The following is a 72,089-nucleotide window of genomic DNA, read 5'->3' on the forward strand; positions in this document are numbered from 1 at the left end:
TTTTCATTAATAAAATGTCTCCCTTTTCTATAAAAATCTGTAAATTTTTTCCAAAACTATTTTAAATAGTCCCTTATGTATATATATTTCTGTAAATTTTAGAAATAAAAAAATTCCTTCTGTTGAACTCATGTGATAGGGTTACATATGATGAGTGACCCCCCCGAGGTGAGAATAGAACGTGGAAATGCATCCTCCACTAAACAAACCACCTCCACTAACATAACTCGAGCATTCTCAAGCGTGGTGGGATCTATTTCCTTTGAGCTCACATACCTAGAAATGAAAAAGTACAGCATATTAGCAATATGCATTCAAACTTGCATGGAGCATTGATACGCATCATATTTTGTATCATGTAAACTACCTCACAAGCTCGCCCATCTTGTAAATACAATCTTTCACGTCCTTCGATGCACTACGTGAAATGCTAGTAGGTAGTATGAACTGAACGCACGAGGATGTGGTTGATTAGTTGCTTATAATTATTCACTCACAAATTGGAAATGAAAAAGATATTATACACAACACCTATTTCATTAATTTTGGACTTTTTGTGTTGTTTTTGGACGAAGCCCAAAAATCCTTCCCAAATGAAAACTTTACTTTATGAAAATATCCTTCCCAAATCAAAATTTTACTTTCTGAAAATATTCTTCCCAAATAAAAAGTTCACTTTGTGGCACTATCATATTCACATAAAAATATTGTTATCATATTCACATAAAAATATTGTTTTTTCAATCTATACTTTTGCACCAACATGCAAGAATTTGAAATAATCCTATATAAGAAATTCTAGCTATATCTAAGTTATTTGTTAATTTAATTATTTTTAATATTTTTCCTTGACGTTTTTCCTTCCCAAATCAAAAGTTCACTTTGTGGCACTATCATATTCACATAAAAATATTATTTTTTCAATCTATACTTTTGCACCAACATGCAAGAATTTGAAATAATCCTATATTAGAAATTCTAGCTATATCTAAGTTATTTGTTAATTTAATTATTTTTAATATTTTTCCTCGATGTTTTTCGTTGATGTGATAAATTTATGAATCCATGAAAGGAGACTTAAATATTTCATGAAAATAACATTGTCACTTGGCAATATGCACAAAATTTAGCAAAACTTTTAATAAATAGAAAGAAGACATGATGCCATAAGACCCAAGTTTTGTATTGAACCAAAGAGGTATAATAGCAATTATAGCTATTATTATATGATTACATTGAGAGACGTTGCTCTTAGCTAGAGTCTTTATATCCAAAATGATATAGATTGAACATATGTTTACAATTTAAATTGTTGCTCTTAAAGAGCCTCAATTCGTGCCATCTGCATAATTTGACTCCCCATTGTCTTATTGCTCAATGTCATGACAGTCCCTTGCCAGGTGCCATCTGCATAATTTGACTCCCACTTGTCTTGCCAAGCCTTGCCCCTTGGGTGCATTGACTCCCCATTGTCTTATTGCTCAATGCGATAATCCCTTGCCAGGTGCCATCTGCATTAACTCCCTATTGTCTTGCCAAGCCTTGACCCTTGGGTGACATCCAGTGCAAAATACAGGTGCCATTTGCATTAACTCCCACAAGTTATCTTGCCAAGCCTTGCCCCTTGGGTGCATTGACTCCCCATTGTCTTATTGCTCAATGTGATAGTCCCTTGCCAGGTGCCATCTGCATTAATTCCCTATTGTCTTGGCAAGCCTTGACCCTTGGGTGACATCCAGTGCATATTTTGACTCTCATTTGACATAGGAGGTGATGACTCTGATTATAATTGTCTTGGATTGGCTCCTTGCCTAGTACCCAAATAAAATCCTTCAATGGACTTCAATACAAAGCTTTAATCATGGACATTCTTCATTTACGCTATCTCCTTCTACTTCCTCCATGGTGAGCATCCTTAAAAATTCGTGTATATGCGCCAAAATAGTTTGCTGTGGTATTTTTATTTTTCCTTCTACCTCATATCCCATGTGCTTCTTTGATTTCTTTGCCCTTAAATGCCAAGACACTATGATTGTCTCCATCGAAACTTGAGAGACCGCTTCATCATTTGGGACCCACTCCTTTATTATACAATTAGTATGTAATGTGTTGTTATCCATATTCTCCTTCCTACCCTTTGGCTCATACCATACCGCTGTAAATGTTGTAGCTCTCCCTTGGTCATCTCTTTGCACATCAACTACTTTTGCAACCCAAAACTTCACATTCTCATATTCATCATCCGATGGCCGAACCACAACAAAACAATCGACCTCTATATCTACTTGTGGCATAAACTCTCTCTTCTTCGGTCCACAATATGGATGTGGGAGTAATGATACAAATTCATTTTCAAAGACTAGAGCTGGGCGCAAATCGTTATGAACATTTGGCCAAAACATATTGCATTCTTCCTTGACATCCTTTGAGCCTCGCATTCTCTCAAGGTCCTTTATTAAATTTCATGTCTTGTTAATTACAGTGGTAGTGTGTTCTCTCCAAGTAGGCTTCGAATCAGGATATCTCCGGAGCATTTCCTCTTTGTATGTAATAAATGCTTTTAATCCATCTATTTCACAATTAGACCTCTCATTAAATTCTTGTATAGGAGCCCATGTTGGATACCTTTCCTTGCTGGGAATTGAAGTTAAGAGACTGTAAGGTTCTTCAGGTTCCCATTTTGTATCATGAGAATACTGTTGCCATTGCATTACGGGTTTTTCATCTTTAAAAAAAAAACAAAAGTAGTTTGGATTGGTATGACCTGTCAATGCATCACCACCCGTTTGTATGAAAGGTAGAATGAAGCTCTTCCAATCATACATTCTTTTGAGCCTCTCACATACTGTACTTTCCTTATGACCACCAACTTGCCTGCCACATCTTCTTACCAAGTCATCTATTGTCTCCACATCCTTGCATTTAAGCTCCCTTGAAACTGTGCTAAAAACCTGATCGACATCCTCATGTGTATGCCCAACATACAAAAATCCACATTCGACCTCATTGAAGATTCGATGAGCAACTAGCATGGAGCAGAATGCAAACATGAGTACATTCTTATTTTCTTGCCAGCAATTATCAGCTTGTATTCTCAAAGTCGGTGGCTGGCGACCTTTTTCTGCATGTACATTGCGAATTGCCTTCATAATAGATGTTACAACTTGATTGCTATCATGTAGATGCAAGGAATGCCTCCTCCTCAACCATCAAAGTTTCCAGAATTGCAAAGGGCATTGGAGACTCTTTCATATACTTGGGAGCAATTTCCTAGTGTGGTGGCAAAAAGGATGCATGCAAAGATAATGTTTGAATACCTTCAGGATGTAGAATATGCTCCTCATGTTCAAGGATCTTCACATGAAGGAGATCAAAAATCTCAGACTTCGATGCAAGGACAAGAAGAACATGCACACTGTCACAAACCTGTAGAACATGAGCGCAAACTTCTAGAGCCAGAAATGGTAGATGTAACTAAGGATGATGAAAAACAAGCCTTGAGTGCACGGGAATTAGCAAAAATTAAAGAAGATCAAGGTCGATCCACTGCAGTTATGCTAGAAGCTCTTGCTAGCAAACCACGACATGAAATGCAAAAGGCTAGTACTGCAAGAGCCACGGTTCCAAGCAGTAAAAAAAGACATCGTCCCACTGTAGAGAAAGATAATGTGGATGAAAAACGGTCAAAAAAAGAGAAATATGAAGAAGACTCAGAATCCGAGGCTGAAGATGATCAGGATGAACTCACATCAATCAAAAATCTTAATCTGTGTCTTAATGAAGCAGTTACAGATGATGATGTGGGATATATCTGGGGTCAAAGGATGTGGTTTGTGAATGCCAAAGATGTGGAAGCTGCAGCTCTCTTTACTAATAGCCGAAGCCTTGATATATCCTAGGCAATGCAAATATACGAGGCTTTGAGAGATGGTAAGAAACCTGTGGCAAGCAATGTGGTCTTGCGCCCAATAATGTTTTGTCCAACCAAAAATAGTTTTCTGGATCAAATAACATTTACAGGGCCTACACATTTCGAGGAAACCTTCAGTCAATTCTTTAAAGACACTCTTAAAAATATTCCACATGAACAAGGCGAAGAGGCACAAGGTGAGAATATGCTAAAGGAAGTAAAGAAGGAATTCCTCCTTCATTGCAGAGTCCAGCCCATTGATGGTCAACATTGGGCTTATGCTTGTAATCAGATCGCAAGGGAAGCAAAGGAGGGCAAAAGACTCACTCCAGAACAATTTGTAAAGATAAGCTCATTCCATTATTATCCTGCAACAATTTGTATATTCAAGCATGAGATTCTATTAATCTGTTGTTACTTCTATATTATGTACCTTATGTGATAGACACACTAAGTTTTTTTAATATGTCATGATGAGCATGTCGATTGAGAAGTTGGTATCTGCTATCAGAGAAACAGGATAGTACAAAGACTCGCTTCCAAAAGCGTTTAGTAGTAGAGCAGGAAGATGGGAATAGTTGTGGGTGGAGAGTTGCCTACAACTGCATGTTGATTTTCAAAGAAATTTTCTCACTTAAGCCACAAATCTCATTGGAAGACTCTTTGGAGCTCAAATATTCAGAGGAGGATATACAATTGTTTAGGGCTGAAATCATTCGAGACCTAATTGCTGCCATTAGAATACAACGTGCAATTGAAGCAATATCAGAGCTTCCCTTTAAGGAAGAGGAGATTGAGCCTACTATGAAAGCACTGCACACTACAGAAGAAGTAGAGACCCAGTGTACACCTACAGCACCATAGCCTCCACTGGAAGCATCAGAAGAGTTGCCACCGCCTCCGCTTGCATTTATAGAGGATACTGAGTCTACTCCAAAAGCACTACATACTACAGAAGAAGTAGAGACCGAGTGTACATCTACAGCATCATAGCCTCCATTGGAAGCATCAGAAGAGTTGCCACAGTCTCCACTAGAAGCATCACAAGAGTTGTGATGCATGTATGATGTTGTGTTTGTAGTTTTTGTTGATTATACACCAATTTGTGACTTATTACTTAAGTGGCATAATCTGATGATATTTATATAATTTTTTTATGCACACAATTTTATGATATGAATGTGTGATGATGTGATTATTTGGAAAAGGAATCCTTGTGTGATGAGAATTTTGATATGAATATGTGATGATGTAATATTTGTAATATATTTCTTCATGCACACAATTTTATGATATGAATGTGTGATGATGTGATTATTTGGAAATAAATCCTTGTGTGATGAGAATTTTGATATGAATATGTGATGATGTAATATTTGTAATATATTTCTTCATGCACACAATTTTATGATATGAATGTGTGATGATGTGATTATTTGGAAATAAATCCTTGTGTGATGAGAATTTTGATATGAATATGTGATGATGTAATATTTGTAATATATTTCTTCATGCACACAATTTTATGATATGAATGTGTGATGATGTGATTATTTGGAAATAAATCCTTGTGTGATGAGAATTTTATTCAGTTGGACAGTCTTCACTCACTTAAAGTAGAGCATTCGCAATGCTTCTCTCACTTTATTCCAACCCTTATCCTTATCATCTCCACTCACTTAAAGTAGAGCATTCAATCTCCACTCGCTTTATTCCAACCCTTATCCCTATCATAGTGAACACATCGTGCCTCTCACTTTATTCCAACCCTCATCCTTATCATAGTGAACACATCATGCCTTAGTGCACTTGTATGCTTCCGTCCTAGTTCTTCCACAAACACTCTCTTATTTCTTACATCCTAGTCCTTCTGAGTAACTTGTATTCTTCTATCCTAGTCCTTCCGCAAAAACCTCAGGCAAACACTCTCAGAGTCTTCTTTCATCCATCCTAATAACCAAGTATTCTTCTATCCTAGTTCTTCCACAAACACTCTCTTCTTTCATCCATCCTAGTGCTTCTCATTAACTTGTATTCTTCCATTGTAGTCCTTCCTCAGACACTCTCTTCTTTCTTGCATCGTAGTCCATCTCCCTTTCTTTATCATCTCCCCACCCATGGATGTCCTTGGCATTGTCGAAGACATGGAGTTCGGAATTAACAATCTCAAAGAATGGATTGCTGACCAAGGAGCACAGAGAGAGGCTAGAATTCGACAAGGTTCTCCTTTGACACACATGGAGAGAGAGGAATTTGCTGCACAAAGGCACGCAGAGAGGGAGGAGACTCTCAAGATAGCAGAGAGTGAAAGACTTTTAAGACGTATGATAAAAGCACGACAAGATCTATTAGACTTCTTAAGTAACCTACGTTATCGCAACTCTCGTCATGGGCGATTTGATGCGGATGCTGAGAGAACAATAAGAGCCTCTCAGAGAAATTATAAAGAAACAATTTGTGATTGCTTAAATTTCTTCTTCGCATGTAATTATGTTGAGGATACAGCTGTGGAGGCAGTGAAAGATTGGGTTGTTGAGAAGATAAGAGAGACCAATGATGAGATCTTCTAGACTTAGGGTGATTAAGAAGATAAGAGAGACTATATTAAGGTGTTTTTTGACACCATATGGCTTTGTATTAAGGTGTTTTTTGACACCATATGGCTTTGAGTAATATGATCTACTTCTTGTACAAATGTGATGTTAAGATGATGTTAAGAGAGACTCTATTAAGGTGTTTTTTGACACCATATGGCTTTGAGTAATATGATCTACTTCTTTACAAATGTGATGTGCTCTTTTTGAAATGTACTCTAGTTTTCATAACATGTCACGCCATTTTTTCTAAATTGATTTTTTAAAATCTTACTTTTTGTCTCTTTTAACAATGTGATGTACTCTATTTTTAATGTACTCTAGTTTTAATGACATCTCACGTCATTTTTTCTAACTTGATTTTTAAAAATCTTCCTTTTTTAATCAATGTTTTGTTTTATAAGAGCCTCTTTTTTTGAAATGTTTTATCCAAAATTATCTCACAAAATGAATTTGGACAGTGCAAGAGTCCAAAATTAATGAAATAGGTGTTACACATAAAATACTTACTTGGAGCATCTTGTGCCAATCATGAGATTTCAAGCCATATAATTGCTCTACACCTCTTTTCTTGCTCTTTGTAAAGGCTCCCTTCAAACACCTCATGCATCCAGTGGGAGTACAAATTGTAGTAATAGCCTACTTCACCATCGCCATCTCTAGCTTTGATAACATCCACGGTGCATGAGGTAAAAAAACACGCCCATTTGGTCTCTCTTGTGGCCAAGCTTCGCGCATCCTCCCTGTGGTACGTAGATCCTTACTTATGCCTACGGAATCTCGTGTCCCATTCAAATGTTCCCAAATGGTAGATGCCACATTCTTGAAGATATGCATGGGATCAAGCACGTGATTGATCTTGAGGTGGAACCAATATGCTAAACGATAAAAGATGGAGTATCTAAACAAAATAAAGTGTTAGCCGGCAATCTTTATTTCTAGCCAATATAGCACACAATAGTTAGAAACCCTTACCGGCTCATGCCAAGTGGTGGAGGAGTCATGGAACCGTCCCAAATTCTCATCCAATCTCCCGCGGTGAGTGATTGTGGGAGGACTTCATTCCAAGGGCCAACATATCTAGGATGATCAGGTGGGAGAAATCGATGGTGATTCTCATAGATGACCTTATTCAATGCATCTGCCCATGAGGCAACTAGCGAAGGACCACAAACAGGACATGCATGGTAACCCGATGTAGTGAGACCTAAACAATAGATGCAATTAAGAGTTGAAGGTTGGTCAGGGTGCCACATCCTTTGCCTATTCATAATTAGAAGTGCAATGCTTACCTGAACACTTGCCATAGCCTGGGAAGTCATGCATCGTCCACATCAAGACTGCTTTGCAGTTGAAGTCTCGTGACGAGGGAGGCCTACTCACATCATGCACCTCAATACCTCTCCAAAGTATCTCTAGCTCGTCAATCAAAGGCTCCAAATAAACATCAGGGTTTTTGACTTTATGTTTCCCTGGAATTAGAAGGGACAACATAACATGTCCTTTCTTAATAGCCATAGAGGGTGGAAGATTATAATTCACCAATATCACTGGCCATACACTGTAAGAGGTGCTTTTGAGACCAAATGGGTTCACACCGTCCATACCCAATCCAAGTCTCAAGCTGCTAGGTTCTTCCTTGAAGCTTGTCCATGTGTTTTCAATATGCTTCCACGTAGGAGAGTCCGTGGGAGTTCTCTACTTGCCATCGGTTGATCGATGGGAGGAATGCCATGACATGAGCTCTGCAATAGATTTGCACTTGAACATATGTTGGATGCGAGGGATTATGGGAAAATGTCACAGAACCTTACGAGGCACGTCCAAAGTTTTAAGATCTGCTCTATATCTTGCCTCTCCACAAGTAGGACACTCTCTTGCATCCTTATGTTGTCCACGAAACAAAACGCAATCGTTGACACATGCATGGATGCGCTTGTAATCTAATCCTCCAAGAGAGGTCACATGTTGCCTTGCCATATCTCTTGAGGTCGGTAATTTATTCTCCCTTGGAAGCATTTTACACAATGAACACCAATAGGTATCTCAATCAATCTTAACTCTTTAACACTTACCATGTTTACAGTCGCATCCCATTCTCCATACTTTGAGATGTGATTGAGTGTAATCCTGCATGCACGATACATGTTTCCTCGACATCGATCACACATACATTTGATTTTTTGCTCCAACCACATTTCGTGATGGTGGATATGGAGGGATTCATCCTCACTGGAGCTACTTGTTGAAGATGAAGACATCCTACAAACAAACCACCCAAAAAAATTTGCTCTTCTTCAAATGTTTTCCCTCAAACTCTGTGGCGTGTCTAAAGGCGCATCTAAAAGAGCATCTGTTTGTTCTGTGGTGCGCATCTAAAACCGCATCTAAAACCACATCTACTCTGTGTATACAGACGCGCTATTAGACGCGCCTATAGACACGGCTTTTAAACCTGCTTTTAGCACGCTCGCTTTGCTTTTCTTCACACTACTTATACTTCACGTGGCTTGCTTGTTTCGTTATTAGTTGATCCATAGTTTCGACGCTTAAGAGGAGGGCACCTACACTTGCTTCCAAGCTTATACTCAAGAGGAAGGCACCCACACTTACTTCCAAGCTTAAAGGAGAGGAGGGCGAACAAGGAGGAGAAGCTGCAACTTTGAAAAAGGAGAAGAACCTTCCATACCTCTATTCAAGGTAAGTCTTTTTGTAGTTGATCTTTTTGGAAGTTTGCTCTCGTTGGATTTGTACTTTCTCGTATCCAACTCTCTTTGGATTTGTACTTTCTTCTATCCAAAAAACGCATGATATGGGTATCAGTGTCACGTTTGTGTGTCAGGCGCAATGTCCTTTTCTACTTTTAGAAAAGTCCATCTGTCGGAATGCATCTATAGGCGCATCTCAGAGCACGTCTAAAACCGTGTCTATAGGCGCGTCTAAACACGCATCTAGGCTATTTGTAGACACAGACAGCCGCATCTATAGATGCGCTGTTATACGCAAAAATAGACGCGCTAATCAGACGTGTCTATAGACGCGCTCCGACAGTAACCCGATTCTCTCTTCCCTTCCCCTTTCTTCATAGCTCATCAGTAATAGATTTTTTTTTTTTTTTCCAGTTCAACATGTGGCCAGGAAGTGCTTCCAGCTCACTTGATCCCCGGGATTCTATTTGGAAGGACTTATATAACCTTTTAGGACACCCTCCTAGTCTTGTGGAGTTATACGGGTATATGACGGGTACTCTAAACACTCCCCAGGAGTTGGCACTACAGACTCCAAACCACCCCACACCTGCTGAGATCACCCCAGCGGAGTCAGCACAGCCATCTTATGCCCCTTCTTATGCCCCTTCCCCCATGCTGTCGTATGCCCCTTCCCCCATGCCGTCTTATGCCCCTTCTACCATGCCGTCTTATGCCCCTTCCCCCATGCCGTCAGGAGGTCCTTCTGTCTCGCAGAGCGGTTGACGTACTCCTGTGCCGTCGAGACTCGGTTCTCCAGCTACGAGTGGTCAGTGTAGTCCCGTGCAGTCTCCAGCTACGAGTGGCTAGCGTACGAGCTCAACACGACACGGTAGCAGGCGTAGTAGCAGGGAGAGCGGTGGGGGATGCATGGCACAGTGCTTTGGGAGGGGTGGTGGTGGGGACGATGATCATTCAGATGATTCAGACATGCCTCCGGGTGATGGTACGATATTCTATGACATCACTCAGACAGGAGGCATCTTGATGGATGCGCGGGGGAAGGACATCATGGCCTTCATGTGCTCTATAATTGCTAACAATTACAGAGATTGCTTTATCCACTTCAAAGACCAGCCAAAGAGGTTGGCTGATGAGACCCTCGCTGCTGTTCGCTCTAGGTATCCTAACCCCCCCAATCGCCAGTTCATAGATAAATGGGCCAAGTCAAAGATTGTTACGATACTTGGCAATAAAAGATCTTCACTTAAGAGGCAGGCACTAGCGGAGCTTGCCAGGCTTGAGGGAGGTCAACCACCAAGGGGCCCGCCCCACACCGCTCACAAGCGTGAGTGGAAGAAAGCAATGAAGTCAGCGAGGGAGGACCCTAGTCTACAGCACGTGGAGGCACGAAGGATCCAGATGGAGGAATATGGAAGCGCGCATTTTGGAGTAGGGGGTGTTGAATCATGGGAGGCCCAATTTGTAAGTATCGATCTCAAATTATATTGCTTATGTAGTTTATTAGGAGGTTGTTTGTTTGTACTAATCCCTCTTGTAGCTTGAGATCGTGGGCAGATACCCTACTCCTGTAGAGATAGCCTACCACCGTCACCATCGTAGAGGAGATACATGGAGGCACTTCTATGATGACGGGTTGATTACTGAGGAGCAGTATACCCGAGCTACTGGAGCAGCCCCCGAGGTATTTGAAAGTAATTAAATAATGCCAAAATTATAAGTAAAGATTTGATTTTTCATACATTGATATATGTTGTCCCTTGTTTACAGGCCTGTGCACAAGACGACGAGGAAGACGAGGAAGGAGGCATAGAAGGGAGCGCAAAAGGGAGCGTGGAAGGGAGCGAGGACCTGGAGAACATAGATTAGTCATAGAAGTAGTGCTAGCTACTCTTTTTTGTACTTAAAGCCACTGGCTTGGCTTCGTGCCTCTTGTATATACACTCCTCTTATTTTTTGTACTTGAAGCCACATGACGTGGCTTAGCTTCCTTATTTTTTGTACTTGAAGCCACACAAGAACTAAAGGACCAACAAGACTCAATAAATCTCTTGGTTATGCAATCATCATTCATTGACTGGTGGAGAATATTGGTTCTTGGAAAATGAAATCTTGAAAAGGCCTTAAGCATATCATAAAGCAATTGGCAGCATCCTTGGACCTACAACTCATGGAAGAGGATAACAATGCTTTAATGGAGTTTGTTGAGAAGTCTCTGGAGACAATGAGGAATCTCTATGTCTACTCCAATCTTCCCCCTCCTACTGGACCCCTTTCCCTGGACAATCTTGGGCTAAAGTGTTTTTTCACCCTGAAATCACGCTCCTCCAATCGTTTACAACATAGTTTCTGTGATATGGAAGGCCTCTCTACGGAGGTATAGGAGACAATATTTTTTGATCAATTGCTCGAGGGGTGCACCACTAAGAATTCCTAGGTGTCACATGCATTCAAGGGTATTAAAAAAACCCCTCAACTAAAAATTTTCTCCCAATGAAACCACCCCTCTTTACTTATGAGCTAACATACATTTTTCTAAAGCTAAATTAAAAAACATTCTTGTTATTGTAAACCTATTAAAAATTTTCCAAAAGTGAAATTACAATACCCCTCCTTTTGAATGCACGTGGTACACTAAAATTTTGGGAGGTGAACCCCCTAAGATCACTTGATGACTACCATAGTTACTCATCTAAGTTTAAAGGGCTTGTAACTTAAGCTTTACAAGATTGTCATACATGAACATATTAAACAGACTAGGTGCCTTAAAAGATTGTTACAAATTGAAGCTCAAGGTATAAGCTCAAATAGAGCACTGAAAGGTATCATAACTGGACCAAATCGCAATTGGAAAGTCATATCCAATGGCTAATCTCATCCAATAGAGAACCAATAAGCCATCATCTTGTAGGGTCAAGCGGTAGTTTTGCACATCCTTTGCATATTTCCAGGCAGTTCCAGATGCACATATTGGATTGATTGAATAATTGTCTAATCTCCTACCATATAACACTGCATTTCCATCCAATTGCATCTTCAGGAAGCAACTCTCATAGTTGGACGTAGAAGAACTTGTCTCCCAGAGATGACTATTACTAAATGTGTCTATTACATAAAACACACAATTTGCAATTCTAGCTTCATATTGGCCACTTGGTGAGACTAGCGCATGCTGTCCATCGTAGAGCGTGTTCCAGGGTCCGATGTCCCCACTCAGTAATGAATCGTCGTTGGATGGGCAAGAGGCAACTCCACCTTTGACTCTTGCATCCTGAGTTTGTCTTAATCCTATATCACAAGCAGTGTATTAGGGAATAATTTTGAAATAATCTAGAGGAGTGATGCATCTTCTTATAGAATTTATGCTCTCTCTCTCTCTCTCTCTCTAACACACACACACACGAATCGAGGAGCGATGCATTTTCATATAGAGTATATGCTCTCTCTCTCTCTCTAGGCTCTTAAAGAGATCCCCAATAGAAACTCCATTCCAACAATTGTACTTCACTTTAATGAACCTTGCTCAACCTATTGATTGTACCTTGGTAAGCATTGGAGCTGTTGGGAGTCAACGTGGATAGCTGTGGTGTGGTCGTAACAAGGCTATAATCCAACACAAGGTTCCCTGCCACGCATGTGGCCCAGTTGTACCCCTTCCTTATAAGTTGATTGTAACTGTGCCCCTGGGGATCTGGTGCACGCAACGTTGCTAGAAACTTGTACCGGAGTCTCTCCCCTAAGAACGTCTGGGTTGTGGAACCATAGGCACAAACTGTACTCCACACAATGAGCCTAATGAGAACCGTCTTTCCATTACCAAGGACCGCCTCAGTGGATGCCACGACGCCAGGAGGATACGGATGGTCTACTTCAATGGCGTATATAAGCCTGCCGACAGCATGCTGTATAGCAGTTCCCACCGCTGTTAGATCCTGCGCCTCTTCATCGAACGTTAGCAGAACCCCGTTGACCTATCATCAGACAGCCAAGTCGCAACTTAGCTCGCCTTTGTTGTTAGACTTCAATTTGGAGTTACAATGTTCAACCTATGAGCACTTTTGAATCCGACAATCCATCAGTCGTGCTATTTTTACTGTCCGACTCTTCCATTCGAAAATGACTTAAATCAACGTCCTAATAAAAAGAAACGTGTATATGCAGCATGTAATTTCTGAAAGCCTGGAAAGACGAGCTGGGCTTTTTCGTCAACAGAAACCTCGGTGATCAGGTTTTACGGAACTCTCAGTCCCAAATCATCACCACAGCTATGATACCGACTCCTAGTGGATCGACCAGGTAAGGAAACTCGAAAGCAGCTGACGGGATACTAATATGAGGGATATGATCACAGTTAACAAGAACGCAGACTTCATACTGAGGCATGCGCGAGCAGAGAGTAAGAGAAATGAAACGAGACGATCAACCTGCGATTGAGGACGTTTTACAATCGGACCGCATTTTGTAGTCTGATTTGCTCTTGATTTCATCCCTTTGTGTTTGGACATACGTGCTTCTAAACGTCCAAAGTCGTGACACGCTCCTTAGATTTGCATGGGAACAATCGAACTTCTGGAATTAGCTCGTTGAAAATGCACAACGAAACCCCACACTAGATAAGAGTATCCGCCGTTGAACTCGTATAGTTTGTCTCGGGGGTAGAGGCCGCGAGCATACTGCAATTATTTGAGCCGTCCCATCCGGCCAGATGCATCGAAGCTGGAATGAAATCATGCTGAAAGCCTACTGGCTGCCTGCCTCATCTCAAGCACCTGATAGCCTACTGGCTGCTTTCCTCATCTCAAGCACCTTGTCGTGGCCATTGGCCTGGTAGTCGCTTTGGTCCACGTGCAAGGTGACTATTCCAATAATCAACAATTCTGAATTCGTATGGTAGATCAACGACCACAAGGAACCCTTGGGTGTGCTTTCTGAAACTGTACTTTTGACCATTGATATAGCAAGTATTAGTCTACTTGTTATACCAATGGAAGAAAATGCCTATCCCACATATGAGAGGGTCCATGAAAGACATCGAGTATTCCAAATCAACCAAATTCACCGAGCTCTTAAGGGGAGGTTACCATAGCCCTAATTTGAGATTGGCCATTTAGCCACCATGGACACTTGCTATTGGGAACCATTCGATGCCTTGCAAACAAATAGATAGTAGCAAGAAGTTAAACAAGTTGGTATGTCCTCCATGAGGCTCATAAATCTAGCTTTCACGTGGCCATATGGGACCCATGGGCTAAGCCATCTACCACTAACTGCTATTGATGCAAGTGAATTCAATTGTTAGAATTTACCTACTTGGACATGTTTGTAACCTTGCTCTAAGTTCCAATCAACCTAAGATTTCACTTTGAGGAAAAGTTGAACGAACCTCTAAAGTTGGCATCTCCTTCTTTTTCTTCGAATTTGAAGGGCCTTTGTTATTGTCCATTCGATTCAGATGTTCCTCCTTCCTTTTACTTTATCTTTTCACCCTCAACCTGATTTACGTCTCTTTCACTAATAATCTATTGAGGATGGTGTAAATTATACCATCTACATAGGCCATAGGGGCAAACCCTAAACCTCCCTAAGGGGTTCACATGTATATCTTCATGTTCATGTTCAATACACTCAATGTACAAGTAGCTATATCATGTGCACTCCTCTCTCTCTCCCTCTCTCACTTCCGCTATCATGGCACTAGGTGCTCCTGGCACTCCCTTCATGAGTCTCAAGCCCTCCTCTGTGAGGCATCCTCCCTCCATCCTCCTTCGAGAGAGATTTTTGTAAGAGACAGTGAAAGCCCTTGTTCCATCAAGGCACACAAGCCCTTGCTCAGTCAAGGTGCAAGACCTCTCCGTGAGGCATTTCCATTCCATCCTCTTCTTGTAGAGCTCTCCTCCACCTCCGTTTTGGTTCAGAAAGCTTAGGTATCCATTGCCTAGAGCTCAAGATATGGTCTCTTGAGTGATTATGTAATATGTGAGGCTCATTCCATGAGAGAAGTTTAAGATTCTGTTTCCAAGAGAAGAAGTTTCCTCCTCAAGTGTCTCTCCAAAGGAAGGTAGCAAGAGTTGCATAACACTGAGCCTTCCATGACCTCAACACAAAGGCAAGGCAAAGTTGTGCAACAAGAAAGGCAAGCCTCCATACCCACGATTGTCCAAACGAGGCTCCTCCAAGTGCAGCGAGCATCTTGCAAGTGAGCACATGAGCTCACCCTTAGCCTCTACAATGACTCCAAAGTTGCTCCACGACTAAGTCTACTACCTCCACCAAGTTGCTCCAAAGTAACACAAAGGTCTCTCAAATGCTCAGTCCTTGTTCCTTTGCCACAGGCGTAGACAAGGGCTACTCCTCAACTGACAAACCTCGACTCCTAATCATCCCAGCAACCACCACACACTCAAGTAGACTCCTCACCATCATCCACGAGCTCTTTCAACAGCAAGCCCACACCGCCTCAGTTGAGGGGCGTCGACTCAGGTTCTCTCCACAGCTCCTTCATAGGGCTAGCCTCCAAACACTGCAGCTACAAATAGTAATGAGCTACAATAAAGCTCTGCCATCACTAGATTTTTGCTAGCTCCAACGAGCCTCCACCCATGACTCAACACAGCTACAGTTGACCACCCATCACAACAACACAAAGCAACTATAGATGTGCTTGATAGATGCGCAAAATAGTGAGCGCATCTACAGGCATTGCTTGAATAGAGAAATTACAGGCACGTCTAACATCGCATCTATTTGCACATGTATTGACGCATCTATTAGCACGTCTACACTGAGAAAATACGGGCCGTCTAACACTACGTCTAACAGCGCGTCTATTTGTGCATATATTAGGGCATATATTAGTGCGTCTACACTGAGAATTAGATGCATATTTAGACGCAAAACAGAGAATATAGAAAGTGAGATTTTGATGTACATCACTACTTTCCAAACATTGCCCATGATTACCAAAGCACATAATTTTAACAAAAACATCAATGCTTTTTTGCAATCCCACATATACAAAAATTAAGTGAGGTGAGGAGAATGAGACAATATGTAAAATAGTTTTGCCAATATCAATGATGGGCTACGGTTCAATCTCATCCTCAATGAGATCAACCCTTGCCAAACTATCTACTTCAAAATCCAAACAAGTGTTTAGATCTACAAATACATTCAACCCACTACTACTTGTGCTGCTCATGTGCTCATCGAAATCAGCATCACCAATGGTAGGCTCATTCTCACGGGTAATGGCATCAATATCTATATCTCCTATCTCATGATCATCCTCCTCTCTCGTATTACGGTCATCATCACCTCCATGGCCATGATCATCCTCTATACGCTCCATATTAGTAAATGTACTATACATCATTTTGGAATGTGGCATAATAGGTATGACATGCCACCATCTATTATTATCCACCATTGGTTGATAGACAATCTAATTCAAACACAAATACAATCATGTTATTTTCCTTGCATCGAAGGTATCAAATATTTGAAAGTGAGTATTTTTATATGTGTGTACAGTACCTGTTCACATTGTTGCGGTAGTATTAGTGTGTCCTCCTTACTTTGCCAAAACTTTGTGGAGTCAATACTTACAAAGCCACTTGCATGGCATTTGATTGTTGCATTAGGGCCTCTTTCCACCATGTCCTTAAACCACTTTACATCCAAAACATACTTAAAGAAGCGGCAAAAGTCAAGCTTAATAATATCTTGGATTATGCCACAATAATCATCCATGGCTCCATTGGCTCCCTCAAAGCTAGCAATGACGCCGCAATCTTCTGTGTTTCTCTTATCATCAATCCGTTGTGTTTGAAAATGCTTGCCCTCACACCATATAGCATTGAACATAGTGCACTACACCTAGACAAAATCAATTAAATAAGTAATCTAAATTATTGAAAGCTCCTAACTTATGCATAACATTCTATATACCGACCTTGCTCATGAATCCCCTAGCATACTCCCATTCTTCCATTGTGATATGCATCCCCTCGTCTTTCTCTGCTTTCTCCATTTTGTCAAGTAGCCAATCCACATGAATATCCTTTGGAAGTGCTCTTAGATATTGAGGGTATGGCACACGAGATCCGTCGTGTGTACAAAAGAGGGCCCTTTCTTCTTGTCTTCTTGCCTTTGCATCCTCATATCTTGTCACGCATCTTTTCATCACATCACTATTAAGCACGCAATAGAGGTTGATATTATTAAGCAACTCCATGTCTATTACTTTGTTGCATCCTTTCCCTTGAGGCATAATAGAGGTCATCCTTAGGTCTTCATCATCTCTCCATAGTCGTGGGAGATAGCTATCCACATCAACAAGAAACTCAGAAATATATACAATTGACTCTTGTACCAACCAACCCTTGGCCATGCTACCTTTGGGCCTTGCATTTTGTCTCACGAAACCCTTCAAGGTCTTCATGAAGTGCTCGAGGAAGAACAACCATCGTGCATGTATAGTACCGCATATAGCGATCTCATCCACCAAATGCACTAGAAGATGTAATTGGCTTGTGAGAATAGAATGTGGAAATGTCTCCTCCACTAAACAAACCATCTCCACTAACATAACTCAAGCATTCTCAAGTGTGGTGGGATCTATTTTCTTTGATCTCACATACCTAGAAATGAAAGAGTACACCATATTAGCAATACGAACACCTTGCATGGAGCATTGATATGCATCACATTTTGTATCATGTAAAGTACCTCACAAGCTCGCCCATCTTGTAAATACAATCCTTCACATCCTTCAATGCACTATGAGAAATGCTAGTAGGTAGGATGAACTGAACACACGAGGAATTGTTGATTAGTTGCTTCTAATTCACTCACAAATTTGAAAGGAAAAAGATATTATGCACATAAAATACTTACTTGGAGCACCTTGTGCCAATCATGAGATTTCAAGCCATATAATTTCTCTACACCTCTTTTCTTGCTCTTTGTAAAGGCCCCCTTCAAACACCTCATGCATCCAGTGGGAGTACGAATTGTAGTAATAGCGTGCTTCACCGCCACCATCTCTAGCTTTGATAACCTCCATGGTGCATGAGGTAAAAAAACACACCCATTTGGTCTCTCTTGTGGCCAAGCTTCATGCATCCTCCCTGTGGTAGTAGATCCTCCCTTATGCCTGTGGAATCTCGTGTCCCATTCAAATGTTCCCAAATGGTAGATGCCACATTCTTGAAGATATGCATGGGATCAAGCAAGTGATTGATCTTGAGGTGGGACCAATATGGTAAACGATAAACTTAGATGGAGTATCTAAACAAAAGCTGGTGTTAGCGAGCAATCTTTATTTCTAGCCAATATAGCACACAATAGTCACAAACCCTTACCGGCTCATGCCAAGTGGTGGAGGAGTTGTGGAACCGTCCCAAATTCACATCCAATCTCCCGCAGTGAGTGATTGTGGGAGGACTTCATTCCAAGGGGCAACATATCTAGGATGATCAGGTGGGAGAAATCGATGGTGATTCTCATAGATGACCTTATTCAATGCATTTGCTCATGAGGCAACAAGCAAAGGACCACAAACAGGACATGCATGGTAACCCAATGTAGTGAGACGTGAACAATAGATGCAATTAAGAGTTGAAGGTGGGTTTAGGGTGCCACATCCTTTGCCTACTCATAAATAGAAGTGCAATGCTAACTTGAACACTTGCCATAGCCTGGGAAGGCATGCATCATCCACATCAAGACTGCTTTGCAGTTGAAGTCTCGTGATGAGGGAGGCCCGCTCACATCATGCACTTCGATACCTCTCCAAAGTATCTCTAGCTCATCAATCAAAGGCTCCAAATAAACATCAGGATTTTTGACTTTATGTTTCCCTGGAATTAAAAGGGATAACATAACATGTCCTTTCTTAATCGCCATAGAGGGTGGAAGATTATAATTCACCAATATCACTGGCCATACACTATAAGAGGTGCTTTTGAGACCAAATAGTTCACACCGTCCATACCCAATCCAAGTCTCAAGCTCTTAGGTTCTTCTGTGAAGCTTGGCCATGTGTCTTCAATATGGTTCCATGCAGGAGTGTCTGTGGGAGTTCTCCACTTGTTATGGTTCATCGATTGGAGGAATGCCATGACATGAGCTCTGTAATGGATTTGCACTTGAACATATGTTGGATGCAAGGGATTATGGGAAGAGTATGGGAAAATGTCACAGAACCTTACGAGGCACGTCTAAAGTTTCGAGATCTACTCTATATCTTGCCTCTCCACAAGTAGGACACTCTCTTGCATCCTTATGTAGTTCACAAAACAAAACGCAATCATTGATGCATGCATGGATGCACTTGTAATCTAATCCTCCAAGAGAGGTCACATGTTGCCTTGCCATATCTCTTGAGGTCGGTAATTTATTCTCCCTTGGAAGCAATTTACACAATAGCCTCACATGAAGACCATAAATGAGGAAAAGCAATTGAGTAATTGACCCACTAGCATAATTCACCATGTTTGCAAAATAGACTTTAAAGCTTACTTGAGTAATGCATTCAAACTTGCATTGCTCCATCCATAGATGGTTTGCAAGTTTAGTAACTCAAGGGAGGCACGTAGAACAAAGAATGTGCACCCCTCAAACAATGGAGTCGATGCTGCGGTAAAAAGATCGTCCTGCTCCATGCTATCATCCCTCCCTTCGGATTGATGGACATATAAATCGCACACCATATCATCAAACACCTCCTCCTCCACGGCTTCATGAGGTAATGGTGGAGGGCTACTATCACCATCACTCCATGCATCTGTAACGGTCCCTCTTGAAGATCCCACCTCATATCGCCGATGCTTTGCCTCCTCATGATGAGCATAGGGCAACATATGCGGTTGTGGCACTACATATTATATCAAATTAAAATGGGATCATAACTCAAACATATGAACACCCATAGGTATCTCAATCAACCTTAACTCTTTAACACTTACCATGTTTACGGTCGCATCCCATTCTCCATACTTTGAGAAGTGATTGAGTGTAATCCTATATGCATGATACATGTTTCCTCGACATCGATCACACATACATTTGATTTTTTACTCCAACCACATTTCACGATGGTGGATACGGAGGGATTCATCCTCACTAGAGCTACTTGTTGAAGATGAAGACATCCTACAAATAAACAACCCAAAAAATTTGCTCTTGTATCAAATATTTAATCTTAAAACTATGTTGCGCATCTAATACTGTGTCTAAAACCATGTCTGTTCTATGGTGCGCGTCTAAACCATGTTATAGATGTGCAATTAAACGCGCATTTAGATGCGTATATAGATGTGCAATTAGACACGCTTATAGACATGATTTTCAAACCTACTTTTAGCGTGCTTGCTTTTCTTCACATACTTTTAACATCGCGTGGCTTGCTTTGCTATTAACAGACATAGTTCCGAGCATCCACACTTATCTCCAAGCACCCACACTTATCTCTAGGCTTACACAATCATATCCAAGCACACAAGAGAAGTGAACAAGGAAGAGAAGAAAGAGAAGAAAAGGGTGAACAAGGAAGAGAAGAAAGAGAAGTAGCTTTGAAGAAGGACAAGAAGCTTCCATACCTCTATCCAAGGTAAGTCTCTTTATGGTTGATCTTCTTTGAAAGTTGCTCTCTTTGGATTCGTCCTTTGTCGTATCCAAGAAACGAATGTTTTTGGTACTAGTGTTGTGCTTTTGTGTCGGGCGCATGTCCTTTTTGAGTTTTTAGAATAGTCCGTTTGTCAGAGCACATCTATAAATGCATCTGAGAGTGCGTCTAAGAGCATGTCTATAGACACGTCTACTCTATTTTTGGAAACAAATAGCCGCATCTATAGATGTACTATTATATGCGAAGATAGACGCGCTTTGTTATTTTTCCCTAGCTTGGCCTTCCCTTCCCTTCCCTTCCCTTCCCTTCCCTTTCATTTCCTTTCTCTTTTCTCTTCCCTTTCCCTTTCCACTTCCACTTCCAAGAAAAGGATTGCATATTGAATGATGGAAATAAGTAATTGCATGAATGAAGAAAGGGATTGCATGAATGATGGAAAGGGATTGCATGATTGAAGAAGGGGATTGCATGAATGATCACTACAAGGCATAGGCCTTTTTTCGACGAAAATACCGACGTTTTTTACATTAATTTTTTTTTAAAAATGGGCGCAAATGTCGTATGTCATTAAAAGCATCGAAAAAGAATGGTCACTATAAAGCATCGCTATATAGCGACGTTGATAAACATCACTATATAGCGACACTAGTAATCATCGCTAAATAGTGGTAAACAACGCAATATAGCGACGATTAACAGAACTTAAAAAAAAGCATTAGTGGGGCTAAACAGGGCCATAGCAAGCCTTGTTTTGCCCCACTAATGTTTTTTTTTTTGGGTAATTCGAAAAAAAAAATTTATTACAAAATTTCCCTTGCGAAAAGGGTGATACAAAATTGCTCAAATGAAATGATCGAGCAACAAAAGCATATACATGTCAAACATATACAACATTGTTTGTTACAAAATTACCCTTTCAAAAAGGGTGATACAAAATCGCTCAAACGAGCCAATATACAAAATGACATACATGGCGAAGTATATGCAAACTGCTACTACTACTACTACTACTACTACTACTACTCCGCCTCATTCGAATCGTTGTCATTGTCCTCGTCCTCATCTTGTTGGCATGATCCTTGGTCCTCGTGAGCTGTGCTTGCTCCTTGACCCTCGTCACGTGCATCTGATCCCTGGCCCTAGTGATCACTCGCCTCCGATGATGGGATGCTCGAGCTTTGACCCTAAGAGTGAAACCATATAAATTGAAAATTAGATTGGAACTTAATGAATAAAATAATTTAAAAAGTGAGATTACAAGTAGGAGTAGACTTATACCGTGCGAGAAAATAGGACAGTATCTTGTCACTATTGGCTTTCAGATTTCCAAGGCAGATTTCTCACTCTATGTGAGAAAAATAGAGAAAGGTATTATGCTGCTTGTCATTTATGTTGATGATTTGATCATCACAGGTGATAGTGATGAAGATATCCTTCATGTGAAAATGCTATTGAAGCAAAAGTTTGAGATGAAGGATTTGGGAGAGCTGTGTTACTTCTTGGGCATTGAGGTGATTAGATCCACAATTGGGTATGGCTCTTGTAGAGGCAGTATGGATTGGACATGCTGTCCAAATATGGGATGATAAGCTATAAGCCTATTTTAGTTCCTTTGGAGCAAAATGTGAAGCTAAGTGCAGATGCAGGTGAGCTTCTGGAAGACCCTACTATGTATAGACACATAGTAGGAAGTCTGATTTATATGACTATTACCAGGCCAGATTTGAGCTATGCTATGGGGTTGGTAAATCAGTTTATGCAGGCTCCAAGGAAACTACATTTGGATGTGGCTAGATGCATACTGAGGTATGTGAAGTCCACATTGCAGTATGCACTATTTTATGATACTGGGATTCAGATACAGTTGCATGGATACACTGATGCTGATTGGGCTGGTAGTATTTTTGATAGACGATCTACCAGTGGATATGTGTTCTCTTTTGAGAGTGCTACAATCACTTGGAGCAGTAAGAAACAGCCTACAGTTGCCTTGTCAAGAACAGAGGCTGAGTACAAGGATGCAGCAATGGCTGCATGTGAGGTAGCTTGGTTGCATAAGCTACTTTATGATATGCATCAGTCTACAAATGGGCCAGTTGTCATTTATTGTGACAACATGAGTAGTATACACTCGGCAAATAACCCAGTCTATCATGCTAGAACAAAGCACATTGAGGTCCATTATCAGTATGTGTGGGAGAAGGTTCTAGTAGGTTTTATTGATGTGGTTTATGTCAGCACAGAGGATTAGGTAGTTGACATATTCACGAAGGCATTGGGTGCAGAGAAGCTGCACAAATTCAAAGACCTACTTGATGTGCAAGAATTGGGATTGAGCTCGAGGGGGAGTGTTGAGATATCGAGCCCCACTCATGATATGCCAAGGTGGCCATTGTGCATTTATGTCATCGACTTGTTAGGGACTTGTTAGCTGCAGATGTGGTTGGTACACCGCCCATGAATAATAGCTGGATGATCGCTATCTTTATGTACTCTAGCTAGTGGCTCAGTTAGTATGCCACCTAGGTTAGATGAGTTTGGTTTGAGACCCACATATAGGGTTCATCTATTCCACCTGAGTTTGTTTGCAGGTTAAAGAAAGCCTTGTATGGTTTGAAGCAAGCACCTAGAGCATGATCTGACAAAATAGGACAGTATCTTGTCACTATTGGCTTTCAGATTTCCTCCAGATTTCCAAGGCAGATTTCTCACTCTATGTGAGAAAAACAGAGAAAGGTATTATGCTGCTTGTCATTTATGTTGATGATTTGATCATCACAGGTGATAGTGATGAAGATATCCTTCATGTGAAAATGCTATTGAAGCAGAAGTTTGAGATGAAAGATTTGGGAGAGCTATGTTATTTCTTAGGCATTGAGGTGATTAGATCACCAAGTGGGATACAGCTCTTGCAGAGGCAGTATGGATTGGACATGCTGTCCAAATATGGGATGACAGGCTGTAAGCCTATTTCAGTTCCTTTGGAGCAGAATGTGAAGCTGAGCACAGATGCAGGTGAGCTTCTGGAAGACCCTACTATGTACAGACACGTAGTAGGAAGTTTGACTTATATGACTATTACCAGGCCAGATTTAAGCTATGATGTTGGATTGGTAAGTCAGTTTATGGAGGCTCCAAGGAAACCGCATTTGGATGCGGCTAGACACATACTCAGGTATGTGAAGTCCACATTGTAGTATGGACTATTTTATGAGGCTGGGGTTCAGATACAGTTGCATGGATATTGCATGGATACACTGATGCTGATTGGGCTGGTAGTACTTCTGATAGACGATCTACCAGTGGATATGTGTTCTCTTTTGGGAGCGCTGCAGTCACCTGGAGCAACAAGAAATAGCCTACAGTTGCCTTGTCGAGCACAGAGGCTGAGTACAGGGGTGTAGCAATGGCTGCATCTAAGGTAGCTTGGTTGCATAAGCTACTTTATGATATGCATCAGTCTACAGATGGGCCAGTTGTCATTTATTGTGACAACATGAGCAGTATACACGTGGCAAATAACCTAGTCTATCATGCTAGAACAAAGCACATTGAGGTGCATTATCACTATGTGCAGGAGAAGGTTTTACTAAGTCTTATTGATCTAGTTTATGTCAGCACAGAGGATCAGGTAGCTGACATATTCACGAAGGCATTGGGTGCAAAGTAGCTGCGCAAGTTCAGAGACCTGCTTGGTGTGCAAGGATTGGGATTGAGCTCGAGGGGGAGTGTTGAGATATCGAGCTCCACTTGCGATATGCCAGGGTGACCGTTGTGCATTTATGTCACCGACTTGTTAGCTGCAGATGCGGTTGGTACACCGCCCACGAATAATAGCTGGATGATAGCTATCCTTATCTACTCTAGTTTATGGCTCAGTTAGTATGCCACCTTAGTAAGTTGAGTTTGGTTAGAGACCCACATATAGGGTTCTTCTATTTCTTTGTACTAGAGTTCTTTTGCCTTTCACAACTAAGAAGAGGAAAATTGTTTTCAGCCTCCACCTATGTGTGTATTCCCCCATTGTGTATGTGAGAAAGCCGCAAGTGAGACTCCTTCCCTCTCTCCCACTATCTTCACAAGGTGTTCATTCAAATGCACTCATACTCGATGGGGATGATACTTTGCACACACATCAATAAAATCTATGTTGAGTCACATTCATAATATCATGCCCATCAGATTTTCTTTGGATGGTCAAACGTGCCACAAACTCCATTTTTCACCAAGTGTCATGCACAACCACCAAAAAATAGTATTTGAGGTGTATTATTCAAATGCTCTCATACCTAATGGGCATGATGACTTGCACATGTATTAATATAATCTAATTAGAGGTGCATGAAAAATAGCGTGTCCATCGCTTTGGATGGTCAAACATGCCACAAACCCCATTTAGTGTTATGCACAATTGCCAAAGAATAGTATTTGAGGTGTGTATTCAAATGCACTCTACCCGATAGGCACAATACTTTGCACACACGTCAATGCAACCTATGTTGTAATGTGTGAAAAGTATCGTGCCCATCGGATATGCTTTGGATGGTCAAAGTCAGCACAAACCCAGTTTTTCTCATTAAGTATCATGCACAACTACCCAGAAATAGTATTTGAGGTGCGCACATACTGGATGGGCATGATACCTTGTACTCATGTCAATTTCATCTTTTTAGAGTCCTGTGCGAAGTATCGGACCCATCAGATATGCTTTGAATGGTCAAACTCACTATAAACCCTATTTTTCACTAAGTGTCATGCACAACCGTCGCCAAAAAACATGATTTGAGGTGTGTTATTCGAGCACGCACATACCCGATGGACATGATACTATGTGTAGGACTCAATCCTACATATTTTGATGCATGTAAAAATTATCATGCCCATTGGATATGCTTTGGATGGTTAATGTTGCCACAAACCCTGTTTTTCACCAAGTAATATGCACAACCGCCAAAAGAAACTATCTAAGATGTGTCATAAGAATGCGCTCATACTTGATGGACATGATACTTTACACATGTGAATCCAACCTATGTTGAGGCGCTATAAATTATTGTGCCCATTGTATATGCTTTGGATGGTCAAACTCGCCACAAACGCCATTTTTCACCAAGTGTTATGAGAATCTGAGTTGTGTCATTCAAATGTGCTCATACTTGATGGAAATGATACTTTCCACACGTTTTTTATAAGCTGGAATTTAAAATTTATAACCATATAGATGACTCTAGATGGCTTGTGCTGATCGATTTGAGTACTTGGAGGGCTAAATTTGGGTCTCATACGAGGAAGTTATGTTAATTTTTGGGCGATAAATCGAATTTATCAAATATCAAGTTTGAAATATTAGCTAAACTACAAGGGGAAAGGGGGGGGAGTATAAAAAAGGGGGGAAGGGGGGAAAAGGAGAAAGGTGGGATGGGAATGGGGGGGAGGGGAAAGGGTGGAAAGGGGGAGGGGAATAGGGGGAGAGGAAGGGGGAATGGGGGAAAGGGGGGAAGGGGGGAAGGGAGGAAAGGGGGAATGGGGAATGGGGGGGAGGGGAAGTGGGAGAAAGGGGGAATTGGGGGAGGGGGAATGGGGGAAGGGAAGGGGGAATGGTGGGGGAAGGGGGAAAGGGGGGAAAGGGGGGAAGGGGGAGGGAAAAGGGGGGAATGGGGGAGGGGGAAAAGGGGGAGGGAAAAGGGGGGAAATGAGGAAAAGGGGGGAATGGGGGAAAGGGGGGAACGGGGAGGGAAAAGGGGGGGAAGGGGGGAAGGGGGAGGGGAAAGGGGAGAAAGGGAAAAAGGGAAAGGGGGAGGGGGAAGAGAGAGAGAGAGAGAGAATGGGGGAGGGGGGAGAGAGAGAATGGGGGAGGGGGAAGAGAGTGAAACTTAAGTAGGGAGAATGGGGGGAGAGAGAGAGAGAGAGGTGGGGGGGGAGAGGAGTGGGAAGTTTTAATTCCTTGAGAGAAGTATATTGACTCTCACCTCTCCTGTAACTCATTTTCAATCACACCCTCCCTCTCATCGTGTTCCCCTACCTTTCTCTCTCCCTCTCCCTCACCATCTCCCTTGCATTGCGTTGCACCCCCTTTCCCCTCTCCCTCTCCCTCGTGTTGCGCTCCCCTTCCCCCTTCCCCTCCCCCTCTCCCTCTCCCTCTCCTTTCTCCTCCCTTCTCTCTCTCTCTCTCTCTCTCTCTCTCTCTCTCTCTCTCTCTCTCTCTCTCTCTCTCTTCTCCTTCATCTCCTCTCTCCCTCCCCACCCTTTCAAGTGTCCTCTTGACCTCAAAGTCAAGAGGTCGTATAGTGTGCCCAAGGGATCGCGCTATCGCGGCAGCACGACGGTGACCCCAAATATTTATTTATTTATTTATTTTTTGCACTGTCGTGGTAGCTCGATCTCTTCCCTTCCTCCTCATCACCGACCTCTCCCCTCTTATCTAATTAAATTTATATTTTAAAAATTATTCCTCCCTCCTCTACTCTTCTCTTCCTCTCTCCCTCTCCCTTCCTCTCTCCCTCTTCCTTCTAGTCTCGCCCTTCCTTCTACTCTCGCCCCCATCATGGTCCCCTCCCTTCCTTCCTCTCCCTCTCCCTCATGTTGCCCTCCCTCTCGCTCTCCCTCGTGTTGTGCTCCATTCCCCCTCTCCCTCTCCCTCTTCCTCTCCTTTCTCCTCCCTTCTCTCGCTCTCTCTTCCCTTCTCCTCTCCTTCCTCCCTCCCTTGCCCAAGAGATCGGGGTGCTGCGGTAATGCAGAGGCGACAATTTTTTTATAAATTTATAAATTATTTTTTTTGGTGCTGCCGCGGTAGCGCAATCTCTTCCCCTCCATGTCACCCACCTCTCTCTCTCTCTCTCTCTCTCTCTCTCTCTCTCTCCCTCCCTCTCCTTCCCTCGCTCTTCCCTTACCTTTATTCCTTCCCTCACGCTTCCCCCTCTTTTTTCCTCTCTTTCCCTCTCCATTCCATGTCTCTCCCCCTTCTCTTCCCTTTTCCTTCTTTCCCTCTCTTTCGCCCTCTATCAAGATGCATCATTTGAAGATGTGTGCTTCATTCAGTGTAAACACATCTTAAAAAACCTTTGTAACTATTGCAAGGTGTTTATAAAGTTCTTTGAGATTGTATTGATGTTGCTTTTTGAAACTTTGAAAGGTGTTTATTGACACCATTATTAAGTCTTGGTGATTTTAGAGTTCCAAAACTCTAAAAGGTGTTTATTAACACCATTATTAAGTCTTGGAGATTTTAGAAGGCTCAAATGGTAAATTGATCTCACACATGGACCTTAACTATATAGATATAAATATAAAAGACTTACGGGCATGCCCATGCCACGTGGACAATACAATGCACTGGTCCCACCATATGTATCAATGGCCTTTTATCAATGAACCAAGGACATGTACGTTCCATGCATGCATGTGCAGCGTTGTGTGTGACTCTATAAGTCAATTTTGACAAGGGTGAGGACCCATATGTTTTCTAAGTTATGTGTGTTTGAGGTCAATAATGGTTCTCTGCCATGCATAGTCCATCCTTAAATGATTGTTAGTCTTTTGAGATTTTTCCTTGTTGGACTCATGGGGATTCCCATACATAGTCATTGTCTATCTCCTAGTTGTTGTAAACCAAGAGTCCTAGGAGTGAGTCACAGGTTGAGGCCATGTGTGTTGCCACATGATGGTGGTAGATTCTTGTGGGATTGCATCCAGAGTTGACATAGGTTCTTGTTTTACTACCTTCGGAACCCCAGTGAGTTGGGACCATGTATTTGGTGTCATCGGAACTTTCTAGACCCAAGCAGCTCGTTTGCCATGGTAGTAGCCCTAGGCTTCCAAGAGCTTTGTCACAACCCAATGCTTGTGAGGCCACTGTGCGTGGAGCATGTATGATTTTTTCAAATTAGTTTCGTTAAGAAGCTAAATTTTTATATTGGCATCAAAATTGTGTGCCCTAATGAAAATAAATGTTTGAAATAATTTCCAAGATTTGAAACTTTTATGCAAGAAATTTAAAGATTCGCCAATGTTTACATTTTTTCCTTCAAAATTCAAAAGAAAATACATAAAAAAGTACTGTATTCTACCAATATTTTGAAACTTAAAAAATGAGCTTGAAATCTTTCACCAAGATTTTATATTAATATATAAGCATAGCTTCGATAAAAACATCCCTGGCATGGAGTGGTGAAATTGGCCCTCTCCTCCCTTCTCTCTTCCCCTTTCCTCTCCCATTTTCCCTTCCCTCTCCTCTCTCCTCTCTCCTCTCTCCTCTCTCCTCTCTCTTCCCCTTCCCTCCCCCCCTCTCTCTCTCTCTCTCTCTCTATCTCTCTCTCTCTCTCTCTCTCCTTTCGTCTCCCCTCCTCTTTCTCTCTTCCTCTTCCCCTCTCTCTCTCTCTCACACACACTCTCTCTCTTTCTCTCCCTCCCCTCCCCTCCCCCCCCTCTCCCTCTCCCTTTCTTTTTTTAAATTTCTTACTGCTGTGACAATGCGTCCCTTCCCTCTTCCTCTCCTCTCCCTCTCCTCTTTCCCTCCTCTCCCCCCTCACGAGTTCTCTCTCTGTCTCTCCCTCCCTCCCTCCCTCCCCGCAGCAATGCAAGGGACTGCACCAAATTTTTTTTATTTTTTTTGTGTATGTGTTGCCGCGGCAACGCGAGAGCTTCCTCCCCCCCTGTGTCTCTCTCTCCCTCTCTCCCTCTCCTTTCCCCCTCCATTCTATCTCTCTCTCTCTCTCCCTTCCTCTTCCTTTTACTTCTTTCCTGCTCTTTCCCCCTCCATCAAGATATGTCATTTGAAGGCGTTTGCTTAAAAAATCTTTGTAACTATTGCAAGATGTTTATTGGCACCATTATAAAGTTCGTTATTAACTCTTGGAGATTTAGACTTTTGAAACTCTGAAAGGTGTTATTAACACCATTATAAAGTCTTGGAGATTTTAGAGGACTCTCATGGTAAATTAATCTCATGCATGGACCTTATATATATATATATATATATATATATATATATATACGTACATATGCGCGTGCGTACACACACACACATATATAGTTTATCCATGGATTTAAATTATTTTTATTTATTAAAGTTATTAATAAGTTAAGAAAAAGTTAAACTTTTAAATGAGGATTCTTAAAAATAAAAAATTATACTAGGATTTCTACAATATAGAGTAATGTAAGAATTACATTTCTTAGCTTTTGCATTATTAGTACAAAATGATAGTGTAAGTAAATAAACTCTTTATTTCAAAAGGGTAGTGTCATCTTTTGGTTTTGCAAGAATATTTTCATAAAGTATATTTTTTAAATAGAAAATTAAGTACAAAAATGAATCGGGACCGTGCACCAGTCTATGTAAGAAGTTACACTAATTTTCATAATTTTAGTTTTATTTGCTATTGTTTCTTAGCTTTTGGTGTAGCTTATTTGTGTTATGTTTTTTTAATTTTGATTTTATTTCCTTCAAAACACTCTAAAAATTTGCTTGTTTTTATATTTTTATCTATGCTTTGAAGAGTGAGTTTTTCCTTAAATTTTATCCATAAACTAGTCCAAAAGTATCTATTAAAATGAATTTGTACATTGACAAGTCCAAAATTAATGAAATGAGTGTTATGGGAAGTCTACACTTCTAGAGTGATTCTCTTTAGGATCACTAATTCTCCCACCACATTCCAAAGGTTGATGATCAAAACCTTCAAGGAGTGTTTGAGAGACTTCCTAGAGTTGTTCTTGGATGACCGATGCTCCATTCCACATAGGATTACCACTTGAGATTAGTCTTCGAGAGGTGTCACCTCTCCCTCAATCCTCTAAGTGCCAATTTTGGGTCAAGCATGGGGTAACCTTAGGCCATGTTGTATCCAAGAACGAGATTTTTATGGATTACAACGAGATTATCTTAGAGCTACCACCCCCTACAAATTCAAAGGGTGTGAAGAGATTTACTAGGCATACACGCTACTATTAAAGGTTCATTTATAGCTATGCCAAGATTTCTTGCCCCCTATACAAGCTGTTGATGTGTAGCGATTTACTAGGCATATAGATTGTTATCAAAGGTTCACTTATATCTATGCCGAGATTCCTAGCCCCCTATACAAGCTGTTGATTGTATACAACTGGACAGAGGCCTACCAAACCTCCTATGAAACTCTTAAACTTGTCCTAGCTTCCACCCCTATCTTGCAACTACCAGACTAGGATTTAATATTCCATGTGCATATCAATGCTTCCAAGTTTGCAATAGGGTGTGTGTTGGTGCACCCAGGAGAGTATAACCTCGACTATCCTATATACTTTGCAAGTTATCTACAAAATGATGCAAAAAGGAATTACATGATTATGGAGAGGGAAGGCCTCATCCGGCCTCATGATGGTCTATGAGTTTAAGAAACTCTGCCACTACTTGTTGGTAAATAAGTTCATGCCATGTATCATGATTATCCCAACTGGACACGTCGAGGCAACCCCCATGAATAACCTACCATGACTAGCATGATGTGCGAAGCTAGATGTGAGCACGCTAGTTCTATAAGAATGCTTACCTACAACTACATGTTGGATTTCACAATAAATGGAAAATCTATGCTAGTGGACATTATTGACTGGGGAAGGTGTCTGCACAGGACTGAGAGCAAGCACAAGTAGGTTGAGGAGCTTGTTCCTTGAGCAAGATTTTCTTGGTTTGCACCAGAGCTATATGCAAGGAACGACTCGCACCACCAACCAAACGGTGCATGGCTAGACAATTCAAATTGCTATGCTTTTGATTGGTTGTTTGGCGAAACAACAAACTTTCTTGTGGGCTGCAGATCTGCTTTGTTGGATAACCAAATGTATTCAGCTTATGTAGTCAAGCTATTATGCATTTGCAAAGCACTTATGTGCAGGAATGAAGCTAGGGAAAGGATAACAATGGACCTTCTTTAGACCAAATTGCATGCATACAATGTCAATGAAGCTATCGCGATTCGACCAATAGACAAAATAAAAACCCATGTATAAAATCATTTAATGTTGACATCTCAATCATGTGCCAATGTAAAATTTGGATAGTTTTGTATTTAAAAAGAAATGTTGCTTTTGTAAACTTGTTACTTTCCAAGTTGTATACGTTTCAAATATTCTTAAATCTATGAAGCACTATTTTCAAATAGATGTTGGCCAAATGTAATTGAATGTTTCATTTTGTACATATAATCTTTGATATTTTGATCATTGTTTGTATGACTTCAATCTCATGAGACGATCTTATACAATCATATGATGATAAAATTTTGCAATGCACAAATGGCTCATGTTATGAACTCATATCTTCGCTATTAGGTTTAAAGTTTTCATTCTCACAATAATGGCATCATCAACAACACCCTCTCAACCATCTACACAAGTAGAGTACCAAGCACAAGACACATACACGTGCACTAGTCAAGCAATGAAGCTCATGATGGACATGGTTGGCGCTACCATGCAGCCAACTAGGAGTGAAGAGGCACATGCAATTGCCATTGCCAGTCCATTCCATAACACTCATGGCTTGAAGTACTTGCAAGTCAAGACCCCGTCTCAAACGATGACCCAACAGAAGCATTCCCATGTACTTTGCACAGATGCTATATGCAAAATTTGTGCTGAGCCTTTTTGTTATATGTGGAGCTTCATCTTTTTTCAGAGATTATGTTTGGCCATGCTTTGGACCCAGGCATGCTTATACCCATTCTATGATGGGAGAGCAATGCCCCCCCTAGGATTTTGCCAGGGGGTTCCAAGGGGGGCCCAAACATGCATTAGGCAGGGGTTCAGGGGCACTACCCTTGAAGGCAAAAATACATGAAAATTGGTGCATGAGTTGCTTATGAGTTGTGTGGTCAAAATGGTAATATAAGGGTGTGGCCTAGATAGCAGAAAAGCAATGGATATACTACTTGTGTTTTGTATCTTCTTGCTTGTTGGGATAAGAAAGACACAGGACTAGTTATTTCTCCGTGGACGTAGCCCACACAAAGTGAACCACGTATGTCAGCATCTCTTTGTCTTCCATTTTGCATGCTTTCTATATTGTGTATTTTACGCATTCTGCATCTCACATTGTTGATCTGTTATCACATAGCTCCTAACACCTTTGCCTCATATGCTCGAGTACTCAACTAGCGACATGTGACATGCGTTGTGCCTACAATAGCAGATCCACCTGCAAACCTTGACAGTCCAACTTCAAGTGACCATACAAAATTCAAATATCTTCACATCAACTATTTACGTTCTTTTTAAAACAATTCAAGCTCAGCATTTGGTCTAAGATTCAAGGCGAGTTCTTATGTGACTTACCTTATCATGTATCCTTGGTGACCTCTGAAGAGCTCTTCATGAGCATCGAAGAGGACGTTGGAGTAGAAGGGCACCAGGGAGCATTTGTTGGGCAAGATCTTACCTTCCTTCCCACGATGGTACGAGATACAGCTATCAAGCATCAAGAGGAGCTGCAAGAGAACAAGTGGCTTGCAAGTGAAAATCAATGATTGCATGCACCTTTGTCACAAATCAGCTAAAGGCTAGATATTGACAATGGCTCTAAGCCGTGATGTGTTAGATGGTTGCCATGATGCACAACCCGCTCTGCAGCACATTAAGGAAGGAGGCAAAGTCTTGACAATTGATGCGAATTTTATGGGTCTCATCATGTGCAAACCATCTATAATCCTTGCACAATTAGAGTTCATCATCGACAGGCCATGCTATCCAATCTACCAACACTATTTCGATGCGGCCACAACATATTATGATCTCCCTTGTCACCATCGATTTCACCTAGCTTGTCTCATGAATACTCTAAAGGTGAGAAATGCATGTGCGGTGCACAAGGCATGCCAATTGTATGGCATTCTTGGCATCAGAGAAAACTACTCATTTGATCCAAGGCTGCATAGAATTTAGACATGATCATTGGCAAAGTGAACTATTTTATAAAATATTGTATCTAATATTGCATAAAATACTTTTTACATGTATGAATGTTTGAATCAATTGTGTTAAAAGTTTGTTTTCAATGGTGTATTAAATCGATTCTCGTTTTCAATGGAGTATTGAGTCAATTCTCATTAATTTTAATAATTTGTTTTAGTAGCCTACCAACAAAGTTAGTCTTGCTAGCTATCCTCTTGATTGTTGGACGAGCATGCTTCCAGCCACAATATTCTTGTGCATCTACTTCACTATGCCATACAGACATGGGGTTGCACGTGCTTTTGGGTGCCAGGTCAACCCCCAAGCTCTAGCCACTATTGTACAATATGGACTCTAGGAAATAGCTATGCGCACCTGCCACAATCATGTCCTTTTTTACATGGACAGTGCCACAGGTTGCCCCCCAAGCTCCATCCACACTATTATATGATCTAGAATCTAGGAGATAGCTGTGCACACCTACTACCACCATATTCTTTTTTACATGGACAGTGCCACTATTTGTCCTATTGTTTTTCCCATCCCATTTTTGTTGTAATAATACTGCCATGACTACCACAGTTATTATTTTTTGAAAACCGAGATGTAAAACCTATAGTGTGGGATGTGAACATCTTTACTGCATATGTACAACAAATTTAATTGCATATGAAATACTGATTTGGTAATTAACAAATGCTTGCAGTGTACTTAGGATTCAATGCATTTAAAAAAGTGGCTTACTCAAGGATTCTGGAGAGGCATCTTCATCGACTTGGCATTAGACTGAAAAAGTAAGTTCACTTGCAGGTGGACATTGAGGGGGGGTGTTAGATATCAATGCTCCACTCTCATGTAACTACGCCGTGTAACTACGCAGGAACCAACTAACTCTGCTTGTAAGCCCCCCATATGAGGAGAAGGCATTTGAGTAGCTCGGTTATCCGATAGGTCTTGGTTTGGACACCAGATGGGGGCCATGCGTGGCCTGATGGCTGGACAGAGTTGGCACACTGCCAACTAGGCTACATGCAAGTGCGGGAAGGCATCCCACGACTGACCGCACTGAGGGTAGACGGAGCATTTCTTGGGGCAGCCCCCACTCTCGGGTTGTGGGGCCCAGCCATTTGGAGCCCTAGATGATCCCGGATGGCTCTGGGCCGAACGGAGAACGTAGGTTAGTTGCCTATTTCGTGTGGTCGGTGGCCTGTTTCCCGTTTTGGCTCTGGGCCGAACGGAGAACGTAGGTTAGTTGCCTATTTCGTGTGGTCGGTGGCCTGTTTCGAGACCAGTCGACCGTTTTGGGCGGATTGGGTCAGTCACCCAATGGGGTCTAACCAACTACGACTCGTGGCTATATAAGAGCAAGCCTGTGAATCCCATTTCATCACTGGCTACAGCAACCCTAATTCCTTAGCATCCAGCCTCCATCCTCTACTGTTTCCAACACACCATCGAAGCTTCTCTCACAAGAGCGCATGGTTGGGAGGCAGCGCCATCTATTGTATCGGTTCTACAGTAATCAAATTTTTGATTCTCCATACTATCTATTTTCCCTCTTGCATACAAGATCCTGTTATCTGTTGAGCACAGACGTTGTATTGTTTTCTTACATTATCATGTGAAACAATGCAATGCTATTATCACATGAACCATGTTTACCAACACTATGAATTGAAAATATACTAGGAAGTGCAAATTTTGGACTAATATATTTATGGCAATACAAAATCCGAAAGCAATCTATAATTTAAAAGACAATCTACAACGCCTTTATGAATTTCCACATGTAATTTTTAAAAAAGTTAATTAAGTTTTGTCAAATCACCATTTATGGAGGGAGGAGGAAAGAGAGTAAAATAGATGAAACCTTTTACCTAAGCAACCATATTTTTAACGAGGGTACACAATCGCAGCATGGGCATAGCCTTGCTACCTCCTAGTATAGCAGTACAGCAAGTGCTTTTGGATGCAAAGGAGAAAGCAAACAAATTTTTAAAGGGCATTGGGCTATTAAAAAGCAATTTTTGTACGATGGTCTCCATAAATTTTTAAAGGTGTTAGGCTATTAAAATGCAATTTTGGTAGGATGATCTCCATAAATGGTGATTTGAAATACATAACTTAATTAAGTTTTTTTGAAATTACACGTGGAAATTCAAAAAAGGAGTTTTAGTCCTTCACTATAGCACGATCTCTAAGGAGGCAGTGCTAACAAAGACAAACAAGAAACCTTTTACCAAAGCAACCTTACTTTAAACATGACACACCATCTATCAATAAAAACTAAATAACAAATACTGTGGACATTTTCCAAAAGAAACATCCACTCTTCACTAAGGCAATCACTCTAAGGAGGCAGTGCTAATCATAAAAAGGAGAAGACATAGCTTCAATGCCATGATACAGGGGGAAAGTGCAACCATTCCTAGCATCATCCTCTTATTTGCCCATCTATCCAAGTAATCAGTAGATGATATCCTTCTGTCTCTCTTACAACTCCAGCAGAGCTAGTTTGGGTACAATGGTAAAACTTTTAGACCATGCTCCATTGGCAAAACATTTGGACCATCCCGGTTAAAGTCCCATCGTTGCACTGGTGAGTTGGAGAGCACAAATGTTGCCATTCTCTGTGAAAAAGTATTGTGATAAGAGCTTCCTAGCAATGAACATGTAGCCTTATATCCTCCTTATTGGTGGCATCAGAGCTATTTTTCGGGGAGGTGAGGTGAGATTCAAAGAGATGGGTGCTTGGCCCCGAGAGCACGTTCCCACATAGGGAATTCTTCATCCTATGTCTACAAAGAACACAAATCAGATGTGGTTTTCCCCACATTTAAATAGAATTGTAGGAGCAAAGTGACCTCCCCCTAAAATTAAGAGTTGAGGCGATATTGGCTCAATCCAAGGAGTCATTGAAGTAATAGCCTTATCTTGCAAATGGATTGGTGCAACTCATCCACTTGCATGACTTTTGTCAGGTAGCCTTTTTTTGTAGATCTCACCGGGCACGTGGGAACGAAGCACATGCTCAACCCACCTTGCTACTCTCTTAGATTTTATTAGAGGGTGTTCGCATACGAGCTGAAGTGCCCACATGAAGCCATTCTAGTGGAATGCCTGCCAAACGTTCCCACAGTTAATAGTTTAGCATAAATGCCCACTCGGCTGACAACCTTTGCATGAATTTGACAAATTCGGTGAAAACGAGCCTTTGGGATTGGCTGATGCAAATGGGGGAGCCCCGAAATGCCTGGTGAGGATGACCGTCTCCAACGAGGCGGTGTAGTGCTCATGTTCTGGAGTGGCGGCAGGCTGGCTGGCAATGAGAGCAGGGGATATGAGTGGCACCAGTGTAAGGAGTCACTGGGTCAGAGTTTATCTGGGGCACAGTGTTGATAGAAAACGTGCAAACTATATACAATGAACCTCATTTTCACCTGTTAAAAAGATATTATTTGCAATTTTGTAAAATCTGCAAGATTGTAGGTAGTTTAGTTATATTGTAGCTAAAAAACCTGCATATTCTTTTTTGGGAAAGAAGACAAAAACCGTGCAAATTCTCAAGAAAAACTTTCAAAAATTTGAATTCCAAGTGTTGTGATTCTCCCTATTCGTTGAGAAAAAAATGTGTGGGCACTCCAAGAGTAAAGTGCACAGGCACCTGCAAAAGTAGCAGAATATTCTTCGTGTTATCGTTGCTGACGTCATCGTCTCTTTTCTGTTGCCCTTTCTCTCTTTATCTTTTCATCCTCATTTTTCTTTTCCACGCCCACTCAAACACCACTGTTTTTTCCACATGAATTGGGTCTTCCTTCCATTTCCCGCACATCGACACCTCCATCCCTAGCTCCCAGGTAAATTTACCGTCCTTTCCTTTGTGACCTCTCTTCTCAAAATTCCCACTTATCTCCTTGACTTCTTTTTCAGCAGATGTAGCTCCTTCCGCAACCTATGTCTTTCAGCAGTGGTTTGTAGTCCTTTGCCCACAATTTACAGCATGGAGACCCAATGGCCAGGAAATTCATCGGGTCTGGGTCGTCACTTTACTCATTCGACAATGGTTTGCAATCCTACAAGCCTAGGGCCTCACGACAGCCTTAGCACCAGCAAATTCTGGTCCTGTGCCATCTGGCATTCTTCCATTTCTACCTCCAGGCGTGCCGTTTTACTTCGGAGATTTGCATTACCGAGCGCTTGTTGGATGCGTGTTTGTCTTAAGGATGGCGTCGGCATGCCAGCCAACCTTGGGAATTCACAAAATGTGTATTTCTGCGGACCTGGAAAGAGTCACGTTTATCCCAATTATTTCATGTCGCAATCTCCATCGAACGGAAGATCATCTGTCGGTAAGTTCCCGTTATCCTGCCCTTCCAGATTCTGATTGCCCAATTTAGAGGACCAAAATATACGCAAAAAAGCAGTCATGCCGGATCTTGTCAAGATCCCTGCGGAGGGTTCTAGGAGCAGAGATGTTTGTATTTTGAGTTCAGTGTTTACTTCAATCATATGGAGGATTCAAAATGCTTAGTGGTTCAGTCAAGTGACCTGTAGGGTTCAGTTACATGAGAACTTTAGGGTTCAGTCACATGGCAACATGAATGGGAATGCCTATGGCACCTGGAAATGGCGATGTGAACAGGGATGGAAGTAGGATCACAATACATCTCACATGCCACGTCATCTCCACGTAGAAACAAGCAAATGTTTGACGGACAAGGGAAGATTTGGGGGAGAGCCCAGGGACCCCTGATTTTGGCTGTGCATATAGCACTGCTGCTTATAGATAGACACTGCCTTCTGGCAGCACCATTTGGGGTCAGCAGGGCCCTTATATATGGCGACCCCTGCAGACCAGTTCAGTCTTAGGGGTCAGGTTCAGCGCAGGACAAGTTGGTCTGGTTGGCCTCTGTCCTGACTCCGGGTTGGGTCGATTTGGGCCTTATCTGGGTTGGCAGACCCTGATGCTGTTGGAGACACCAGACCCTCCCTCAGCTATGAAAGGAGGGCTTGGCATTCCTCACATCATCCCACTGAAGCCTTCACACCATGCAACACAGGAGTGAGAAGCATCCCTTAGCGTGGAGGTCAAGTCTCAGAATTTTCCATCCATCCTTGCTGTCGACAAATCTACAGAGTACTTCTGTCCTTGATTATCTGCTGCATATTTCCAATTTGTGGGTTCATGTCTCAATTTTTGGAAGAGTAAGCTTTGATGCTCATTATATAAATAAATTCATATTTATATATGTTTTAAATATGTATATGTCTAATTCAATGTATCTTTTTTAATGCAGCTATAAGGCTTACATGAGAATGCAAGAGGCTCGACTCAATGTACAATCTTGACAGTAGATAGTAACATATTATCCAATCTCTAGTGCATTTGAGTCTTTGAAGCCATTCATTATTGCAACTGTAAGATTGCAGAGAGTTGAGTTATCCTTCTGTCCTTTCCTCTAACATGGTATCAGAGCCCATGGTGACACGAGGAGTTCCTCTACGAGGAAGCAGACCTCGCTTCAACTAGGTGCTTTATGTTTATAGATTTCAGCAAGCAGTGTGGTTATTTGAAGCTCCCTCTTCACAGTTTCTCTAGCTCATGTCAATGATGTATCTAGCTACTTTGGAGCTATGGAGGTAGTGGCTTTGGCCAATGGTCCTGCAGTCGGGGTCTGAGCATGATTCTGTCCATGATGAAATGCTGTCATTGTACCCTGTTTTCGAAACACAGTTTGATCTTTAGAATTTTGAGGTTTCTATAAACAGATAGGGCACATGACAAAGCATGGTTGAGAGAAATTGAGAGCTTGAAGCAATTGTAAGGAGAGGATTTAGGGGATTTGTGATGAACAGAGTAATATGGTTGAGAGAATTTATGCATGGTTCTGCCATTTTGCAATGCTATCGCTGCAAGCTAGTGCAACATAGCTTTCTCTTCAAAGTGTCATAACGTTTTGTCGAAAGAGCTAGGCACACAATAGAGTATGGTTTAAAGGAGTTTGCAGCTAAGGCATGAAGGGCTCTGCACTGTAAGAACAAATGAAAGCCAGAATCATTCATGGACGTTCTTTTATGGTTGTAGATTTGGAGACGCTTGAAGGATTAATGCATTGCTGTGTTGCCATGAGTGTGCTTGTGTTCATGTGTTCGTGTTCATAAGTGGGCTTATTAGTAATCTTGTTGGGGCATTTTGTTCTTCGGTTCATACTTCTGTGTTCCCTGTTATTCACTTTGTGTGCGCCAGTGCCTTTATTTCTTACTGTAAAGTGTCTGGTGGTTCCATTTTTGTTGCTAAGGAGGTCATGCGTTTTATTTTCATGATTATATGTTGAAGATTGTGCTAAGGTTGTTGCTTTTAAAGCAAGCTTACAGTATCATTTGATCTCTCAGGTTCTAGTCATATTTGTAAGAGTTCAGGACAAGGAAGTACTGGGCAGTCTTTGCCAGAAGAAGAAGATTCTGACGAGGTACAGGATTCTACAGCACCAATAGCAGATGGCAGAGTTCCCCCGCATGATGATACTGGTGAAGCTGCTCTTGAAGCAGATTGGCGTGCTTTTCGTGCAAGATTGGTAGCAAGTGAACAAGCCCTGAGCAATGTTCTGAAGCCAGATGATCTGGGTGACGAAACTGTAGCCAGCAGCACTGGTGCTCTTGGGAAGCGTTGGGCACATCCTCTTCCTGTTCCAGAAGCTGGATGTGTCCTTGTAGCCACAGAAAAGTTAGATGGGCAGGTTAATTTTGAGAGAACTGTAATCTTGCTTCTTCGTGTGGGCTCAAACCAGCCAAGAGAGGGCCCCTTCGGGCTTATTCTCAATCGGCCAATTTTGCAGACTATCAATGAGCTGCAACCTACCGATAGGACATTGGCTGATGTATTTGGAAACTGCCAGCTTTTCTATGGTGGGCCGCTTGAGTCAGACATGTTTCTTTTGATGCGAAAAGGTGGAGGGCACAATCATTTTGAGGAGGTTATTCCTGGTATATATTATGGTGGTTCAGATGGACTGCAACAGGCAGCAGGTCTGGTCAAAGATGAGACTGTTCTTCCAAATGATTTTCGTTTTTATGTTGGATATGCAGGTTGGGGCCTTGATCAGTTGATGAATGAAATTGCAACAGGTTTGTGGTGTGTGGCTGCATGCAGTCCTGACCTCATCAGGGGGACCTCCACTGACCGTCTCTGGCAAGAAGTATTGTTGCTGATGGGAGGACATTACGCAGAGCTTAGCAGAAAGCCCAAAGGTGATGGCTTTTGAGCATCCATTAGCATTGGATGCAATTGATGTACTTCAACATCCTTACAGATCAAATCTTCCAGAAGAGCTCCTCTTGAGGCGCCTTAGTATATACAGGTGGCAAGCGGTTAGATGAAGGTGCTTGCCACTGAAAAAAGATAAGCATCTCATGAATCTGAATCCTGGTTGAAGCAACTATAATTTGTTTGAACTGATTGTATGCTGTATGAGTTATCATGCAGTAGTAATATGTCAGTATGACCAGATAATCGATTATCGAGAGCGGAATCGAATGCTTCTTTACAGATTGTGTAGTTGTCTTAAAAGGACTTTGATTTCTGTTAGTGTTTGTCCAAGTAGTTCAATTTCATCATCCATTACCAAGCATCAAGATCTGTATTTCATTGGAGAGACAGTAATGCTCATGCATAAACTGGCAAATATGTGCAGATCTTCTTGGTTTATATTCTATCACTTTTCCCTTCAATCTGCATTTTTCTAACGACTCTCTCTCTCTCTCTCTCTCTGTTCCTGCTTTACCTTATATTTTCTTTCTGTTACATTGTTTTAAAAATGCCTCTCAATTTGTAATGTTGGATTTATCGTGGTCTTATGAAGTATATTATGCTTGATTCGGGACTTTTGACTTGTGCATGCTATTAATAACTTTGTCTGCATTAGGCTGAAATTCCTCTTTAGAGTCAGGAGGCATTCCACTCTTTTGGCAAATAGATATTGTTAATGGTAAAAATTTAGTGTGGAGTAGCTATTCCAATGTGCCACTGCTCCAGAGCCCAATTCACTAAATAATCAAAAAATTCTTGTGGTTTTTGAAGGTTTTCCTTTCTAGACTTAGTCCAGCAAAGGTTAGAGGAATGATCATGTTGAGTAGGCAAATGAATTAAGGCGGAGTTCCATGAGAAACATCTCCCTATTGAAGCGTGTGGCACTGCACAACGAATCTTATCTTTAGTTCTAGTGAAGAGATGAATGACTTTGTATTGTAAAGATAATTATTTTAAGGTGAGAAACCTGCGTAAAAATGGAACAAAATAGAGATTGTAATAGACTTGATTGGGATGACTGTGGTCTAGCTAAGAAGACCGGGCATGGACTAGGCTAGAGGTAAGAACACAACATGGAAAAGCATAAAGTTGCAAGGTCTAGAGAACTTGCAAGTGTGGAGCTGTGATTCCTTGATCTCAGAAATCTTGGGTCAGAACTTCTACGGATTAATGTGATCTATGAGAGCGTCACAAACTATAGTGTGACCAATCATGCCTACCTAATGGAATCATGTTGGAGTTACAAGGAGAAAGTTTCGTGTGCGACTAAGCTTGCCTACCAAATGGATGTTTAAGGTCAAGCATAATTCAATGGAACAGCGGAAAAGTATAAAGATAGACTAGTTACAAAAGGTTTTGCAAATGAAACAATCGTGGAATTCATAGAAACTTTTGTCTTAAGGGTGGCAAAAGAGGGGATTGAAGATGAGGGCTTGCTAAGTGACCAAGTTCCCCTTGATTAGATCCATAATCCTCCTATATCAAATGATACATACATACGTACATACTCCATTTGTTATTATATTACAAAGAACAGTCCCACGAAAACAGACAGCCAATTACAAGCATCAATAGATATCATTATATGACAAGAAGGTAGGATAGTCTATACCTCGCACATGTAGACCCAAAACACTCTCTTGAAAGAGAAGAGGGAGCTTGTATTAAAACTTGTGCAAACAACAATGAAGACCAAAGTCAACACTTTGGCCTTTCATACAAGTCACCTTTTGAAGGGAGGGACAACCCTTTTCCTTTTTAACGCTCTCCTTCTCTTTTACAACCAAAGGCTCTTGGGCCCGTAGGGTGCCAAGGCATATTTCTATTCTTTCCATCTCTCCCTACTAGCGGAAATAGCACTTGTGTTAACCATATTAAAGCGCTTGGGACAAACCTGGTATTAGGAGGTGGTCCTAACCGGTTCTTAAATAGCGCTTGTGTTAGCCTCGCGCCTCCTAGGCTTAGGTGATTTGGGGCTCAAACTCCCTGAGAGCCCTCACGCCTTAAACCATTTGTGGTTCAAATCCCACACATGAGGCTCAAAACTTGGAGTGGCGAGGCTTAACTTCTGTGAGACACTCCATGGCAACCCTGCACGTTGCCTAGAATCTTTTGCTTCGGATTATTTGGGGATCAAACTCCCTGAGTTTGAGTTGTACTCCTTTCATGGCTATTTTCGTTGGCGTGGCTATTTTCGTGGACGTAGACATAAAATGTGCATGTTACCTACAATCTTTGGTCTTGGTGTTAGCAGGAACATACAACCTATGCCTGGAATCCTTGGACTTTGGGTATTTGGGGATCAAACTCCCTGAGTTTGAGCTATACTCCTTCCATGTGCACACTGCTTGCCATCATTGGCTTTGGGGTATTTGGGGGTCAAACTCCCTAAGCTTGTTCGTTGAAGTAGATCATGCGGCTTGATCACCTCTAATCACTGATTACCCTACATTTGGTGGCTGTACTCTGTGGATGTTAACATGCCCCCTTTCCCGTTGTTAATCTGTCCTCGGGCCAGCTGCCCTAGAGGAGGTTGGTTGTGAGGACTGTTTGTAGGATTGCATAGCAGTCTAGCTATCATGAAGTGAGGCGAGGTACAAGCAGTACTTCCAAAAATGGGTGGTGTGCATATCCTCGAAAGTGCAGATGTGATGTCCATGGAGATTGCAGACACGGAGGTCCTGGAATTGCGTCAGATCGATGTTGGGATTGAAGACAATCTGGTTGTTCAGATTGTGGAGGTGGTCGTCGATGGGGCAACTGTGGGCGGGGAGATCGTGAAGGAGTAAGAGGAGGCGGCGGTTGAAATGTACCGCTGTGACTACGGTAGGATCTCCCTCCTGGGTCATCTCTTTGGGGAAGTTGTACAACACATTTGGGTCCTTCAATTGGACCTCTCTGAATGTGGCCCAAGACCATCATCGTTCCATGGGCATATAGAGTGGGTGGACTCGATGATCGATGGGTACACTGTGGTATTAGCACCAAAATTTCTCCAGCTTCAAGAAGGGGAGCTGCCATTGTGGCTGTAGACCCGCATCTACATCACTCGTGGGGATTGGAGCATCGGGGGCGAGGTTATATCCTCCTCTCGTGTGCTTTGGATGCGCACATCGCCAGTCGTCGAAGGACTGTGTGATGAACTGTGTGAGGGGGCGCACCTTAAGGATTTCATAGAGGTGAAGGTGGGAGCCCTCGAGTTGGCGCTTCCAATGGTGCATTAGTGCTCTATCTGGCAGATCTTGAAAGGACTGTAAGTCTAGGCGCCAGTGGACATCTTTAGGGGGGGAAGTTGGCGAGGATGGCAGAGTGTCATCATATGCAATTGGCATGGGCTCTGGCTCTGTTGTGCCTGTTGGAGTTGATGCGTTAGCTTCTTGTACAAAATTGGATGCTTTGAGCAGCGTATTGAAGGCTGCATTAGGAAGGTCAGCTGGAGTATTAGAGGAGATGGACGGGGAGGTCCCGTGTTGTGCGGTGGTGATGTTAGAGGCATTAGATGAGTACTCGGGCAATGTTGTCCGAGGGAGGGGAGGGTGGGCGGCTTGTTGGGTGGGTTGGGCGGGATTTAGAGGAGGCGGTGGTGAAATTTTAGCAGGGGGAGCGGTAGTATTAAAGAGGATGATTGCTTAGTTTCCCTCTTCCTCGGTGACTTCCTTGGGGTACGCTACGTGAATTGTTTCAAAATTTCTCACCAAGGACATAAGTGAGTCTTGGAGAGCTTGTAGCACCCTATTAAAGAGGATTATTATGCTGAGGGGGTGGTAGCTTGTGGAGTGGTAGGCTGCAAGGTGCCCTTGGGATTGGATGGCAGAGGTTTGGCTGTAGGTCTGCATCCAATTGATGTCTGCATGCAGAATTTTGGGTGTGTAGACCCACGGCATGGTTTCCTTAGGCTTTGCTATTTGCATCACTTCATCGTCTGTTGGATAACTAAGGGACTCAGTGATGATGCGGCACCAAGCTTGAAAATTGAGGAGGATAATGTTTGTAGATTGGGGGGGCGGAGAAGAGATAGCAAAGTTTGTAGATTGGAGGGGCTTGAAAATTGGGCGGATAATGTTTGTAGATTGGAGGGGCGGAGAAGAGACAGCGAAGTGGGTTGGAGATCTAAAGAGAAGTATGACATGGCTAAGATGGGGCGACAGCGGTCAGGGTTACGACGATGAAGGATAGTTTGGAGGGTGTTAGGAGGAAGTGGAGTAGTGAGGTCTAAGTGGAAGATGAGGTTTTGTGCATGGAGTGCATCAAAGTGCATTTGGAGGGTCTGGGGAATGGTGCGTGGTGCAAGTGTGTATGTGGCGAACTATGCTGAGACCACCTTGTACATCTGAAACTCCTGTTGCCCTCGATCTTCCAATCCTAACACCTTTGATTGGCCGATGGCACGCTAATGTTCGTTGTCTGCTTGGAGGGAAACCATAAGTTGCCTCTCTTGTGCCAAGAGATCCTGTAGGGATTGGATATGTTGTTTGTAGTGCTCTTGTGATTGGGCATACTGCGCTTCTACCTGCGCTTTTTGTTCCAATGTTGTTCACAGGTTTGACTCTGCCTTGTCGGCTTGGTCCATGAGCGAGTGGACTAAGGATTCACTTGTGGGCGAGGTCGTCGTTGAGCTTTGTAATGGCTAGCTCAAGCTCCTAATCCTTGGCTCGGTACTCCTCTACTCTTTGTACTATTGTGTGAGATGTGGCTTGGGCTCCAACCATTATGGATTGGTTGTCATGCGTAGAGATGGGCCTGAAAGAGACTGGGGCTGAGAGCTGTGAGGCTTATTCCTACCTCCTCTGCAAAATTGTGCGGGTGACCTGTGGGAGCTATGCCATGGCTTCAAAGAGGTTCTGTTCCATCAAGTCCGCATGTGATAACTGCCGCGGCTGACATGTGGCTATGGCCACCTGATGCCCTATATTGGGGTGCACTGCAAAACTGTAAGGCCTCTGCTAGGCCTGCCAATGGAGCGGAAGAGGTGCCGGTGGTGAAGGATGTGGTCTCTTGAGGGGTTGTGGAGGTTGAGACATAGGGGGCAACAGGTGTGGTCAGCGTGGCTCCGGCTCTTGGATGGATGCCAATGTCGACTGTTTCGTCGCCCTAGAGGTCTTCGATCAGAATGGGCTCCTCCTGAACCCATTTGTCCTTGTTTTGAGAATCCACCCGCTGGAGTCGCAGTTGTTGGCGCATGAATTCGTGTAATTGGCGGTCCTCATATTGTTCGAGCAGTTGACTTGTGTCTGGTTGCACATGAACTACTGAAGTGATACTGGGCATTTTCCTTGCTCTCTTGGGCTCCACCTCTATTTCTTCTGGCTCGGTTTGTACTAGCCCGCCGGTGGTGGATTTCTTTGCTAGCACAAACCCAGCTTGCAAATGCTACAAGTAGTAGAGAACCGGCATATACAGCATGGGATTAGCATGGGATTGACGATTACTTCCCTGTGGGTGCTGAGGTTGTCCCTCATTTGGCTGCAGAAGTAGTCAACCCAATTGGTCTCTTGGGCTCCACCATGCGCAGTAAGATATTTGGCACGACGGACTGATGATGGTCCGTGTGCTTGACTTGTGTGAGCCATTGCAAGGCTCTTGCTAGTCTTTCCACCTCGGGCTTGTGGATGGCTACAAACTGGAGGCGGCCCTTGCTCTTATGGCGGTCATAGTGATAGACCATTTTGAGGGCGTCTAGCTTTTTCTTTTTGGAGTACTTTTTGCCGACGATCGACAGGTTGAAGGCTGCCCGTACCACATCCTGATTGATTTGATAGAGGTGGGGATTGCCTGCTACATCTCACAGGACACCAACGTTGGTGTTGCTGTGCTATACACCTGGAAGAATTCTTCTAGCAACTTCATGTCCAGCTGACATGGGAGGCATTTTGCCACTCTACTCAAGCCAACAATTCTGAGTGCCTCCTCGACCGTTGGCTCCTTCAATATGGCATATGTTGCTGATGTATGGTAGTGGAGGGTATAGTTGTGACCCTCATATGCGAAGCGCGAGTGTACTACACAAGTGTCTAGTTCTTGGAGCCATGCTTCTTTGAGTGGTGAGTGTTCTTGGGAGCGCATGACCTCGTACTCGCCTGCTGATGCACTAGGGTGCGCTTTCTTGATCTTGAGGGAGGTGTGCCTACTGCGGGTGTACCTTCCTAAGTGATGTCTCTTCTTCTCCTTGCAAGTCTTCCAAGGGGATCTCAAAAGGCATGCGGATCGTGGCAGACAGAGTGCTTTGGGAGTACAAGGGACCAGTGGATTCTAGGATAGGGTGAGGGTGGAGTCCCAAGTCTGATTCGAACTCGAAGAACTCGTGTTCGATATCCATCGAAAAGAGGGATGGCAGTTGAGTGACGAGGGAGTGGGTGGATGAGGAACACTAGGAGGACATACACATGCTATTCAGATGGTAGTGGAAGAGGGCAGGAAACTATCAAAATTTTGGGCAAATTTTGCAATAGTTTGGGGGCAACTGCTACGGCAATGACCCGATGGGATAGGCCTGTTTATATAGATTTTACATCCCCATGACCGGTGGGATACGAGTATAGTGCGACGGTTGGCGGGGTAAAGAGACAGTGACGGTTGGTGCAGTAAGTCGATGGCGACTGTAGGCGGGGTCTTTCTTTGGTGACGATTGGGGCAATGTCGATGGCGACGGTCGATGCGATGTGGCAAGACTGCGATCGGCATGATACAAGATGGCGACAGTCGGTGTGATCCGATGACGACGGCGATGGGCAGTGGAGTCTTTCTTTGGCATCGACCGATGGGGTACTTCTTGGGCGACGATTGGCGAGATGTTGGGATCACGACAGTCGATGGGATGCCTCTATGGCGAGATGATCAACATGATTTGGCAATGGGATAGCAACGGTGTACGGGATGTTGGGATCGCAACTAGATGAGGCATCTTTGGGGCAACCGGGGCCTGCTTTATTGATTTGACATCCTCTAGGAGTCGGGTCCAATCAAAGTGACATCGGGCACATAGGATATCATCTTGTACTTGCTGTTCACGGATTTCCTGAGCAGAGGACGGCGGTGTTGGTTGAGTAGGCAATGGCACTGGTTTACCACTGTAGCTAGCTTTCTTTCCACTTTGAGCTGGGACTTTTGGTGGGGTGTTGATGGTGGCTGGGGGCCTTCCGGTCCATCCTACTGTGTAGCTTCATTATTGTGGATTGGCAAGGGCAGAACTAAAGAAGCAGGGCTTGGTCCACATAGCGAAACTACTGTTGTTTGGTCACCATTGGTGAGCGAAGCAGTCCGAGCATGCCAGTCGATTTGACAGTTTATGGCGTAGCACCAGGTTCTTCCTAGTATAATTTGTTCTTTGGTTGCTTCTATGGGGAGAACATAAAATTGTATATCCACTACTTGGCGAGACTTAAATTCACAAAACCCAAAGTTTGTAGGAGTTGGCCGGTTATAGCTCTTATTGAAGTGATGGTGAGGGTTAGGGGTACTTGTAGCTTTTCCCATACCTCACGGGAGAGGAAGTTGTGGCTCACTCTTGGATCCATGTGGTTTGATGTGTATGCACAGGACCTACAGTTGAACAAGAAACCTGGCTGGCTCTACCGTTAGCTCATCTGATAGTTGCATCTGTTCAATCGTTGCCTTAAGCATTGTCATTTGCCTTCACTGTCAGAACTTATCATTATAGATTTTGGCTTTCTCGATGGCCTAGTGTTTCATCCGCATAATGACTTGTTCATATAAGAATTTGGCGGTGGATCTTGCATCGGCCTTCACTGTGGCCCTTCCTTCTACCCACTTGGTGAAGTAAATGGTGGCCAAGATGATGTATCTAGCCTGGTCCCCTTAGCTACTGGGCTTATGGGACCAATGAAATCGATGCCCCATTTTTCAAAGTGTTGGTTGGTCAGGATTCCGGTCAGGGGCATCATGTCTTCCTTGTGTGGGATTTGGATACGTTGGTAGGGGTCACATTGTTTAATGAATTTGGCCGCATCTCTGAAGAGTGTCGGCCACCAGAGACCAGCTTGCAACACTTTACGTGCTGTAACATCAGCGGGAAAATGACCTCCTATGATTCCTGAGTGGGCTTCTTCAAGCACATCTGCATTCATGTTCACACATGCATCTTCGCACGATGCCATCCTTACCCAGGCAGTATAGTTGGTTGAGTATAAGTTGATACGGCATTGTATCCTTGATTAGTTTGTAGGCTCTATCCTTCTTAAGGGCTTGGTCCAGGGGTAATCCATTGGTAGTGGCCGATTTCGATGGCCCAATCAGGAATGATGTCGAGCAAGAAGAGAGAAGCGTCGGGGAGATAATCTTCTACTCTCATTGGGGCTTCCCCGTTTGGGATCCTCGATAGGTGGTCGGCCGTGAGTTTTTCCTTTATGTATAACGACTCTGAAGTCGAACTCTAGAAGGACTAGCATCCACCTAGTGATGCGACCCGTCATGCAGGGTTTGTGACCAAGTATAGCAATGCTTGATGGTCCATGAAGAAGACAAACTTGTTAGCCAACAATTGGTGCCTGAACTTCTTGACTCCATAGACCATGGTGAGACCTTCCATCTCGATGGTAGTGTAGTTAACCTCGGCCTCGTTTAGTTGGCGGCTCGCAAAGTATACCAGGTAATCTAAATTATGCTCCTCGGGTTGGGCTAGCACACATCTAATGGCAAAGTTATAGGCATCAATATGGACATGGAATATTAAATTCCAGTCGGATGACTAAACGTGCTCTAGGAAGGGCTAAAAATAATTAAAGGTTTTACTTACATGTGCAACTATTTTGGTGCGATGGCTAGAGCTAGTTTGAGGGTTTCAAAAGATGTTTGGCATTCCTCGGTCCACTCAAAGGATACTAGTAGTTTATATAATGGATGGGCTATGTTCACATAGAACAAGATGAATCTCCTATAATAGCCCATGTGGCCAGTAAATCATTGGACTCCCTTGGCATTGGTGGGGCCGGTAACTCCAAGATGAGTTTGATTTTATTATGGTCCCTAGAGATTCCATTCTGAGACACTATGTGGCCCAAGATAACACCATGTTTGACCAGAACTGGCACTTAAGAGGATTGAGGGATTTGCCATATAAGAGACATTTCTCAAGGATGAGCATGAGGTACTTCAAGTGGTCATCCCACTTCGAGTTGATGCAAATGTAGTCTAAGAAGACTTCCACAAAGTCTCTCAGATAATCTTTGAATATGGTGATCATCATCCGTTGGAAGGTAGCAGGGGCAGTGGTTAATCCGAATATCATCACCCTGGCTGTATATACACCCCATTCAGTTGCTAAGGCAATCTTGTGTGGCGATCGACACTTGGTTGTAACCTGAAAATCCATCTAGGAAGCTATACGCTTCCTTTCTGGCTACCCTTTCTAGAACATGTTCTGTGAATGGCAAGGGATAGTGGTCACATCTTGTGGTAGCATTAACCTTTTTCAAATCCATGCATACCCTAATTTTTCCATTTTTCTTTAGGACTATCATGATGGGTGATACCTAGTCCGTATGCTCAATCTCATAGTTGAATCCTGCATCTATGAGTTTCTAGATTTCTTCCCTCACTATGAGTGCGTATTTAGGATTCATAGGGTAGGGGCATTGCCATACCAGCCTGGCGTCATCTAGCATGGTGATTGTGTGCTGCACTACTGCGGCAGGCACCCCTTTCATGTCAGTGTACTTCCAAGCCATTGTTGTCTTGCCAACATGGACTTAGGTAGTACAGAATGTGTGTGTAGAGTAGCGGCAAAGCTCCACTTGTACTTGCATAAGGCTACAAATAATCCCTCTTAGAAATCCAACTTGCATACATCCAAGCTCTACATGCGAGTTCTACATGCAAGTTCTACTTGCAACTCCTACATGCAAGTCCTACATGCAAGTCAACTCCTACTTGCAACTCCTACATGCAAGTCCTACATGCGATTCCTACATGCATGTTCTACATGCGAGTTCTACATGCAACTCCTACATGCAACATGCAACATGCGAGTTCTACATGCAACTCCTACATGCAACATGCAATATGCGAGTTCTATATGCAACTCCTACATGCAACATCCAACTCCTACATGCAACTTCTATATGCAAGTTCTACATGTAGAGAGAGAATGTCTTACAATTCCTACATGTAGAGAGAGAAACTCTCCAACTCGTATAAATACCCCATACTGGAATGAGGCCCACACTCTTTGGGGCATTGTGCTGAGTTCTACTTTGGTATTCCAAGCAATTGTCTCAAGCATCCATGCTTCCTTGCACTCCACATCCAAAATCATGTCCTAACCTTGCAACTCCTTCTCCTCCTCCTCCCTCCTCCTCCTCTTCCTCCTCCTCCTCCCTCCTCCTCCCTTCTCCTCCCTCCTCCTCCTCCTACCTCCTGCTCCCTCCTCCTCCTCCCTCCTCCTCCCTTCTCCTCCCTCCTCCTCCTCCCTCCTCTTCTCTCTTCTTTCCCCCATGCTCTTACACCTTCTTCCTCTCCCTCTGCTATGCTCCCCCTAAACCCTTAGTTCCTCAACCCTATGATCTACGAGGGAGACGGGTTCTCCACCATGTACTCTACCCTGAACCTTGGATCCTCCTTCTAACCCTAGAACTTCTTCTAAACCTTGGAACCTCCTTCTAAACCTTGGAACCTCCTTCTAAACTTTGGAACCTCCTTCTAAACCTTGGAATCTCCTTCTAAACCTTGGAACCTCCTTCTAAACTTTGGAACCTCCTTCTAAACCTTGGAACATCCTTCTAAACCTAGGACCTCCTTCTAAACCTTGGAACCTCCTTCTAACCCTTAAACTCCTAAACCCTACAACCCCTAATGAAGGCGAAAGCCTTCATTACCTCAACCATGATGATACACGTTCCTTTTACACATGCATGCACTATGTTTGCTTACCACACTTAAGCCTACGTCTCTCACCAGAATACAACTCGAGGTCCTAAGCTACACATATACTACAAACAACAACCCCTATATATATGTAGGTGACAAAAAGCCTCGGAACCCTGCACATTGAGATTACGTGTAGGAGTTGCATGTAGAACTCGCATGTAGAACATGCATGTAGGAATTGCATGTAGGACTTGCATGTAGTAGCTACAAGTAGGAGTTGCAAGTAGGGCTTGCATGTAGGACTTGCATGTAGGAGTTGCAAGTAGAACTTGCATGTAGGAGTTGCATGTAGAACTCGCATGTAGAACTTGCATGTAGAACATGCAAGTTGGATTTCTAAGAGGGATTATTTCTAGCCTTATGCAAGTACAAGTGGAGCTTTGCCGCTACTCTACACACACATTCTGTACTACCTAAGTCCATGTTGGCACAGAGACAACATACTCCCGAATCCATTTGATTACCCATCCTCAGGTTATGGCTTATTTTGTGAGCACGTAGCTGGATTGCCGTGCCTTTAGTCTAGTGGGCCGTGGAACTTTTGTCGTGCTAGTCAATCCTGTTGTAAAGCCTTGGCGCCATACAATTTTTGCTCAGTTTCCAAGTAGCCTGTATCGACCATTTGTTTGAACAGAGATATGTGGCGTGCTTCTAAGAAGATCACTCTTTGACAGAGTCGACTTGTAATCTGAGCATCGACCTATTCATTGGGATTGAAACTGAGTGGAGGCAAATGGGTATCGAGGTAACATGGGACTTCCAGAATGAATTCCAATGTTTTGTAGAAGATAGCACTTAGGCGAAGGAAGCGATCAATGTTCCCGCGCATTATTTTCTCATGCTGCTGAAGTGCTCGGATCATTGTGCCTTGGATATTCCATTCTACACTAGAGTATGGTTCGATCATTGGCCAATTAATGATGCGATCTTCATCCAAAGGTTGTATGTTGGCTTCCCTTTTTTTACGTCGTGGAACTGCATAGAACTTGGGATGGGTTCTAAGACATGGAGGTGCATGTAGGTACTCTTTTAAGAAGATTACATCAAATAGCTTGGGACGGTGCCAATCAGGTTGTGGATCCAACTTGCTTATCCAACCTTCACTAATTTGACCCTCATGAAGGTTGGTAGGAAAGTTGTCTAGGGTCCATCCACCTCGAGTTTTCATATCAGGATATTTGCTCCAAAATTTCTTGATGGGGTTACTGGGAAGTGGTATCTCATCAAAATCATACCCATCATTGGAACTTGGCATGGGAGTACGAATTGGATTATCTAGATCCTGATATTCAAAATCAAATACTGTGTCATTTTCTACTGATGGAAGCACAAGTAGTGTCGAAGGTGATGACGGGGTAGGGAGAGAATTTGGGGACATGGGGGAGAAATATGGAAGAGTGTCAGTTGTGGAAGGGGGAGCAGAGGAGAGGGGGCGAAGAACTAGGCAAATGGTTTGAGTAGCTTGGTAATCCTTAAGGGTAGGATTAGCAAGGGAAGGGAAGAAGCTAGATGTGAGGGGCTCGTAAGTTTGTGACTATTGGGTTAGTTGAAAATGGTGAGAGGCATGTGCAAAGAGATGATGGAGGGAATAGATGTTAGGATAGAGCTCGGGGAAGGTTAAGAGGGTTGTAGAAGCAAGGGTAAGTGAGGTTATGAGGTTGGCAGAGAGACTGGTTAGATATGGGAAGTTGGATGTGAGATAAGCCCTGTCATCTTCCGACACTTCTTTTTGCTAGTGGGATGGGATCATCAAGTACATGGGTGGGATGTTGATTATGTCGTGCCTTGCAAATAATAGGGATGGCCTTTGTAGCAATGGCAACGAACCAGTAATAACCTTGAGGGAAGTACTACCCATGAGGCATACATATGTAATGAAAGCATCCGTCCTGAGTGCTATAAACCCGGCATGTGTAGACAAGCAGAAGATATTTTTCTCATCTTCGAACAAGTCTTGGCAAATGATGCACAGAGTTTTGGTCCCTATGGAACGTTCCCATTTGATTGTTGGATGAGCACATATGATCTTGATTTGGAGTTACTTCCATTGGATAAGCACACATGTGTTGAGGTGATCTTCCACTTGTAGAGCAGCCATAAGCTCTTGGTACACCACCATTGTGCATTGTAGTGGGGCTTCATTGGTGTTGTCTTCCATTGCCTCATTGTTGTACACTAGCAATTGGAGTTCAAGCTTGGAGATGATTATCTTTTGGGAGTGCATCTCATTCATTTTTTCTTTGTATTTATGGTAGATGGTTGTATATGCCGATCTTGCCTCAGGCTCTAGTTGCTGCTGTTGTTGGAGATATATTGGTTGCAGTTGTGCACCGAGCTGTAGCATCTCATGGGGAAATTCCTCAATTCTGACCTCCAAAATAGGTATTTCTTCTAAGGCATCTGCACTTGCCAATGTGATAGTAGGAGAAGTTGGTGATGGCTCCCATACTAGTGAGAAGGGTATGTCCAACTCCTCAATTGGTTTTGGTGACTGGGGCAGAGTCATTTCTCGTTCTTGTAGCTCTTTTTTTATGATTATAGCCAATAGTGTGGAATTTTACATTTTTGGACTGATGAACATCTAGTTTTTTTGTAAAGAAGATGACTAAGTGCTGGATCCAGTCTTGCTTTAGCTTCCTATTCAACAAAACAAATGTGCAGAGTGGAAGGGATCAATTCTTGCTGCACTTAACCCCCACAATTGTGGATAGGAATTGTGCTTCTTCCTTGAGGCGAGGTTTAAGGATGGTAAGAAGTAATATGCCATCCTATGGAACAGTGTGCCCTTGGTGAGGAGAGGCTATACTTCGAGAAATTTTGCATCGGTAGGTCGTGTTGAGTATTTGGCACCTAGTCTTGGGAGTGAGAAAACCCTTTGAATGACTGTACTATCAAGGATAATGCTAAGTGATATGGTGTGCCTATGTTCCTTTTGCTATTGGATGTATGGGACCCACATAGTCAATCCCCCATTTTTTAAATGGTTTTTGTGCAACAACTGTTGTTAGGGGATTGAAGTCTTTGTGTTGTGGTTTAGTAGTCCTTCGGCATACATCACAGCCTTTTACATATTCATAGGCATCTACCCACAGTATTGGCCACCAGTAGCCTACAAGGAGAACTTTTCTTACTGTGGCTTCCCCTTGGAAGTGTCCTTCTACAATGCCTTCATGGACTTCACTTAGGATTGGCATGATCTCATGAGGCATTACACATCTTAATACCTAGTCCTTGCCCATATTGTACAGTTGTCCTACAATGAGTTGATAGGGTGTAGCCTTTAGAATTAGTTTTCTGGCATCTACTCCTTTCATTTCAAGGGGTGGTCTTCCTGCCATTAAGTACCCAATGATATCTCCACACCACTCTGGAACAACATCTATTTGAGATAGTGTGGCATCTGGTAAGTTGTCTTCAACTCCAGTGGCTTCTTCTCCCGACTTGACACAAGACATGTGATCAACAATGTAGTGTTGGGCACCTTTGCGGACCACTATTTTGAAGTTGAATTCTTGAAGCAAGAGGAGCCATCTGGTTATTCATCCTGTTGTACATAGACGGTTCACAAGATAAAGCAATGCTTGATGGTCGGTGTAGACGAGAAAATCATTTGCCAATAGATAGTGCTAAAATTTTCTTTCCACTCTACACCATTGCTAGGGCTTCTCTTTCTGTGGTGGTATAGTTGATCTCTACATCATTGAGTTGTCGACTGGCAAAGTAGAATGGGTAGTCTTTCTTACGTTCCACTAGGTTGACAAAGCACACTCCCAATTGCATACTTGGATCCATCAGTATGAACATGAAAATCAATATCCCAATTGGGAGATATAAGGATGGGTGATGTGATTAGGCGCCACTTTAAAAGCTCAAAGGCTTGGTCACACTCTACTGTCCATAAGAATTCCACTAATAATTTGTAAAGTGGTCTAGCTATCATGGCATACCGCAATATAAATCTTCTATAATAGCCAGCATCTCCCATAAAGACCTGTACACCTTTGGAATTTGTAGGAGGAGGCAATTCCATGATGATTTTAATTTTGTCCATGTTAGTTGGGCAATCCCATGTTGAGAGACGATGTGTCCCAAAACTACTCCGTGGGTGACCATGAACTGGCATTTTGTTGGATTTAGGGAGATGCCATACTCCCTGCATTTGATTAGTACTGCTTCAAGACATTTGAAGTTGTCTTTTTTGTTTAAATCTTTTTTGTTTAAATGGATGCACAAATCATCCAAGAACACCTATAAAAACTTATTCAGAAATGACTTGAAGGCTGTGAACATGACTCGCTGGAATGTGGCCGGGGCATTACAAACGCCAAATGGCATGAATCTAAATGCAAAAATACCCCGTTCTATAGCAAATGTTGTTTTTGATTGGTATTTAGGAGCAATTTACGCTTGGTTATAGCCACTGAAGCCATCCAAGAAGCTATATATTTCAAAGCCTGCTACCTTTTCCAACACTATTTCTGTTAAGGGTAGGGGATAGTGATTCCTAATTGTGGCAGCATTAACATTCTTTAAGTTTACGCATATTCTGAGATTCTTGTTGCGTTTAGGCACAATGACGATGGGTGAAACCCAATTAGTGTGCTCTATCTCGTAGATGAATCCGGCATCTAGGAGTTTTTCCAACTCATCATAAACCATGGTGCCATACTTAGGATTTGTGCGATAAGGTCCACATACCTTAGGGTGAGCACCTTCCCTTATAGGTATCGTGTGTGCTACCACGTCTGGTGGAATTCCTTTCATCTCTTTGTATGACCATGCTAGGCAGTCACAATATTCCATTAGGAGTGCTTTGAGTTTGGTTTCATCTTCCTATCAAAGCTGTTTCCAAATGAAAACCAGTTTTTCTTCCTCCCCTTCCAGGGCGAGGTTTATTGTGCATGTATTTGCCGGTCCCTCATAGATTGGAGTTTCTCCAATGCTATCAGTTTCTTGAACTTCAGATTCTCTTAGCAGTCTTGGCATCGCTATTGGGACACTACCACTTGTGTAATTCTTGAAGTACTCCAGCACTTCTCGAAGATCGGCCTCTAATGGTGTTGAACTAGCCTGACATGTGCCATGTGTACTGGGTGGCATAGTTTCATTTGCCCATTTGTTAGGCTCTTTTTGATGTTCTTTTTTTGAAGTCTCTTGATCGAGCTTCATCCGCACATGTGGCTTATATTTTCAAAACTTCTTATGTTGGGAACTGTGGGGTAACTTTTCCACTAGTAAGGTGTTTCCCCCCAGTAAGTGTTCATTTGCTACGCATACTCCTTCCAGTCCCTTAGGGGACCATTCAAGAGGTGGTGGTTATGATTTTGAGGGAGCTGGCTTTGCAAGATGCAATTTGACGATCCTTGTTTGGACTCGTATGAATTCATTGAAGTGTGCGGCCTTGGCTTTTTTGCAATTTCCTCCATCTTTCTTGCAGGATCTTCTGTTGTTATTCAACTTTGGAGGTTCAATTTTTGGAAGCTCGACTGCCACTAGGGCATGTAGAATGGTTGTCATTGTCATACACTTGATCTTCAATTTCAGCGTTCTCAGCCTCAGTTTCAAGGTCCCAAGGAAAATCTGAGTCATCATTGGTATGGGTACCTTCTTTAGGTTTATTATTCCATTCGAGGTCAGCCATAAAGGATGGCATCTCTAGATCGATCTTCATGTGTGAGTGGAGGATCTACCTGTAGCACCTTAGCATCTATCCGTAAGAAGATGGGGTCTAATGAATGGCAGTTGTCAATGGTTGCCAATGTTTATACCGACTTATTGACATTTCTTTGTGAATCTCCCACTATGGCATGCTCTTTTCTACTGCTTTTGTAGGAAGAGCTGGGTATTCTATGTTTGCAAGGTTCTGAGGCTTTTTGTCACCTACAGATATATTGGGATTGTTGGTTGTAGTATATATGTAGCTTAGGACCTCGAGTCGTGTTCTGGTGAGAGACGTAGGCTTAAGTGTGGTAAGCAAACAAAGTGCATGCATGTGTAAAAGGAACGTAAATCATCTTTGTTGAGGTAATGAAGGCTTTCACCTTCATTGGGGGTTGTAGGGTTTAGAAGGAGTTTAAGGTTCAGAAGGAGGTTCCAGGGTAAGAAGGAGGTTCCAGGGTTTAGAAGGAGTTCTAGGGTTTAGAAGGAGGTTCCAGGGTTTAGCAGGAGTCCAGGGTTAGAAGGAGGATCCAAGGTTTAGAAGGAGGTTCCAGGGTTTAGAAGGAGGTTCCAAGGTCAGGGTAGAGTACATGGTGGAGAACTTGTCTCCCTCATAGATCATGGAGTTTTAAGTGTTAAGGAACAAAGGGTTTAGGGGAGCATAGGAGTGGGAGAGGAAGAAGGTGTAAGAGCATGGGGGAAAGAAGAGAGAGGAGGGAGGAGGAGGAGAGAGGAGGAGGAGGAGGAGGAGGGAGGAGGAGGAGGAGGAGGGAGGAGGAGGAGGAAGGAGGAGGGAGGAGGAGAGGGAGAGGGTGGGTTGCAGGGTTGGAGGAGAGGGGAGGAGGAGTTGCAAGGTTAGGACATGCCTTTGGACGTGCAATGCAAGGAAGCATGGACACTTGAGACAAATGCTCGGAATACCAAAGTAGACTCAACACAATGCCCCAAAGAGTGTGGGCTTCATTCCATTATGGGGTATTTATACAAGTTGGAGAGCTTCTCTCTCTGCATGTAACACAAAGTTGTAACACAAAGTCATATCACAAAGTTGTAACACAAAGTTGTATCACAAAGTTGTAACACATTCTCTCTCTACATGTAGAAGTTGTAACACAAAGTTGTAACACAAAGTTGTGTCACAAAGTCGTAACACAAAGTTGTAACACAACGTTGTGTCACAAAGTCGTAACACAAAGTTGTATCTAGAAGTTGTAACACAAAGTTGTAACACAAAAATGTATCACAAAGTTGTATCACCTTCCCTTTCTACATAAGTTCATGTTGGCATAGAGTCAACATACTCCCGGATCCATTTTATTACTCGTCCTTGGGTTATGGCTTATTGTGATCACATACCTGGGTTGCCATGTTTTTAGTGCAGTGGCTATGGAACTTCTGTCGTGCAGTAGATCCTACTGTAAAGCATTAGCACCATACAATTTTTGCGCAATTTCCAGGTAGCCTGTATCCACCATTTGCTCGAACAGAGATATGTGGCGTGCCTCCAAGAAGATCACTTTTTGATAGAGCCGGCTTGTAATCTGAGCATCAATCCTTTCATTGGGATTAAAGCTGAGTGGAGGCAAATGGGAATCAAGGTAACATGGGACCTCCAGAATGAATTCCAATGTTTTACAGAATATGGCACTTTGGCGAAGGAAACGATCAATGTTGCCGTGCATTATTTGTTCATGCTGCTGAAGTGCTCGGACCGTGGTGCCTTGGATATTCCATTCTACACCAGAGTAGGGTTCGATCATTGGCCAGTTAATGACTCGATCTTCAGCCAAAGTGTGTATGTTGGCTTCCCATTTTTTATGCCATGGAATTGCATAGAACTTGGGATGGGTTCTGAAACATGGAGGTGCCCATAAGTACTCCTTCAAGAAGATTACATCAAAGAGCTTGGGATGGCGCCAATCAGGTTGTGGATCCAACTTGCTAATCCAACTTTCACTAATTTGACGCTGACAAATGTTGGTAGGAAAGTTGTCCAGCCATCCACCTCAAGTTTTCATATCAGGATATTTGCTCCAAAATTCCTTGATGGGGTTACTGGGAAGTGGTATCTCATCAAAATCATACCCATCATTGGAACTTGGCATGGGAGTACGAATTGGATTATCTGGATCCTGATATTCAAAATCAAACACTGTGTCATTTTCTACTAATGGAAGCACCAGAAGTGTCAAAGGTAATGACGGGGCAGGGAGAGAATCGGGGGACATTAGGGAGAAATATGGTAGAGTGAAAGTGGTAGAAGGGGGAGCAGAGGGGAGGGGGGAAGAATTGGGCAAATGGTTTGAGCAGCTTGGTAATCCTCAAGGGTAGGATTAGCAAGGGAGGGGAAAAAGCTAGGTGTGAGGGACTCGTAAGTTTGTGACTGTTGGGTAAGTTGAAAATGGTGAGGGGCATGAGCAAAGAGACAATGGAGGGAATAGATGTTAGGATGGAGCTCGGGGAAGGTTAAGAGGGTGGTAGCAGCAAGGGGAAGTGAGGTTATGATGTTGGCAAAAAGAGTGGTTAGATATGGGAAGTTGGATGTGAGATAGGCCTTGTCATCTTCCGACACTTCTTTTTGCTGGTGCAATGGGATGATCAGTTGCATGGGTTGGATGTCGGTTATGTCGTGCCATGCAAATAATAGGGATGGCCTTTGTAGCAATGGCAACAAGCCTACAATAACCCTGAGGGGAGGACTACCCATGAGGCAGACATATGCAATGAAAGCATCCGTCCTGAGTGTTATAAACCCGGCATGTGTAGACAGGCAGAAGATATTCTTCTCATCTTTAGACAAGTCTTGGCAAATCATGCGCAAGGTTTTAGTCCCAATTGATCGTTCCCAGTTGATTGTTGGATGAGCAGATATGATCCTGATTTGGAGTTGCTTCCATTGGATAAACACGCATGCGTTGAGGTGATCTTCCACTTGTAGAGCAGCCACAAGCTCTTCGTACACCATGGTTGTGCATTGTAGTGGGGTGTCATTGGTGTTGTCTTCCAATGCCTCATTGTTGTGCACTAGCAATTGGAGTTCAAGCTTGGAGATGACTATTTTTTGGGAGTGCATTTCATTCATTTTTTCTTTGTACTGATGGTAGACGGTTGTGTATGCCTCCTTAAGCTTTTTCATTTGCAAGGTGACCTTTGCATGTTGAGGAATGTCTTTAGTGGTATTGGACCATTGGTCCAAGACTTGGGCTTGTGAAGTGCTGGCCTCTTGAACAGTAGCAAGTTGGTCTTTTAAGATTCGACATTCTCTTGTAAGCTCATCAATGCTGAAGGCACATACTGCCAAAGATTGTTTCATGTCTTCAAGCTTGTCTTTGCAATCCTGGAGCTCTTCTTCTTTGTGAATGAGAGTGAGTCGAGCTTGTGCCACTACCTCCGTTTTTTGTGCATGTGCAGATGTCAAGGAGTCATAGTAGGTCTGTAGGATTGCCGTTGCTTCTACTGTCGCAGTCAGCTGTGTTTGACTTTGGTGGAGGTTGGAGGTCACATCCCAAACTGCCTTCTCTTGAGCTTGGAGAGCTTGGTTCATGCACACTTCTTCCACCTCCTTCTCATCTATCTGTGCCCGAAGTGCCTTGACCTCTATGGTGATTGCCTGGAATTGGTCTTCGATTTCTGATGCAGTCTGCCTTTCCAATTCTCTTGCATATTCTTCCTTGGCCAAGCTAGTGAATAGTTATGACATTTGGATCATTTGGCTAGCTTGATGTTGGAGAATGACAGACGGTGATGAGGTCTGGTGATATTGCTGATACAAGTGGTGCCCATGGAGCCATCCTGATGATGCTATAGTACTTGGGGGAGGTTGTTCCAATGGCATTTCAGTCCCTTGTGTACAACAGTCATACTGCTGATCTAGCACTAGCTCCCCTTTTGGCTCATCGATTGGCATGGTGTCGATGGGCAGTTCAAGTGCTAATGTAGTCTCAAGCTCTGGTGCTGATCTTTCCTCAGGTTCAGGTGCCGACCTTGTCTCGAGCTCGGGTTGGTGCTGTTGGTGGAGACGTAGTGGTTGCAATTGTGCACCGAGCTGTAGCATTTCCTGGGGCAATTCCGTAATCCCGACCTCCAGAATAGGTACTTTTGCTAAGGCATCTGCACTTATCAATGTGATAGTTGGAGAAGTTGGTGACGGCTCCCATACTGGTGAGAAGGGTATGTCCAACTCCTCAATTTGTTTTGGTGACTGGGGTAGAGTCATTTCTCTTTCTTGTAGTTCTTTTTTGATGATTATAGCCAATAAGTGTGGAATTTTACATTTTTGGCCCGAAGAACCATCGAGTTTCTTGGTAAAGAAAATGATGAAGTGCTAGACCCAGTCTTGTTTTAGCTTCCTACTCCAAGGATTTGAGGCTCTCATGCAAACTGCCTAGACTATCCTCCAAGGATTTGAGGCTCTCATGCAAACTGCCTAGACCCCATTGCTCTAAGTAAGATGTTGCTTCTTGGGAAAGAGCATAAGTCGATGTGGGTGACCATACAAGTTCCAGTGATTGGGTCTTGTTAACGGTTGTGTAGGCCGCTTGCGATTGGGGTGGCATTTGTTCTGCTTGGTCATGCACTGAATCTTCTTCGAAGCTATCGCTTTGGACCACGAATGCCTGTGGTCTCCATGATTGAGAGGATGTAGATGGCTACGAACTCTGGAGGGGGTCCTGTGGTTAAGGCGATGGGATCTTTCTGTGCATCCTCTTTAGTGGCGGCATCTTTTTTGAACCTACATCCATGTGCATGTAGTGTACCATTGATCATCAGATTGATTGGCATGCCGGTATGACCTTTCTGTGTGTGTGTGGGAGAGAGATCTTTTTTTATACATCCTTTGAGAGTGTGGAATGAAAGTGTGTGGTTCAATTATTCATGCAATCATCTATGTGTCTAAGCGAAAGCGTGTGAGTGCACGTGACCTAGTAGCTAAGTAGGGAATAACTATATGCTTTTTTTGCTGGGATTTTCATAGGGTAGCTAGAACTCATTCATCACTTCTGAGCTCTAGGTAAAATCGATTGATGCTACCTATATGTGCGAATACATACATATGTAAGTGAGTGCTCGTGATACAATCTAATCCTAACTAAGGAAGACTTGGTTTCCCAAATCTTCATTTTTGTCGGGGATGGCTTGCGTGTTGATGTAGTAGCGCTTCTCAGTCGGCTCCCGTTTATTGTTGTGTTGAATTGGACTCCATCCAATGTTTCAAGTAGCACAACTCCGATGGGATTCATCTTTCGTACTCGGTATGGTCCTTGACCTAGATACTTCAGTTTCCCCTTGTGTACTTTGGCATTGTATAACAGGACTAAGTTGCCTTCCTTGATGTCTTTAGCTTTAAGGTTTCTATCAAACCATGCCTTTCTTCTGTGTTTTTCTATTGTCATGGCATGGTAGGCGACTAGTCTTGTCTCTGTATGCTTTTCCAACTGGTAGAGCCTTTCTTTCAAGGACTCATGATCACCCATGCATTCCTGTACTGCGATGCGTAGACTTGGTATTACAAATTTGAGTGGGACCACGGCTTCAAGGCCATACACCAATTGAAAAGGTATGTTCCCTGTACTGACCTTGAATGTGGTTCTGTATGCCCATAAGGCTGAATTCAGTTTCTCTGCCTAATCAAAACGCTGTGGTTCTACTACCTTGGTGAGGATAATGCATATTATTTTGTTTGTGGATTCTGCTAGTCCATTCCCTTGGGGGTAGTAGGGTGTGCTTTTTCTATGGATTACCATGAAGCCAGACAAGAGTTCTTGGATTACCTCATTGACAAAATGTGTGCCTCTATCCGACACAATTTCAATGAGGCATCCGAATCAAGTGATCACATTTTCGTATAAGAATCTTGCTGTGCTTCTGGCATCTACCTTTCTGACTGCTTTAGCTTCAGCCCATTTTGTAAAGTAATCAGTGGCCACAATGATGTGGCATGCCTGTGTTCCTTTTACTACTGGATGTATGGGACCCACATAGTCAATCCCCCATTTTTCAAATGGTTTTTGTGCAACAATTGGTGTTAGGGGATTGAAGTCTTTGTGTTGTGGTTTAATAGTCCGTTGGCATACATCACAGCCTTTTACATATTCATAGGCATCTTCCCACAGTGTTGGCCACCAGTAGCCTGCGAGAACTTTTCTTGCTGTGGCTTCCCCTTGGAAGTGTCCTCCTGCAATGCCTTCATGGACTTCACTCAGGATTGGCAGGATCTCATGAGGCATTACACATCTTCTTAATATCTAGTCCTTGCCCATCTTGTATAGTTGTCCTACAATGAGTTGATAGGGTGCAGCTTTTAGAATCAATTTTCTGGCATCTACTGCTTTCATGTCAGGGGGTGGTCTTCCTACCATCAAGTACCCAATGATATCTCCACACCACTCTGGAACAGCATCTATTTGGAATAGTGTGGCATTTGGTAAGTCATCTTCTACTCCAGTGGCTTCTTCTCCTGTCTTGACTCGAGACATGTGATCGGCAATGTAGTGTTGGGCACCTTTGTGGACCACGATTTTGAAGTTGAATTCTTGCAGCAAGAGGAGCCATCTGGTTATTCTTCCTGTGGTACACGGACGGTTCACAAGATAAAGCAATGCTTGATGGTCGGTGTAGAAGACAAAATCATTTGCGAGTAGATAGTGCTGAAATTTCTTTACACTATACACCATTTCTAGGGCTTCTTTTCTGTGGTTGTATAGTTGATCTCTGCATCATTGAGTTGTCAACTGGCGAAGTACACGGGGTAGCCTTTCTTATGTTCACCAGGTTGACAAAGCACACTCCCAATTGCATACTTGGATCCATCAATATGAACATGAAAATCAATATCCCAATTGGGAGATATAAGGATGGGTGCTGTGATTAGGTGCCACTTTAAAAGCTCAAAGGCTTGGTCGCACTCTTCAGTCCATAAGAACTCCACTAATAATTTGTAAAGTGGTCTAGCTATCATGGCATACCGCAATATAAATCTTCTATAATAGCCGGCATGTCCCATAAAGACCTATACACCTTTGGAATTTGTAGGAGGAGGCAATTCCATGATGATTTTGATTTTGTCCATGTTAGTTGCAATCCCATGTTGAGAGACGATGTGTCCCAAAACAACTCCATGGGTGACCATGAATTGGCATTTTGTTGGATTTAGGGAGACGCCATACTCCTTGCATTTGATTAGTACTTCTTCAAGACATTTGAAGTGGTCCTGTTTGTTTGAATGGATGTACAAATCATCCACTTGAAAGCTGTGAACATGACTCGCTGGAATGTGGACGAGGCATTACAAAGGCCGAATGGCATGACTCTATATGCAAAAATACCCCATTCTGTAGAGGAGCAATTTGCACTTGGTTATAGCCACTGAAGCCATCCAAGAAACTATATATTTCGAATCTTGCCACCTTTTCCAACACTGTTTCTGTTAAGGGTAGGGGATAGTGATCCCTAATTGTGGCGGCATTCACATTTTTCAAGTTTACGCATATTCTGAGCTTCTTGTTGCGTTTAGGTACAATGACAATGGGTGAAACCCAATCAGCCATTGAAGCCATCCAAGAAACTATATAAGTTCAAGAGACTTTGTATACATAAACACATCCACCAAGGAGGACAGAATGCACCTCCTCAAACAACATCATCAATTAGAGAAATTAGATCCAGATAGCTAGGACATTTTCTTTGACGACAACATTACTAAATATTGCCAAAGGGGAGTCGCATTTCATGAAATGTCTCTAGCACACTTTTGTGTCATTTCTTCACAAAATTAGATCCAAATAGCTAGGACATTTCTTTGACGACAACATTACTAAATATTGCTAGAGGGGAGTTACATTTCATCAGATGTCTCTAGCACACTTTGTGTCTAATTACAAGGTTGTTCCAAACACAGTGAAAAAAAGAAAGAAACCTGAAATAATAAGGTTTAATAACTACAACTTGAAGAGGGACCCAGAAAATCAGTATAGAGAACTATTCCTGCTACACTTACCATTCAATGACACAGAGCACACAATAGACAAGGACTCAGAAGCATGGCACAATATGTATGCATGCAACAGGAACATTATCTAAATGGACTGAGAGACATTCAACAAAATTATATGTTATGTTTCGAATTGTGGCACACCAAATACAACATGCTCCACCCCTTCCTCAACAGCAAAAAACAACGATATGACCTCAAAAATGAGATGGACATGTTGAAGAAAAGAGTGACAGATCTAGCTTTAATCAATCATGTATTACTCGATGATTAGAACATTAAATAGGCAACAACGACATCTTGCAGACATTATGCTAAGAAAATGCATGGATGAAAACAACAAGGTGTACTTGTTCCTTTTAGGAAAAGGGCACAAGGAAGACCTACCTTGTAATGCTTCTAGTGCAAGAATTGCTCAGATGCTACAATCACAAAGAAACAGCAGACATATCCTTACCTAGAGCTCTACTCTTGGCTTACACATGCAAGGAAACAAGGTGCATAGGGGGAACAATAGTACACTTGGCGTTGCACTTGCCACACTACACAAGCCTCACGGGAGATAAACTACAACAACTATCCAATCAACACAAAAACTTGGAATTATTGGTGTTTGATGAGGTGTCACTAATAGGTCAAAACACATTGACTGTGGTGGACATGCGAATGCAAGAAATCATGCACAACCACATACAACCATTCGGGGGCATGGCTGTAATTCTATGTTGGGATTTGTGTGAAGTAAGCCTAACAAAGGACACATGGGTTTTCAATGACAAGCCATCAGCAACCATTTTGTCTCCAACTTTCTAAAAGGAACACGTGAAATTGTATGAGCTCACGGAGCCCAAGGGCTAATGCAATTCAAATTTCCTAGAAATACAAAATAGAATTCGAGATGGCAAAGAACTCAAGAAGATATTGAATACCTCAACCATCACTACCTTAGAGAACCACTAGTTAAACATGAGACACCACATCTATTCTATCACACATGCAAAGTTTCCAATACAGCCAGCAATAGCAAGAATGCCAGTAGTAGCAAGAACGATACACAGAGCACATGGCCTTTCCATGGACAAAGTAGCATTTGATCCCACAGGATTAAAAGCACCTAGACTCACATACTCTGCACTATCAAGAATAAAAAACCCAATTTAGTTATATCTTTTAAATCAAATAGAATCAAAACACATTAGCGTCGACCAAACTATTTTGAAGGAGATGGAATGTTTGCACAAAGAACACCAATGGGAAATAATTCAAAATCAACAAAGAAACATCAATAACAACCCAAAGCCTTAATTAACAAAAGTTCCCTCCAACAATACAAGCAAGACATAATACACACTAAAAGTATTCTTGCAACATCAATAATTTGCTTGCAAGAAACACGAGTAAGAACATACAGACGTCCGCATATCGGGGTTCAAGCATGTGTTCGATGAAAGACATGCGGGATTAGCCACCTACAATAAAAACACAATAGAACTCCTTCATCACAGAAACAATCACAAAAATGGACTCCATTGCATCCTCACAATATATGAAACAACGACGACAACATTAATGGCGATCTGTAATGGATTTTTTTACGAAAATAAAGAAATTTAATTATGAAAAAGAAATTACAAGAGATACTTGGGACTCTTTACAGCGCATGGGCAAGCATCTTCATTGCCATACAACTAGATCTTTTTCCAAACAAAAATAAAAAATCCAAACTATCCTTTTATAGACTAATGTTAAAATCCCTAGGCAATGGAACTTTTCAAAAATGTGCATATTTCTAGCCCTCCAAACTCCTTGAAGAATTGTAGCGCAAACCACCTGCCAAAATTCACTTTGGACATCCATCAACTGGCCCTTTTCTCCAAGCAAGGCTTGTTTCCATCAAACCCTAATGTGGATACAAGCACGACCTAACCAGGCTTACATGGTTCGCCAAACAAACTTAGAGAACAAGGAATCCCAAAATAAAGTGAATGATATTTAATCATTCATAAGGCTTGCCCAAGATAAAAAAAGCAAACAAAAGGAAATGGTGTGGAGGAAGACTACACAAGATAAAGGGGGGAGAGAGAGAGGGGGAGAGAGAGAGAGAGAGACAGAGAGAGAGAGGGGGGGGAGGGAGAAAAGGTGGAGATGGTGTGCAAGAAGAAGAGTTGAGGAGATAAAGAAGGGGGGAGAGAGAGAGAGAGAGAGGGAGAGAGAGAGAGTCAACCACTTTAAATATGCATTCAAGTCCAATGAAGAAGAGTCAACATATTTCTGCTTTGCCAAATTTGAAGCGTTGCTAAGGCTACACTGAGGGCAGGCGAAAAAATGGTAGTGACTTTTAGACCAGGTAAAATGAAGAAATGTCCCTCCATTTACACAAGCAATTTTTAGTAGCTAGTTTACAAACTAGGACTCTCCACATAAATAAAGTCAAACAATGTGATGGAGTTGCACACCACACCAGCTTTTCGCGTAGCTGAGGGATATCAACTGGGATTGGAAGAGGGTAATCTTTACCCGTGAGCAGTGACCAACCACAAAGGTCAGGTGGCCACATCGAAACCAAACTAGTAAGCTACTACTCCCATAGTCTCTCCATAGTTGAAGCAACAAAACGTTGTTCTGCAAGAAGCAGAGTGAAACGAGCTACTATGTCAATTAGAGACTAAAATTGTGAGGATCGGGGGTCCCAAATGGAATGCAAATTGGTTAGACCCTTATTGTGAATCTGGCAAGAAAGTCTTGGCTTGATCTGCACAGGTGCAATACCATTGCGAAAAGGCTAACGATTGACCCACACATTAAGCCCCAACGATTGATCACCAACCGGAAATTGGTCTTCCACACATCATCAGAGACTGTCGTGCACCAAATAGGTAGCAGATGGCAAAGGAGATCCAATTGACAAAGTGTGCTGACCATAGAGGAAAATGGAGAACCAAAGCCCAATCGCATCATTACCAGTAACACAAAGTCCCAGCAAACACGATCATACGCCTTTTCAATGTCCAAATCGAGCATAATAAACCTTGAATCGCTCGTTATTGCGAAGTCAATAGCGATCAACATGTTGAGGATGGCGTTATGGATATTGCGACCATGTAAAAACCCATATTGATGCAGAGGAAGGAACGGCAGATATAGAAGAAATTTGATGTGAAGGGGAAGGGCCTTAGCCATGACTTTGTACGGCATTGTTAAAGGCCTTCAGTTGCTAGGTTTCAACCTATTCATGGATTTTGGGATGAGTTCAATCACTCCTTGGTTCATGACTAGCAAACTGTTGCCTCACCTAAAATAGGCATTAACCATGTGTGTAAGATCCTCACCACACAGTGATGAGAAGTGCTGCAAGAAATTGATAGGTACCCCATCCGGCCCATGTGTTTTATTGCGAGCCATTGAATTCACTACAAAGCACAACTCATCCTTTGAGAAAGGGCATTGAAGCATGGGCAACCACTACCGAGTTAGTGTATTGGAGGAAGGCATTGACCCTCTACTGATTATAAGAAGGAAGAGGAGGAGCAGCCCCTACGATCAAAGAAAGATGTTGGCAGACAATAGAAGATATTTTCCTTTCATCTGTCATGCGTCTACTTTGACTATCCAACATAACAGAGATGTGCTCCTATATCTTTTTCTCTTTAATCACCTTGAAGAAATAGTTTGATGGTTTATCCCCATCTTGCAGCAATGCAATCGGAATCGCACATGTCCAGCAGCCATCCGGTCATAGGCACGAATTGCCAATTCAGCAGAGCAGAGTAAGGGAGGTAAATAGGGATCCAAAGGAGAGACTTGAAGCACATTCATCAATGCATCCCAAATGGACTGATTCCCACGCAACCTGTCTTGCTGCCGACCATAGTGTTTGCTAATAATTGTGGTAATTTGAAGACAAGCTTTCCATCTTGCAATGGGGCAAATTCCTTCGAGTGGTGTCCAAATCATCCGAAATGGCATCATCATAATCCGGTCTCCTGAAGAAACTAACATTCATTTTGAAGGGTAAAGGCCCACGATCATTCACTCTAGGGCAAGCGGGAGTGACCCCAAAAAAAAATGGGTAGATGGTCAGAGGTGATTGAGGAGGAAATAACCTGACCTTCTATTGCAGGTTGGAGCCACCAAGCATTATCGGAGATGTAAAACCGGTCCAAATGAGCAGGTCACTAGGATGAATTAGAATGGCAATTGTGCCAAGTGAACTTAGAGAGGATTTTGAGTTGCTAAAATTCACACCAATCCACGAGTGAATATTGCAAAACAAGGCTTTCCCAAGTGCATTTTTTGCAACAGAGATGTCATGTTTGGGATGGGACCGATCGCCTGTTGTAGTAACTATATTCTAATCACCAGCCAGAATGACCTTGTGCCCATGAACAAGTTGGCTGAGATTATTCCAAAGTTGAGAACAAGTAAGAGAAGAGTTTGAAGAATATACTGAAACAAATAGGAACTGGTTGGGACGCCAGTTAACTTCAATCACCAGAACAGAGCCATTGTCAAACGCATGAACCAACATGGCTGGTATACCAGATTTGACAAACATGCCCTACCCCTAGTCGGACAATTATAAAAGCTGGTAGCTAGACAACTGAACCCCCTCCAATTTAGTGAAACGAGTCTTGAGTTCTTGCATCGCTAAGAAATCTGGCGCGTATTGTCGCATAAACTTAGACACCATCTTCTCGTAGAAGCAATTCATTAGGAGTGTTACCCAATTTAACAGAACCAACCACAACGGGCTCCTTCAGGTGTAGAGAATAATCATGTGTGAACTGACCAACTTGATGGCAGTGGTAATAGGCATCATGGAAAACCCCAAACCATACTAATGCTGTCAATTCCCACCCGTTAGGCATAGTGAGATCCAGTTGGGAGGGAGGATCAGAGTTCCTATCCCAGAGAAGGCAAACCTTAGGCGAGCCATGCTTAAACAAAGTTGGTGGGAAGTACAAAACACAACCCATAGAGGCAGCAATCGTTTCAACTTCGTCAATGAGAAGCTTAGAGAGATTGGGGAAATGTACCCACACTAGGCATTCATGCAACAAGAACTCATCAGCAAAGAACGAAGCAGATCATGGGAGAACATACACCAAACTACTTCCTCTAAAACCAATTGAGCATGACAACAACCAGTGTCTTTCAGCATTAAATCCCACCGACCCTTGAAAAACCCACGTCCCAAAAAATGAAAATCCTGCAAGTTGCATCGCCCTTGGAAGGTTGTTGAAAACCAGCGAGCAAATCCCTCTTCGCAACTTTCCCATGAAAAGCACAATAAAACAACAGTCGAGTAGACAATTATACTGCTGGCAGAGGTGCTCAAGCAAAATCACGACCTTGCCCTTGAATACCTTGCCATCTCCCTACAGAGCCTTCTAATGTCCATAAATACATGCAAGGTCACACTAAAGACACTCCACTGTAGCAGCATCAGCTTCGTCAAACCATTGCCCTTGATGAGCTTTGCCAGCATATGACCTACGAAATCTCCATTACTTCATCCATGGTGTAGACGTCTTCTACATGTTGTACTTTAAGAAGCGGGCCGTCATCAGCATGAGCAGATGGTGAAGGGGACATGCATCAAGGGAGCATGTAGGGAGCCTTCCAAATCACTCCGACATAGCGAGCTCATGATCTACAATGTTTACATGTCACCACATGCAAAAACTACAGAGCTACTAAAAACTCTAGAGATGAGATGCTTCAACTACCAACAAACATTAAGGATATCTTTGTTCTAGGAGACTTCAATATTAACTTCAAACAAAAGAGTAAAGCGAATGAAGCAAATTCATGAGAGAGAAAATTAATACAAGAGAATTAACATGCCAACAACAATCCATGGACCAAATTTGGACAAACTCTAAATTAACGACGGCGGCATACGGGAGTGTTGATAAACCAAATTTGGACAAACTCTAAAGTAACTAAGATATACGAGACCAAACTACACATAATTCATGCATATACTCAAGTTGTCAAGGGACCAACTAGACTTCATTATACCTTAAATCATCACCCTCATTTCTAAAACAATGATAGCTCATATATAACTAAGGAAAACATGTAGTTCAAATTTCAACTTCCAGGAAGAGCAAAAATGCTTGTACACAAACACAATTTGTTTGATGGCATGATTCATAACTTATAAGAATAAGGCTTGGCGAATACATATTATAGTCAATGCAAGTAGACAATGATGTGCTTCAAGGTTTCAATGTTGTTAAGCTAGCAATAAGACATGCACTCGATTCCTTGTTCACCATTACAAACAATATACTCAACAATGAGTGCTTGGCAAATGGATGGACAAAAGTGTATGTGTGATCTAATGGAAGGATGGTGTTTTCTCAACTCCTTAGCTGAAGAAAATCTATTAGACGACATGTTCAAGCATGCCTCTATGGCTCATGCAATCCTTCTGGATCTCCAAAGCTGTGAATCGATTATCCAAAAAATTGTTTTTAA

General features: G+C 42.6%; 1 protein-coding gene across 1 annotated transcript; it reads left to right on the forward strand.

Moving 5' to 3' along the window:
• The first annotated feature begins 37,549 nt into the window (after nt 1-37,549).
• On the forward strand, nt 37,550-41,485 carry LOC147894286 (uncharacterized). Its single transcript, XM_087384973.1, has 3 exons — nt 37,550-37,625; nt 37,699-38,117; nt 40,162-41,485. Exons 2-3 carry the CDS (start codon nt 37,769-37,771, stop codon nt 41,028-41,030), a joined length of 1,218 nt encoding a protein of 405 aa, XP_087241099.1. The 5' UTR covers nt 37,550-37,625; nt 37,699-37,768; the 3' UTR covers nt 41,031-41,485.
• The last annotated feature ends 30,604 nt before the right edge of the window (nt 41,486-72,089 follow it).

The sequence above is a fragment of the Dipteris shenzhenensis genome, chromosome 14 (assembly GCF_047967505.1).
Source record: "Dipteris shenzhenensis isolate YYH24624 ecotype China chromosome 14, Dip_SZ_1.0, whole genome shotgun sequence".
Taxonomy (NCBI): Eukaryota; Viridiplantae; Streptophyta; class Polypodiopsida; order Gleicheniales; family Dipteridaceae; genus Dipteris; species Dipteris shenzhenensis.

Bases quoted from the DNA above. Each gene is read 5' to 3' on its own strand.
- LOC147894286 (XM_087384973.1), top strand. From the start codon at position 37,769: ATGGAGACCCAATGGCCAGGAAATTCATCGGGTCTGGGTCGTCACTTT. The intron at 38,118-40,161 runs GTAAGTTCCCGT...TTGATCTCTCAG, and splicing joins GAACGGAAGATCATCTGTCG to GTTCTAGTCATATTTGTAAG.